The sequence below is a fragment of the Typopeltis vanoorti genome, chromosome 6 (genome assembly GCF_054136105.1).
Source record: "Typopeltis vanoorti isolate ZY-2024b chromosome 6, IOZ_Tvanoo_1.0, whole genome shotgun sequence".
NCBI classification, from domain to species: Eukaryota; Metazoa; Arthropoda; class Arachnida; order Uropygi; family Thelyphonidae; genus Typopeltis; species Typopeltis vanoorti.
Window position 1 is genome coordinate 148,015,978 of NC_143554.1, and position 72,089 is coordinate 148,088,066.

Below are 72,089 nucleotides of genomic sequence, written 5' to 3' on the forward strand. Positions count from 1 at the left end.
TAATTTTTTTTTTTGATACCTTCATGCTGATTCCTTGTTATCTGCACGCTACGATACCTTTTTATTTTCTACAACAAACGTTTTTTGAGTTTAAGTAACGTGATTGGCTAAAATATCACCTGTTTGTCTCTGTAAAATAATCAAATTCTAACAGTCGTGTTGTTAGAATTTGGTACGACTGTTTTTTCTAGTCTGGTGAAGGTATCTACTTCAGATGTAGTAACAAATTGTCACTTATCACTTCATTTTTACTTTATTCACAAAACTACAAATCCGTTATTTGGTATGGTCTCTGTTTTTAATTCCCCCATTACTAGAATGTACGGGTGGTAAAGTTTTGAAATAAGTTTCGACTCGCAAGAAAAATAAAATGTTTACATTCAAATAACTATTTATGATCACAGCAAGCAAGAAATTCATCAGCTTTTCAAAGTTTGGAAATTCATACCCATTTTGTTTTCATCATTTGGTATCATTTAAATGAAGAACGGGTATGGGTATTAAGTTTGTTAATGTTTTTGATTTTTCTCTTCCAAAGGCGATTATTATTTGATATATACATGTTGATTCATTTGTTATCTGCATGCTACGTTATCATTTTTATTTTCTACAATAAACTTTTTTAGAGTTTAAGTAACGTGATAGACTAAAATATCAGTTGTCTCTCTGTAAATAACCAAATTCTAGCAGTCGTATTGTTTGAATTTGGTACGATTGTTTTTCTAGTCTGGTGAAGGTATCTACAGATGTAGTAACAAAATTGTCACTTTTCAGTTCATTTGTACTTTATTTACCAAACTACAAATATGTGTTGTCAAGTTTTGAAAAAAAAAAAACAAAAAGAAAGAAAAAAAAAGTTTCGACTGGCAGTGATATGTTTTTAAACTTTTATCATGTACAAATATCTTAAAAGAAAAGAAAAATGTACCTTCTTTTCTTTTTTACATCAAGCTTTTTTAAGAGTTTGATAACGTGATGAGTTAAAATATCTGCACTCTGTAAAATAACCAAATTTTTATCTTACTTTGTGTTGGGAAAGGTAAAATTTGTATTTGTGTTATCTGGAGAGTATAAACCTTTTTTCTATACAAAACTTTAAGAGTTTAAGTTATGTTTTGGGTAAAATTATCTGCTTTCTCTCTGTAAAATCACCAAATTCTAACAGGTAGGATTTTCGAGTATGCGAACGAAATATTTACAGATAACTCAAAAAAAAAAAAATGTCAATAGGTAGCATTAGACAAATTTCTAAATACTTAATTACAGGATATCAGGTTTCCCATGGTCCTTGCATTAATTTCACATTAGTGATTTTTTACAATAATTAAACAGAATTGCATTAAGGTATAAACTTATGGATTTAATTATCAAATTCTAAACTGAATAACTGAGTAAAAATTTCACTGTGGAAAAACACAACAGCAACACACATCTTTGTTCATTTAAGTTTTACAAATGCTTATTTTATTTTGCTGAAATATTACTTACAACGAAAAAAAAAATGGAAACTTGTAATTACCTAAAAATATTTCACAATATTTAGTTTACACTATTTTCCTGAAGAAAGAAAATTTCAAAGACTTTTTTGGTTCACTCATTATTTTACTTTACTGGACCTAAACACCACAACACAACACAATACGATAGCTGCACTGGACGAACGAATTGCAGTAACTGAAAAGACACTCGACTCGATTGTTTTACTTTATAGTACTGTTTACCTGACCCTTTACCCTGACCGTTCCTTCCAAATGAAACTTTCGCGCAGGTGACTCACAGACATGTTTTCGCATGCTGGTGGATTGATGTTGATGTGCGTTTATCTTACTTTGTGACATTATGGTACAAACTTTATCTCTGTGGCTCGAATTCATCCAAAGGAAGATGAGCGAGCTACCCATTTGTAGATATATTTTAGTGATGTCACCACAAACTGATAACCAATGAGATGAACGATCTCGCCATTGCGGATGTCCGAAATTGTTTGGATGGAAAAAAAAAAAAAAAAATAGCATTATGTGTTGGGTGTGAAAGGGTAGTCAAGAGGTTGACAGTGGTCTTCCCTGCAAGGCTCCCCCAACCTCCCTATCCTCCAGAAGATGTCTGCTCATTTAAGGGAGATGAGCTATTTTGCCGTTGTCGGATTTCTTTTAGTCATGTCACTTCTAACTGATGCTAAATGCTCCCCCATCCCATACTCTAACCCATAATCCCTCTCTCCTCCAGCAGATGTCTGCTCAGGCTAGCGGAGATTAGCGAGCTTATCATTCGCGGATATCTTTTAGTGATGTTACCTCCAACTGATACTGATAACTTTGGAGGGAAAAAAAAATAGCATCAGTTTGTGAATGTGAAAAGGTAGTCAAGAAAAGGTAGTGACTGAGGTCTTCCCTGCAATACTCCCCTAACCCCCTCTCCTCCAGAAAATGTCTGCTCAGCCTCGTGGAGATGTGCGAGCTCATCATTTGCGGATATCTTTTAGTGATTTCACCTCCAATTGATACTGATAACTTTTTTGGGGAAAAAAAATTTCAAAAACTGGTTTTTTATGATAACTTTTTAGAAAAACACGTTTTTTATGAAAACTTTTTTGGAAAAGTTTTCATAAAAGTTTCATAAAAAACACATATACCCTCAGGGAAAAGCCACGCCCACCGGAAGCATTTGGTCACTACCGTCACCCCTACTCATGTCTACTACATTCTACCGTATACACATGGATTACAGTAGCAGCCAATTACATATTTAATCCTGTTGGCCTCTGCCTCACACCATCCTCACACCTCACACCTCACTCTCACTATGATAGCTCAAATGAACTGCCCTCTGAATCTGAATCTTCCCCTGATGTACCTCTTATCTTTTTGGCTTTAATCTCTCTGCTATCATTAGCTAAACCCCCTCCCCGGTTTCTTCCCTCCTATCTGGCATTTAATTCCTATGACCATATCATCCTCGATCAACCACATGATACTAATGCCTATAACGTTTGACCATGTTGTGGCAACCAACGTCAAAAACTCCTCAACCTTATTTGGGAAACTTCTGGCATTAGTATAATTAAACTGCAGTGATCCCTTGCTCTCACCACCTCCCTTACACCTTGTGTAACTTTGCGAGTAAAGTTAACCCATGATGCTACACATTGCAATATGTGGTCACTCTCCCACAAAGTTACTTCTATGTGGATTGGACCCATGCTCAACTACATTCCTTTTAAACATTCCAGTTTCCCTGACTTTGAATTTCCGAATTTTCATTGAACAACACTTTCTCAAGATTCCTGACATCAAATCCATTTAAGTACAAGCCTTATTGTGCACCTTATATAAATCCTTCCTTCCATCAAACTTCCTCCACATACTCCATCCCATTCTTCCTGCACAATCTGCGTGCTAACTCATTCCTGATCACAGTTCTCCTTCTCAGCTCGCCTCTGTTATACCGCAGCAACAGACTCACAACTTTTAAGTTCCCCTGCTACTTTTTCGCATGGACTAGCAACTATTTCATGTCTTCTCGCATACATACTTATCACTTGCTAAATCTTTTGTACCAGCCAAAATAAACATCTCTTTTTACTTAAATTTCTGCATCCCTATAGCATCACTGACATCCTTAATTTTAGCTCCAGGAAAACACAGTTTCGTCACACTAAGACTTAAGGTCTCCATGTGTCAATAAAACATCCTACAAAACCCGATATCTATTTTCAAGCTTGCGATCTTTCATGCTCTGCTTTCTCTACACCTCCCACCACTCTCTTCTGAATCTGTCACATACCATTCACTCTGCGTTTCTCCAAGCACACAATCTCACTCTTTGCTCTGTGAAGAACCCAACGTAAGTGTATCCGCACTTACTTGGGGTTCTTCAAACTTACCGCTTGCAAGACTGACTACGCCAATCACATTATCAGACATTACGTCTTTATGTCACCACACTCACTGTTCACACTCGGTGTTGCTTACCCAAACACTTTCGACAGACACTTTGCCGTTTCATTCTGTTTCCAAAAATCTCTCGTACTGAAAAGACCATATATTTTGTACATGCAACAGTGAAAGTAATCACGCAGGTAATTAATAATGTAAGTAATTAAAACGCCAGCAATTAAAATCGCCTACATAGTTTTGCAAATCGGTTTCTGACGCACAATACAATGTCTAATAAAACAAATTCTCGATTCTCTAAGATCAGTCACCCAGGTGTATGTATCAAGGTGCACATTGCTATCACTACATCTCAGACTGAAAACTTCTGAGAGCTCATAAGTGCTGAATGTACACAGATCTAGTTGTTTAATCGCTCTATTATCAGCAGGCAGCAGTATTACAGAGATGATTTCTGTACTCGAAGCATTTATTTAAACTGATATCGAACACTACCGGTGTTCGGAACTGATTTTCAGTCACTCACTCATGCCAGCTATCCTGTAGCTAGCTTTCAAAAAGTTAGAAGAGCTAAGGGTTCACTGAGAAACAAATACAACTCTTTGAGTGCATGTGTTATGTACAATTCGTGAAAAAAAAAAGACCTCACTTAGGTACAGATTTATTAATCTGAAGCTAAAACTGATTAATTTTTAGCACTACTACGACCTTCCATTATTCTTAAGATTATTAAATGCCGAGTGATTCCTAGCGTTAGAAATAGACAATAAAGACAAATATTCAAATGATGTATTCATTAGAGTATTCATTTCTATAACATGTATGACTCAGGTGTATGTGTGAAGGTGCATATTGCTACCACTGCTCTGGATAAAGAAACAGAGGTGCATAAGGATGAGCTACTAGAGATGACGCTCATAACCTGAATATTAATTCAGTAATAGGGCCCGATATCAGACCTCTATCATACTTGCTGAAAAGATATCAGAAAGTATGATAGAAGAAAGTTCAGACAAAATGGTTTGTCCCTTGACATTTTTCCTCAATAAAATCCAATCATAGACAAAAATAATTAGCAATAATGTAAGCCTACGTTTAAAGTATTGTAATGTCCTGTACATCTCTTGAGAGTGTACAGAATATCATTTACTTCACGTAACTATCGAATCTTCATTATGGTAAATGCAGACTTATCTAATTACTTGCATTATCCATAGACGAAAGAAAGTGGATTTAATTTTGTTTTTGTAACATTCAGGTGATTTAATAAAAGAAGAAATCTTTTAATAAATGTACAAATATTATTAATTATTGTTCAAATTTCAGTTTATAATTTAGCAGTTGTTTCTATACAATTGAATAGGTTTATTTTCTTCTAAAGAGCTGGAGAGATAATCTCGCCTTTTTACATTTTAGGATTTCAACATGGCGTACCATGATTTTCGTGTCACCATTGACTCTATTCATAATGAAGGTTTATTTTCTTCTAAAGAGCAGGAGAGATACGCTGTTTTGAAATCCTAAAATGTAAAAAGGCGTGGTTATCTCACAAGTTATTTTTATTATGCCATCGCTCTTAACTGTGTTTCAAGTTAAGCAGCACATGGATATTTCAAGTGTTCTATTTTGTAATAATTGAGTAACTATTCTCTAATTAAATGCATTGAAGAATTAATGTTTTTATTTTACAATAACTAATACTTACTGCAATTTCTTTATTTGGACGGATCATATAACAATATTGGCATTCCGTCAGCGATTCAGGACATAATTCTGTAAAATGTTCATTTACATCCTTTCTAAATAACTCTACCTTGCAGAAAGGACACTCCATAATTTCTTTCAAGCAAAAAGCAACATGTTTCTATGATTAATGAAATAAAAGAGTATATTGTATTTTCGAAAATAATATTTTAAAATGACTTTCACAGCATTTTAATGAGTGACTCGAATATATTGGGTAAAATGTATGTGGAAACGTTATTTTAATCAAGCACATATGTACACAAAAATGTTTTATTCTTAAGTAGTGGGATTAATTATTAAAATTAATTCATCTGTTTAGGCACGAACAAGATAGATTAATACCATTAACCAAGACATTGAAGTCAAGACATATTAGCTCTTCCACGTAAACTGATCTTCAACTAAGTGTTGAAAGGCTGAAGAGTTAAAAAATATGGCTGAATTAAAGAAAGCGTCATTTAAAAAATATTAAATTAATGAAAATTTCTATATAAAATGAAAATAAAGAATTCAGTAATGCGTTTGGAATGGAGATAAGGTGAAACTGGCAGGCATGGTCTTCACCTTCCATTTTAATGGATTAATACTCTCTGGAGCTAGAGGTAAAGAGAAACAGAAACGAGTTGGTGACCATAATTTTTGCAATGGAAGTAAGTTTGAAATAAACAAAAAGAAACTTTATTCTAATTCAATATCAAGAGACCTTAGATCAACAGTTTCTAATTGGTTATCTATAAACTTTAAGCGTTGGGACATCATTTTTTGATTCAGAGGAAGATTTATTCTGTATCCTGTAAAGGTAGAGAATAAATAATTCCAGCTTTGAAATCCTAGTTATGAGATAATTATTAAGAGTACGTCAGTAATTTCAGCTTAAAGAGTGGTTATGATTTAAGCAAGTCTTGAAAGTAATTATGAAAATAAGAAAAACAATTATATTTCGACTTACTTTTACACTTCTGTGAAACTCTTACCATTCTGTTAGTTCCAGGTTGCTCGCCTTCATTTATGATATGAAATGTTGTAGGTTGGTTATCATATGAATTGAAATATGACTCAGCCGTAAAAATATCCGGCGCTTTTTATGTGAAAAAAATAGGCAGAATTTATTTCCTTTTCTATGTTCAAGTGATTATAATTTCCTTGAAGTCAGTAGTCGACAAAATTGCCAAATTTCAACGCAGACAATATTTATCCTTTTGAATGCTTTAACGCAACCTTGTAAAATTCCGCAATTTTGGAAAATGCTTAGTTTTTGAATAAATTGATATTTTGTTAGGAACTCTTTACAAGAAAGTCTATGGGTGACCGTATCGGACGCACCGATGCGTGAACAGGCTCCTCGTCTTGCTTTGCAACCGGAAGTGACGTCATGAAAGGGGGATGATACTGAAGTGATATTCGATAGACGTCATTGCGACCCACGATCTTTAGAGAAGGAGAAAACCGTCTCGCTGGTCGAATAATGGAGCGAATTCTGAACGATATCCCATTATTAGCTGGCAGTTGCACAAATAAGAATTTTTGCTTGCTACCACACATAAACGCTGTACATTATCCCTCCATAACTTTTCTACTTTATGGTAGACTGATTGGCGGGAATATGTAGCCAAACATCGCATCCGCCATACGCAGACAACGTTAACATAAAGAACATATGTGGCACACAGTATCTAAGAGAGAAAAACGTTTATTTATTGCAAAATGAACGCGCGCACATCACGAACAGCAACTAAATCCCTGAGGTTGGCCAACCACGTGGACGAAGGTGGCCAGTAAGTACGACAACTGTGGTAAGATGGCGCTTTTAGTCAACGTTTTGATTAGCTGTCTATTACAGTACATGCAGAGCGATTTGAAGAGCAGCATTTACAAAGCGACGAACGTGAGGAAGTGTTAACATCACATTTTAGTCTGCACTAAGACAAACGGAAATGTTCTAAGTGAGACATAGTTATCAGATATGAGTCACTGAATTTTTGGCTGTATGGTGGGTGAGGAAGATTTGGAGAAGGAGCATCTGTGGATGTTAAGTTAAGTGGCACGAATTTTGAACGATATCCCATTATAAGCTGGCACAAATAAGATGAATAGTTAATTCTGAAGAACTACAGTTCTTAATAAGCGCCGTTGATGCTAAGAGTGGATGAATGGAATGCCAGAGCAATCCCACTGACATCCCCATTCATCTCCCGACAGGGACATTTATCATTCATCTGTATGCTTTAACGCAACCTTGGAAAATTCCTCTTGAACTGGAAAGAGTATTCCAGGTAAACTATTTTCCCAAAATATAATAAAATAAAATTTATGAATAATAACGTGAACAATTTCACCTTACCTACACTCAACATTGATGGGATATGAGTTCCAAATTTCTTGTTTGGAGATATATTACAAAGTTTTGTAATAAACATTTCTGCTACAATGAAGTTCGACAGAATCAACAATATTATTGTCTTATTTCTGTTTCTCGTGTGGGAAAAAAAGGTAAAAATGTCACTCTTATAATTATATCAGATGTTATAATCGTAAAAATGGTAAAAAAAAATTCATTTGCAATTTCTGTTCATAACACAAAGAAAAAACATTATAAATTCCGCTAATGAAAAAGAAAATACCACGTATTTTTCTTCTGTTATCTGATTTTTTTCTTGTAGTACAAAGAAGAAATCACTGCATATTATATGGGGTATGCAAGAGGGTAAAAATCTGGAAATTAATTACATTATAACGAATAGAGAAATCATGTCAAAAAAAATATTCACATAAGAGTTAATCTAGAAGATTCCTAGTTTATCCACCTCATTCAGTCGGTTGGGGGGGGGTAAAGGGGAATTATTCCATGGAACTCGTATGCGGCAGACCATACCAAATATATACTCATTTCCACACCACCTATGAGGTAGAGTATGCGGCTCGTTTTTTTTTTTTTTAATGTGGTATCCCCTGTAGGAGAGTAATGGATAATTTTTTTACAGGGAATTATTCCAGGATAAAGATATGCGCAATATATCTATATTACAGAGATTTAGCCTCTTCTTTACCAAGATCACAGTGCGTCGCAAAGAGTCACATCCTTTCTGAGGTGCCCCCGTTTTCACATGAGGTGAGATTTTTTTTAACGTGGTATAACCTGTAAGCCTATTCTACGACCCTTTATTATTTTTTAAATATAAATAAATATTAGATGAAATCCTTTTCCATTTACTCTTTTTTTTATAATCCAAGAATCTTTCTAATCAATGAAGAGAAATGTAAAGAAGAATAACTTCTACTTCAACAACTGAAATTATCTGAATTTTTTGGACATTCTAGTTAATTAAGAAAAACTATAATGAACAAGAATAACTTCTACTTTATCAACTTGTACGGAACAGATATTGAGAGAATCTTTTACACAAAGTGCTATTCCCTAATCGACAAACATCCTAGAGTCTACAGTATTCCATGCTCTAGTGGCGTCGTATAGAGGGCAGACATCAAGAAGCTTTGAAATAAGACACAAATACATTGGAGTCGTCAACAACAACAAAATACAACAGATAAGCTGCTGTGTAAAAGATAAAATATAAAAGTTGCCGTAGGCAGATAAATGGGCATTAAAGATAAATGTCCTTAAGGGCTTTCGGTAGTAGGTATTGCATGTGTGTTCTGATATTCAGCTAGGTACCGAACAAAATGATATGCCTTCCATCCAGTTCGGGGCAAAAAATTTTTCAAATTCCGCCACTGGGCCTCTATGGTGTTTGTGTGAATGGTGCGGTTGTCCGGATCCACAAAGTGCTTGGAATGTTTTATTTTTTCATGGATGAAACCTTCGTCACTTAAGCAGTTATAAGCTCTCCAACAGTCTGAAATGATTGTTCTTCCTGGCAAACTCCAGTCTTTTATTATTTCCAACAGCGTGGCTTTATCTCTCACTTTTCCACTGGAACAAAGAATGTTTTTTTTTGAACCGCTTTCGATTCCTCCAAAAACCCACTGGACTATAACGCATTAACCACGATTATATTTTTGTTTTCTAAATTTACACTAATCGATTTCTACGACTTTTCATTCCCGTGCTAATTTATTTGAATTGTCCAGCGCCCACGATATGCATACCTCTCTGCAATATGATGCCCACTCGACGATGGTGCGCTCAGAGAAACCAAGTTCTTCTTAAATTGTATGTTATTAAAAACCCACTGGACTATAACGCATTAACCACGATTATATTTTTGTTTTCTAAATTTACACTAATCGATTTCTACGACTTTTCATTCCCGTGCCAATTTATTTGAATTGTCCAGCGCCCACGATATGCATACCTCTCTGCAATATGATGCCCACTCGACGATGGTGCGCTCAGAGAAACCAAGTTCTTCTTAAATTGTATGTTATCGAGGTGAGTTCAAGCAACCATATCACTGTTAAAGAACCCATATATTCTATGCTCAGGTGCGAATTGCTGAACCATGTACCACGAACCAAGTTCAGTCGTGTGCAAGCATTAACTACCACAGATTACGATAAGCGCATGAACTTCGCGCTAAAGTTCTTGCCCGAATGGAGGTCGATAATGACTGGCCTTGGAGAATATTGTGGGGTGATGAGGCTCATTTTTATCTGAATGGGTCTGTTCAACATTGACAACTGCAGAATTTGGGCATCTGAACATCCCCATGCGATCCAGCAAGACCACTGCATTCTCCAAAAGTAATTGTGTGGTGTGGATTCACGGTAGGATGGTTTCATGATTTCATAATAGGACCATGCTTTTTGAGCGTATTACCCCTACAGGTCCTGTAACCTGCTCCATTACTGGTGAGATTTTTCGACGAATGCTGGAAAATTTTGTCATTCCTGCATTACAGCAAAGACAATGTTTGGACTCCATAATTTTTATGCATGATGGAGCAAGGCCACACATTGAACGTTCAGGTACAGCGCCTTTAACCAGAATTTCAGTAATGAGAGGGATATTAGTCAGTTCTTTCCGACGGCATGTCCGCCTGGATCCCCGGATATCACTCCATGTGACTTTTGACTGTAGGGGTATTTGAAATCCGTTGTGTATGTTGGTGGCGTTCCAAACTTTCATGTCTTGAGAGAGAACAAAAAACGGGCTATTATGACGTAAAAACGGGCATCCAATCCGATTCCTTACGCTGAGCTGTAGAGCATGTCGCACACCGGATACAATTTGTTGTATAGTAATCCCTCGATTAATGCGCCCCCAATCATTGCATTTTCGATTAGTGCGTCATTTTTTTTCGATACCCAAATTCGATTAGTGCGCCTCTAAAATTCGATTAGTGCGCCTGTATACATCTTAGTAATAAATGTTACAGATTTTAAAACTTTTCTATCTATACATTTTTATGGCTAACTATTTTAAAAAATCACTCACCAGAATGAAATAATTTAGTTACCTATTTAAAACATTTTACAAAGTTATTTTTAATGGCATACTACACTACTTCCATGTACACTTTGTATATTAAGTTCCAAATTTTTACCGCCAAAATTTATGTCGTCTGCTACAGTACGCCCACAGATTCGAGACGCTTCGACACTTCTGCGCATGTCACAAAATGGAGAATCTATTTCGATAATAGGGTAATCAATCCGTCTTCTGGAATGAGTTGTTTATTATTACACGTCGTAAAATTAACTTCTCTTTTATGATCATTGTAGGTTTTACAGTGGTAACTATTTTGCTTGTATAACAGTTGGAAAATTTTATCTATAAAGCACGTGATTTCACGTGTTGGAGACCAATTCGTTTGTCCTTCATTTCATTCTCCCCTTCAATGATAACGTCCAAGAGTTAATGAAATCTCATTCTGAAGAATTGAGTGATTCCTACCTGCTCAATTTAGATGCACAGCGGGAAGATCCAGAAGAATATGAAGAAAATTTAACCGCTGATAGTTAGCGAAAAGAGATTTCACAGAAATAATTTGAAAATATTTTGCTTACAATCGAAGTTTTAAAGCAGCAATGTTTGGAGGCTGATCCTGATGAAGAGAGAAGCAGTAAAATTTGCAGAAGAGTAGAAGAGGCAATAGAGCCATACTGTCGGTTGTATAAAAAAAAATTCCCGCCAAACTACGTTAACTCAATTCTTTGTTAAGAAGTAGAATAATAAAATTTATATTCTGAATATGTTTTATTGTCTTTCAGCTTCATAGTTTTCTTTTAACTAGGCCCAGAGACATACTTTAATTTTTTATAAAAAAATTAAGGTTCAAAGAAAAATTCGCCTAATGCGAATTATACTTTTTCCCACAGGTTATTATATCAGTGCGTTTTCGATTAACGCTCCTCTTTTAAAGAATGCATTAGGCGCACTAATCGAGGAATTGTTGTACACAAGAAAGGTCAGCGCATTGAAAATCGTGTATATGGTCTAGGGAACCCTGATTCTGATGAATAAAACATTATTTCCTGTGAATTCAATCACTACATTAATTTTTGTGTCTCTCGCAAATTGTTTGTAGTTTAATTATTACTATTCTTATTATCATTGTAACGCGACACATATCCAGCTGGAATGAGTGACACAGATGTCGCTTACAACGTCAAAATGTATTGTTCAATGTATCTGCCTTTAATGTAATTATCCACTTGTTTTCGGCTCCGCCAGCGCAAAAATTTTCCCTATCGGTAAGTTTTGGTACTAGATTTAGTTTTGGTTAAGAGTGGAGGCGATATAGCAGAAACGAGACCTACACAGAGCTTTTTTGGGGAATGTGGACAACTGACAAGGCCTTCTAACCTGATGTCCAATAGTCATCTTCTTTTGGTGCATACTGGATACTGATCGGACGAGAATGGACTGGCAATTTGGGATTTAGCCAACCAAATTTTATTCATTTTGACTTAAACCATTACTCAAAATGATGGTATACAAAATGATAGAGTTTCATGTGGGCTCGGGCTTTGCCCGGTTAAAACCATTCGACTTTATTTTCGTCAGGAAACAAAGATAACAGGGAAAAGTCAGCTACTTGAACAAAAAGGCAAAGAAAATAGACAAAAGTATTAACTGAATCTTGAAAGTGAATCCTATAGAACAAGTAAACCATTTCAGCTATTTAGGCAAAAGAGATTAGTCAAAACCTGTACGTAGCGCAGCAAAAAGGGGGCAAAAATTATTGCAATTAAAAAATTTGCCACTCTTTCTATTTGTTTCCTATTTAAAGAAAGTGCTAAATTAAGAATTGGTTTCTTACTTATGACCATGAATTTAGTTTTGGTGATATTTTTTTTTAATCCCATTTTTTCACTCTCTGCATTTATTAGTTCCAAAAGATTTTGAAGATCCTGAATATTGTCAGCCAGAAGAGCTGCATCATCGGCATATCGGATGTAACTGATGATTTCACCATTTACACTAATCCCTTCCTTTCTTCCTTCCAAGATTTTTTGAAATATGGCTTCTGAGTAGATGTTAAAAAGAAGAGGTGACAGCACACATCCTTGCCTTACTCCTCGTTTGATGTTAATGGAGTCTGTAATAATGTCATCAACTTGAACAGATGCCTTTTAGTTCCAATATAAGTTTTCAATGATCCTGATGTCTTTACCATCTAATCCAATTCTCTCAAAGAAGAAGAAGGCAAAAGAGATTAGTCAAAACCTGAACGTAGCGCAGCAAAAAGAGGGCAAAAATGGTAATTATTGCAATTAAAAAATTGTAAATGCACAATGAATATCACAAAGGTTACTACAACTGCTAAAAGAGGTTCTAGTTATTCAGTGTTTTTAATCATTAGACGACTACATATGCAAACAAATGTAAAGCTAACTCTACGTCTGTGAAACGTGGAGTTCGATTATGGAGTGGAAAAATATTTTCAGTGATGTATGTTTATTTAAGAATATGAAAGTTTTCTTCCTGGAACTCAGATTTCTTTCACTAAACTGAACAAAATCGACTTCAGATCTCATGCTATTTCACAGAAAAAAAAAGAGATAGTGTTAGGGTAAGTGGTTGAATTAAGCTGAATCGTCAACTGATGTTACTTAAAATTAATTAACTCTAGAGAGATTACAGTCTCACTGTCCAAAAATTAGATAGAGAAAAAAAAAGGCAATTTTTGTTCCCCATAAGGAGTAAAAGGGGAATGCAGCTTTATTATTTAAAAATCACTAATACGTTTTACTTCTTTTTCGACCTATTCCTGAGTTAGTCGATCTCTGGCATGGGCAAGCGATTTTTTCCTCACGGAAACTAGGGTTTTTTATCCCTTAAACTCAAGAAAATCGACCGTAGTACACACATTATTTCAGACAGTAACATATTTTGTTAGGGGTAGGTACCAAGAGATGACAGCGCTTGTTTGCAACCCTCCTCATGGGTAGCTGTTATAATTAGTGATAGACATGGGCCAGCTATCTCTAATTGGCTACCGGTGGAGATTGGACAGTCCACTCAGTCGCCAAAAAGCTAGATAGGATATAAAGGGCTCGCTTACTCCCTATAATGAAATAAAAGGTGTTAGCTTATTTTTTTATCATAAAATAATGCATACTAAAAGTTTTTTATAGGGCCTACCGCTCGGTACTGACATTATACACACACACACACCTAAGCAAGCACGCATACAATACAGAGAATATACATTTTGTAAACTTTAGAACCACTACATTAACTTTTCAAGGTTCTGTTGCAATTTAGGTACCGTATACCACAGATCGTGTTTTTAAAGTAAAGCAAACTTATTATAATGAATTAAATACGATGGACGTCACTAACCACTTATTTTCTGGATGTACATTGACCTTAAAATATGTTCCTTTTCGGTGATTGAACCATCTGTACATTTCCTAAACTTACTAAATATCGCACTTATTTGAAGTTTTTCTACTTCCTTAACGTACAGTGTTTTGGGATTTCTTTTATTACTCGCATTTTCACAAGTAAATGCTTTGAGCACAGAGGACGACATTGATTTTATGCAGCACGTGTTATTACCATATGCTTTACCATCATTTTCAACCTGAATATTGAAGTATGGCTCCACCAGCAATATTCATTTCTCTAGAATTTCTACCACAAAACGGATCTTGTTATCACAGATTGTTAACGAAGGGTCATTCATATCAGCGGCAATTTCAAAGTTTGATGTATTTGTGTTTAAATCAGATATTTTAATACTGCACTTTAAACACAGATGGTATCCTCTACGAAGTGCGATGCTGCTACCAATAGAATGCCAAAATTTATCTGTGATTTTCCCTTTTATTTTTTGTCCTAAGAGAAGGCCAATCTCATCAAATGTAGATAATCCTGTTTCCATCACATTGGCGAGTTCTTCTAGCGACATAAGAGAAAACCTTATCCATCTCAAAAGAGGAGATAGCAGGCATCTCAAAATTTGTTCTGTTTTAGCTTCTTGTGTTTTTGAGAAATAATATATACCCCATTTATAAATTGCGTCAAATACACAATATTCTGAGTGAATTGTAATTGTATTTTCTGTTCTATATCCATCACAACACTTATCTCACATTCCATGAAAGCAGGTGACTCAAGAATGGTTTCAGTATGTCTGTCAATTATGTCCAGACATCTATGGATTAGTCGAAAGTCACTTACGTACGGTGAATTCGTAAACTTTACAAACACATCCTGTCTCTGCAGTCGCAGAGACAGGATGTCTCTGCGACTCTGCTACAATAGAAATTCTTCACTCTTTTCTTTGAGAAATGGTATTTCTTACCATTTTGGTGAATTACAAATCTGAACAAAAGAAATAAATGTGGTGTGAAATGGAGTTGCAACTCAATATGGGTTGCAACTCATTTCAACCCATATTTAGTTGAACAAAATCCGGTCAATCGAATAGCTGAAGGAGAACATTCGTGCATAAATTAGTGCACTGAAGCAATAAACTTTAACAGCTATCATGGAACATGTGTATAAAAGGCTCGTCTTTGTGAAGCCGAAAATATAAGCCTTTTTGTGCTGTGATTTTTCATAAACGAATAAGAAAATTCTCCAGGATATATACTTCATTATTATGAAAAAGTAATTAAGAGATAAATAAGTTATTAAATGATTAAACCTTTCAGGATTTATAAGCTACAGTATATATACGTACAAAGAGGAAAGAGTAGACAGATAAAGATTAAACTTTGTAAACAGTTGCAGGAAATGACTCACGTGAGCATAATTTGAAATGCTTCTGGAGAAACGTCAGGAATCTTGATCTCTCTCTGTGTTTCCTTCTTTAGTGGACCGTAAAACATGGCAGCAAACACTGGACTGGCAATCGCAAGCAACAATTTATGAACCTCAGCTACTGCAGTCCTTTCACCCCCACCAACTATAAAGGTGACGTCAAAATAGAGAGAATCTCTCAACAATGATCGAAGTCTTCCTTTCACTGTTTCCGTATGTAACTGAAGAAACATCTATTTATCTATCTATCTATCTATCTATGTTCTCTATCTCTCTATCTATATCCTGGACACACCAGATACAAAGGAGGAGCATACTGGATATTTAACAACAGCCTACTAAAGGATACAGAATATCTCAGAACCTCTAAAATCTATATCGAAACTCTCATCAGAGATATACCTACTTCACAATCAATTTCCGAGTGGTGGTCACTTTTTAAATCCAAAATTAAGGTATTCACCCAAAAATATAGTCACCGAAGGAATTTGAACAAGCATTCAGCCCTTAAAAATTTGCAACAACAACAGCAATTGAATCATCCAGAATCTGAGGAATACCAGTCCCTAGAAGCCACCATACGCTCACACCTAGAGCACTCTGCAAGAGGAGCACTAATAAGAGCACGACGCAAACATATTAACTTCGCAGATGCCCCTACAAAGTATTTCTTTTCACTAGAAAAACGCCAACAAGAGTGCACCACTATATCTGCTATTAAAACAGATGATGGAAACATCATAGAAAATCATGACGAAATCCTCTTATATACCTTGCAGTACTACAAAAATTTGTACCAAGCCAACCCAACATCTATGGAGGCCACGAATATAATTCTCTCCGATGTGAAAAGACTCTCACCAACAACAAGGAGTAACACAGAACTCCCTATCACGTTACACGATCTGAAAACTGCCTGCACCTCCTTACCTAAAGATAAATCTCCTGGCATAGACGGGCTCACCACTGAATTTTATCAGTCCTTCTGGGAACAGCTTGGACCTATCCTCTACAGAGTATTTGTCGAAGCGAATACCAATGGCTTTCCACTCAATATGACAACATCAGTTATCAAACTCATTCCAAAGAAAGGAGACGCGACGAAACTAGCAAACTGGAGACCCATCTCTATCACAAACACCGACTGCAAAATTATATCTAAAGCCATTGCCAACAAACTTAAACCCGCTCTGAGCGAAATAATAAATAGGCATCAGAGCTATTCCATCCCTGGAAGATCTATCCACGAAAACTTACACCTCATAAGGGATCTCATAAGCATAGCGAACAACAACAACAGTGAAACAATGGGTCTTGTAACACTAGACCAAGAAAAAGCTTTCGACCGCGTTGAACACCTTTACCTCTTCAACTGCTTGAAAGCATTTGGCTTTGGCTCAGGCATCATTCACTCTATTAAAATGTTGTATGCCAAGGCACAGTTTTGCATGAAAATAAACAACAGGCTTACCATAACTGCACCATACAGCAGAGGTATTAAACAAGGCTGTCCACTGTCCGGTCCTCTTTACACAATTGCCATCGAACCCTTTCTGTGTAGACTCAGCATGCTGCTCAAAGCATGCCGCCCTAAACTTCCCTACCAAACCATAACCCTGACAGCATATGCTGATGATGTTACAATCATAGCCCGCAAAGAAGAGGACTTTCATAACATACAAATGGCATACCAACAATATCAGGCAGCCTCAGGAGCCAAACTAAACACACATAAAACCATAGGACTGTGGTGTGGCAAATGGAAAAACCGAACCGATTCCCCAATGTCTGGTACCTGGTCCACAGAGGGAAACAAATACCTGGGGATTTACCTAGGAAACACACCCTCTTATGTGGATAAGAACTGGGAAACACTAAACAAGCGTTTCAAGCAAGTTCTAGGGAAGTGGGCAGCAATACGAGCCTCTGCTCCACAAGAGGGAGAACAATAATCGTTAACCAAATAGCCACCAGTGTCCTTTGGCATACACTAAAGATTCTTACGCCACCAGTGCAATTCATCAAACAAATAAAGTCAACCATATATCGATTCATATGGAATAAAACAAACTGACTTTCCTACTCCCAGCTATGTACTTCTCTCAAAGATGGAGGACAAAAGTTGGTCTCCATTGACAACAGGATAACAACGTTCCACGCTCGATTTCTCATAAATGCCCTACAACAGGAAATATCACACAAATGCACCACTGAGTATATTTTCACTTCTGCCACTAGAGGTCTCTCTCTCTCCACCACCTTAAGAATGACAACAGCTCAAGTGCCTGTTAAATTCACAAACTTCTACAAAGATGCCCTTCGACGATGGAAGAAGCTAAACCTCCAGCATACAGTGAAGACAGCATCCTTACCTGAAATCCTCATGGAACCCATCTTTCACAACACGATGGTAAGAAGCCCGATCACTCAGAAAGAATTTTTCTTTCCTCCATGGAGCTGGCGAAACGTGAGAATCTTGGGTGACATTCTTTCTCCAAGCCTCACCTGGCGCTTTCCAAATTCGCTCGAAAACCTAGAATATGGGAATGAGTCTGAGCAGATAGATACCGTAAAGGCCGCGTTTCAAGCCGCTATGCCTGATAGCATAACAGAAGTGGGGCTTAGCCCTCCAAACTCCGAAGTTTTGGCGCCTATCTTTCTGATAAAAACCAATAACTCATGGGAGAAACTTACACCCAGCAACACCAACAAGATCTACAGCACACTAACACAACAGTCGAACCAAAGCACTTTGTTGGAAAATCCTGCATCATCTAATCAAACACTATTTCAATGGGATCTACCATATCGCACAAGAGCCATCAAACCTGACGCAGATATTCAGTGGAGAATGTGGCATAATATATTACCCACTCCTACTACATTACGAAAATTTAACTCAAACGTCTCAGATAACTGCCTCTTCTGCTACCAATTAGGAACGGTCCGGCATATCTACTTGGAATGCCCAGTCAACACTAAATTAATCAGTTCGACTCGGGAAACGGCAGCTCTTACCTGTGGTAGTCTTCATACAGAAGAGGAATATTTCAATCTCATCCATGTGGAGTCAAATAACCATTCATTCTGCAATTACCTTTTCATCACCGCAAAAGCGGTAATATACAACTTCTACCTCAGACATACAAGACCAGACAGCACAGCAACTTCACAGAGAGAGGCAACTGACCAACTCACTGCAGCCTTCCAACAAAAGGTGAGAAGTCGGATCCTACACGAGCATCACCACCATAGGCAAAACAACACCTTAGATCTTTTCGACCAAGAATGGAATCCACGGAATCAACTCCTGGCTGAGCAGGGCGACTGCATTATAATCCACTTTCCAGCATAGAAGTGACACCTTTACCCCCCCCCCCCAAAAAAAAAAAGAAAGGGGGAAGAAAGAAGGACTGTTGTGCTTAACAGTGCGAAAGTTAATCAGCTGGCACTCTCATGATAATAGATAATATTGTGCAACAGTAACTTCTGTGTTCTTCCACATTTATGTTCTTATGTTAAAATAAGATCTTATGTTATCATGTTAAAATAACTCTTAATGGCTTTAATTTATTTTTAAAAAAAATGTAATTAGCCTTATAAGTGACATCGATGTAACATACCTCAACAAGAGTATGAGCATGTAACCTCTCTGTCTGACTGCAGAGAACCAAACACCGGTTAATCCTGTATATAAGATTGTTATGTTTACAATAAAAAAATAAAAAAAATATCTATCTATCTATGGAGATTTCATTAGTTCTGAGAGTGAAGAGGAGGATGAACAAGAAGATGACTTAATAATCAGTGAAACGAAGCATAAAGAAAAGGTTGTTTTCAGTGGTATGTCAACTCTCAAATCTCAGTGGGAAACAGGCTCGGTAAATGCTGTGAAGGAAGAGAGAATGGAAGAGAAGAAAGAAGAATTAGCCAAACTCAGGCAGCGCATGTGTCTTGGTAGGTCAGAATCTATGAGGGCTGTTTATGAAAAGGCTTGTCAGGATGCAACAAAGACAACACCTACACGTAGTGAATCGGTTGTACTTGGTCGTGATGCATATGCTTTCCGCTTGAAAGAGAAATTTGAAAAGGGAGAATTACCAAATGAGGTGGAAGAAGAAAAGTTGGAAAAAGCTCGTAAAGAGAAGGAAGAAGATTTAAGTGTATTTACAGAACCAGGAACTGCACTTGAAGCCAAGAAACTCTTTAAGCAGATGGATGCCAGTGTTAAAACACAATCTTTGACTTCTCCAGTTTCTCCTGTCAAATCTCCTTCAACAGAAAGAAAAGTTCATGGTTTTTCCCATAACAACCAACCTTTAGTTGATGATGTCATTAAGTGTAGTGAACCAACTGCCAAAGATGAAATTGAAGTTGATACAACAGACTTAACAGAGCGGTTTAAGTTCTTTGAAAATTATCAAGACCAACCAAAAGAGCGTAAAAGGTTCCAGATTACTCCTCCTAGGGAACCACAACAAAAAGAAGAATTACAAGAAGTGGAAATTGCTAGAGATCCTAATGTTATCCGCTCCGGTGAGATTCAGGATGATATTCCTGTTACTGATACCGCTCGTCGAATGCTGGATAAATTTAAGGCTCTTGAAAATGCAACTGAAACACAAGTTGTTCCAAGTGGTCCTAAACCTTTAAAGCGTATTACACCTCCACGTGAATATACCAAAGATGATCATGAGCCATCGCCAGAACCAGAAAGAGATCCTGAGATAATTCGTGGAAGTTATAAAACAGAAGATGATATCATTGTTGAAGCAGATAAAGCTAAAACTTAAGAGCAAAGTTTGAAAACTGGGATATTGATATAATAAGCGAGAATAAAAAAAACGAAGATGACGACGATTATTTGCCTCAAGCTGATACTGGCAAAATTTGCGGGCCAAATTTGAAGCAATTAAAGAAGAAACATTGAAGCCCATAGAAAAGCCAAAGCACAAGATTAATCGATTCATTCAAGAGCAATCAGGAACGAACATGGAATTGTGTAATATTTGTGGGAAGAAAGTATATCCAATGGAAAAGATGGAAACGAGTGGAATGAGATTGCACAAGAATTGTTTTCGGTGTGCTCATTGCAGTTGTATGCTGAGGCTGGAGAACTATACAACTAGTGGAGGTAGATTTTACTGTACACCACACTTCAAGCAGTTGTTTATTTCAAGAGGAAATTATGATGAAGGTTTTGGTCGGGAGCAACATAAAGAAAAATGGAACCGCAATCCTAATCCCTGTGATGTCAGTGAAAATGGAAGTCTTGTAGAATACACCAATGGAGATGTTCAGTGTGTTGAACAAACAGCATAGAAAACATTTGTGACAGCTGCAATACATTGGATCAATAAAGATGTCTGTATGTGAATTCAGTGTAGATTTAATCACACTGCCTGCTGTGTGACCTCCTGTTGATTTTAATTTTAGAACAAGATTTGCTTCGAGTACAATAATTGTCATTCTTCACAGTCAGGTAACTTTTTACTCGGACTAACTGCTTGATAACAGTGTTTGTTAAGCATGTATTTACTACTTAGCCTTCAAGTTTTTATATTAAAAGCATCTTTAGCTTTATGTATTAGTAATAATGAACACATACTTTGCTCTGTAATATAGACTTTTTTAAAAGCTTTATAATTTATTACAACAGTTGCTTTGAATGTTAATCACCATGAAAGCTTCCTTCTGTAGCTTAAAGACTTAGAAAAAGTGTATCATTCTATGAAAAATTAAAAATATTGTGATTTTATGTACACTGCATGTAATTTCCCCATGCATACTTAATTCAGTAACATTTTGCTGCTCTATTTTCACTGTTCACTAATAAGGAGGAGTGGGAAGCTTTGTAGTTTTAAGATATTTCAGCAAGCTTCCCAAGAATGACTGAGTTAAATCATGCATTGTAATTTTTGAAATATCTGTAAGGAAGTTTCTACTTATCCATTTGCAATTTGGAACGATTTTTATAGGAGCTGGTATCAAATTAACTAAAATTTTACATCAATTAAAAAATGTGCTTGGTTTAAGTAAGAGTTGAGCACTGCCATAGCTGTACCAATTGCTCTATGTCAATGTGGCCAATGCAGTAAAAGTTGTCCTTATTTTTATTTAAATATTTAAGACATGGTGTTTGTTAACTATAGGAAAAGAAAATTGAAAACTAATTATGGAATGGTATTAGATTACTGCTACTGTAAAGTTTGTATAGTGTTTTTCATTTTCTTTTTTTAACTTGATCATGGATGAATAATATGTATTAAAAAAAATTTCAAAAGTTCGTTGTACTCCTTCTCATTTATGAATTTAGTATTTATGAAATAACTTTTTTTGTGTGAAAAATATAAATGCATTTTTTACTATTTTAATTCTTGCCTGAACTTATAAAATTTTAGACATAATTATTGAATATTGTGCATAGTTGTACAAGTTATCACATAAGATGATTTAATTTATCATCTTTGTCAAGCTTTCAGGTGGGTATTATAATATTGAACTAAACATGATTTACATCTTAACATTATTCAAGTGTGATAATCCTTATTTGAAAATTTGAATGACTGATATTAGTAAATGCCAGCCAAACAATTATACTTTATCTGCCTAGTTTTGTTAGAATATATTCAAGTAATACCTAGCAATTTAACATGCTGTCAATTCTGGTCAAATAGATGGAATAGATGGATTTTTATTTTATTCTCCAAGTGTATTTTAAATATTCTATTCATCTATTTGTTTAAATTATTTTTCAGAAACAGAGAGTAGAATTTCTGTATTATATAAAGAGCAAGTAAATGTATATTAGCTTAGCTAAAAAAAAAAGCTTTTGCATGTTAAAACATAGGAAATTAAAAACTGTATAAAAATATATTTTAGGATATCAGCTTATATTTATTTGTCAAATATAGGAACAAATGAGGTTCTTTGACAAGGTCTAGGTGCTAAACATATTTCTTGTCATTGAATACTGTGTGAAATATTTCCTTTCTTTGCTGTGCCAAGGAACAAATTTCAGAACTAAATTATTTTTAAGTTATGAAAATGCTCATTTATTCTGTAAGCACTGTTGAAATGAGATTAAGTGGAATACTATGTGCTATATGAATTCAAATTATGGGTTTATCTATAGTTCTAAATCAAATTTTGCAGAGTGAGCTGGCATTTTCAGGACTTGAGAAAAGTAATTTTCAGTCATGTGTTAATACTAAACTTGTTAAATAGTTTTTTTTTTAATAATAATAAAAAAATACAAAATGTGGTGCTGTTTTTCAGGTATTCTTTGTCTTCCTTATATGTTGTCTAACTGTTTAAAAGGTGCCCTGTCACCATTTGATATCTATTGGTATTGAGACCCATTCATTGTATACCTATACTCATCAGCTTATTATACAGGGAAAAAAAAGTTTATAATTTTGTAAATTGTGCTGTGCGCATTTTTTGTATTATTCATAGTGGAAAGCTGGTTATTTGTATTGTAAACTATAGGTGAAAATAAACTAGCTTAAATGAGAAAAAATAAATAAAAATAAAATATCTCTCTCTCTCTCTCTATATATATATATATATACAAATTCGCTCGAAAACCTGGAATATGGGAATGAGTCTGAGCAGATAGACGCCGTAAAGGCCGCGTTTCAAGCCGCTATGCCTGATAGCATAACAGAAGTGGGGCTTAGCCCTCCAAACTCAGAAGTTTTGGTGCCTATCTTTCTAATAAAAACCAATAACTCATGGGAGAAACTTACACCCAGCAACACCAACAAAATCTACAGCACTCCAACACAACAGTCGTTTGTTGGAAAATCCTGCATCTTCTGATCAAACACTATTTCAATGGAATCTACCATATCGCACAAGAGCCATCAAACCTGACGCAGATATTCAGTGGAGAATGTGGCATAATATATTACCCACTCCTACTACATTACGAAAATTTAACTCAAACGTCTCAGATAACTGCCTCTTCTGCTACCAATTAGGAACGGTCCGGCATATCTACTTGGAATGCCCAGTCAACACTAAATTAATCAGTTCGACTCGGGAAACGGCAGCTCTTACCTGTGGTAGTCTTCATACAGAAGAGGAATATTTCAATCTCATCCATGTGGAGTCAAATAACCATTCATTCTGCAATTACCTTTTCATCACCGCGAAAGCGGTTATATACAACTTCTACCTCAGACATACAAGACCAGACAGCAGAGCAACTTCACAGAGAGAGGCAACTGACCAACTTACTGAAGCCTTCCAACAAAAGGTGAGAAGTCGGATCCTACACCATCACCACCATAGGCAAAACAACACCTTAGATCTTTTCCACCAAGAATGGAATCCACGGAATCAACTCCTGGCTGAGCAGGGCGACTGCATTATAATCCACTTTCCAGCATAGAAGTGACACCTTTACCCCCCCTCCCAAAGAAAGGGGGAAGAAAGAAGGATTGTTGTGCTTAACAGTGCGAAAATTAATCAGCTGGCACTCTCATGTAAATAGATAATATTGTGCAATAGTAACTTCTATGTTCTTCCACATTTATGTTCTTATACAGTATCGTGTTAAAATAACTCTTAATGGCTTTAATTTAATTTTTAAAAAAATGTAATTAGCCTTATAAATGACTTCGATGTAACATACCTCAACAAGAGTATGAGCATGTAACCTCTCTGTCTGACTGCAGAGAACCAAAAACCAGTTAATCCTGTATATAAGATTGTTATGTTTACAATAAAAAAAAAAATATATATATATATATATATACAGGGTGTTCGGGATAAATTTGACATATTTATAATTAATTATATTTTTCCGTAAGTTACATGTATTAACACACACTTCTCTTCATTTAAAAGTTTGGACCCTTCTTCATTCACATACAAGATGTCAGAAAGGATGGATAGCTGGAACCCACCTGAATCATGGAAGAGAATAACTTGTGTCATGATGATTCGTGCCCGCCATCAAAATAAGGATATTACGACTGCTGCCCAATGCTCCCTGAATACTTTAAAAACAATCAGGCATGAACTAGAGACTTGCAATGGTGACTACGAGGATGTAGCAAGAAGAAAGATCCCTAGCAGACGATCTGATTGCGTTCGTACAGCAGAATTCCTCGCAAATCTGCAGGAACAGGTGTTGAAGAATCCTGGCATTGGAATTCGGGCTTTGTTCGTGGTGTTGCTAACTGTAGTCAAGCCCTGGATAACAAGGGTAGCCAATGGTAGGCCGTATGTATGGCAGCAGGATTCGGCCCCTTGCCACACCTCTGGGAAAAGTCAAAAATGGTTGTCTGAAAATTTCTACGACTTCACCAGTCCAAATGTTTGGCCTCCAAACTCCCCAGACCTTAACCCCATGGATTATTTTGTATGGGGCGCAGTTGAAAAAGACACCAATCGCACTTCCAGTAATACAAAAGCCCAGTTAATGGATAAAATTAAAACAGTTTTTGCGGCCCTTCCCAGGGAGACTGTAGCATCAGCTTGTTCGAGGTTCCGAAGCAGAATTGAAGCTGTGATCGATGCTAATGGTGGTTATTTTGAGTAAATCTTGTTGATAGTATTGTAATTAACTCTGCCTGTAATGTTTTTTTGTCAATTCATTAAATTTAATAGATACAAAGAAGATTTTCTTTTTCCTTACGAAACTGTCAAATTTATCCCGAACACCCTGTATATATTCCCATCCCGCTTCATGCCTCACCACTAGTCGTATATTTCTGGAGCGGGCCGCATTCGCCAGTGTTGCACATGCGGTTAACAAGCACTGGCATGTTTCGCGCGATCTCCATTCATACACGATTTTTATAGTCTACAAACCTTGCAATTGTTTAATGTTATGTTCTTGATAAAACTTTTATCACATAAAATATAATGATGACGTCCAAAAGAAACAAGTCCGATTCTTCTACAGCTAGCAAGAAAAGAAAAACATTGACTTTGGAAACAAAACTCAACATTGTTAAGGATTTTGAAGGCGGAATGAAAATTTGTGAGCTAGCAAAGAAGTTCGATCTACAGGAATCCACAGTAAGAACAATCATAAAAGAAAGTTTTACAGATTTTGGAGGACATAGATTCTAACGAGGAACGAATTGTAGCCACAAGGCAAGGAACAAAAATTCATTGGCTTGCTATGAAGAAATTTTGCATGACAAGAAAAAACATTATGCCGTCAGACGAATCTATTAGATTTTATGAAACCAGCGACATCGAAATAACTTTCTTTTTTATGTACGAAAAACTACAATTATGATTATATTTCTTAAAAAATATAGGTGTTTTTGAAACCTTTGGTCCTAATTAACTAATATTTTGTACATTTGTATATATAAATTATATGCAAAATTATACCCCGAGTTACGCGAATTCGACTTACGCGCTTTTTATAGGTCCGACCTACCGCGTAACTTCGGCGTATGACTATATCATTAGACACATCCGACTGCAATGAAGAGTTCGTTTGTTTAACTTATATTCTTAATTTAGATTTTTCTAAATTAAGAATATAGAATAAAATAAATAAATAGAATAAATTAAGAATCTTATCTATATGTTAATTCAATAGATGCAAAGACAATCATCCATTTTCCTTAATATAAATCGAATTAAAAACTGTGCATTAAGACAAGCAATTAAAAAAATATATATATATTTTACAAAATATTCAGCCAGAGCTAAAGATGGTGAAATTAGTTCCCCATAACTGAGGGGGTGAGATAAAACATTTGTGTTTCACAAAATTCCTCTGATTTTATAGAAAAAAAAATTAACTTCCGCCATGTTATTTATCCATTCAGCGTAGTTCGAATTTAATTGTTTGAAATTATGAGGTCATTATGAGGTAAAAAAAAGAAAAGAAACAGGTTCCTTATTTTTCCCATTTATAAACAGTTTTTTGTAGAATTCTCAATTCCAGATTCTTTCTTGGTTAGTCAGTGGACGTCTTGACAGTTTCACATAAAAATCGTATTGCGATTTATTATTTAAAAACAAGGTTCTGAGTTTCTTTAAGAAGACATTTTAATGTTCGTAATAACTTACTTCGTCTTAAAAATAATTTCAAAATATCAAGAGAAAAAAAAAAAAAAATACACAGTCTTTCACTGTCCCTAAAGGATTGGCTGGTGTTTTGGAGAAACACAGCAATTGTATGGAACAAAGATTTGTAATGAATTCAAAAAAAAAAAAAAAAAAACTTCTATTCTTCTTATAAAGATTCTGTCGAGGCTTTCTTTTCCTCAAAATAAGACAAACAAATCAATCGCCCGGTAATGGTATATGTAATTCAAATTATTATTGATTGACTTTAAATCGTGAATTTCTTAATTACATTAGTGTCTACTTTGCTATATAATTGTTTTCTCCGAAGAGATCTTTCGGTTTCAGAATATAAATCAAATAAAAAATCAACTATCACCTTTTATCCCATTACAGAGAGATTGGTGAGACTTTTTAACCCTATCTACCTTTTGAAGACTAATATGTTTTACTCTCTCTCTCTCTCTCTCTCTTCAAGATTTCGTACTAAAGATCGATAGGTTGCATATCTATGGTAGCATCATGAATGAGCTAAACGATAGCTCTGAGAGCTGAGAATCTACGTTGGGGACCAAATAATGAAAATTTCAGACCTCCAAGAAGTGAGTCAACCCACAGCTTATGTACTAGTGTATAATAAGATATTGAGCGTGACTGATATAAAAATAAATAAATAAACGAATTGCTTCAGAATTGACAGAAAGTGTACTGAATTCAGGATATTTTACTATTAACATGTGCAACACAATGCTGCTGGTGGTTTATGATAACCAAATCACTTTACATAAAATATGAATGGAGGTGAATATGAATACAAAATTTAATAAGTTATTATTATTTGGTTATTTTGCTATCATTTCATGTTGACTTCTCAATTAACTAAGCGCTACACCACCTATTTATTCTCAAGATGTCAAAATATTTTGTGGTAACAGCAGATGAAGAAAAAGTCAACACTTCAATAGAGCAGATTCATTCGAAGGAAAATCAGACACACACACACACACGCGCACAAATGCGTTTTTGACAGGATTGCTATATTATTTTATAAAATAGGAAAATGACACATCAAAATTGACTGGTTTAGTGATTTTCTTGTTGGTTAAGTGACATTTTGTGTGTAGCGGGAGAGCTAATATATCTATCTAGGAAGCGAACGGGATTGTTTTTTAATGTTTTGAAAGTTTTTTTATATTCTATGGATGCATATTATGCATCCACAGAATCATCCACATCCACATCCACATGGATTTTCAATCATGACAGGTGGTAACATTACAACCTGTCGTTACACTCACGAAGGCTGTAATGTTACAATACATTACTAAGACAACCGTAACCCTGTAAAGTGCCTTCAGATCTCCAGTTACTGGCAGGCGGTCTCATCTCATACCAGAAGAGAAAATTAATCTTCAACTTAAAATATTTCCAAAAACACCTTGAATCTCTTAATGATATTCTATATTTGCCAATGGTGATAATACCAAATGAGTTATTGACGTCATTTATAAGTTTTCATAAAACCAAAGATTAGAAGGGGTGCTTGAAGTGATGTAGAAAGTGTGATGTTTAGAACATAACTTCAAAATAAAATTAAGATGTTTGGTTGTATAAATTACTTTCATAGCTACGAGTAATATAATGCCACATATTTATCACTACTTCTACATATCAATCCATGAGAAATTTCAACTATGGAAACAAAAACTTTATCTTACCGGAAAACAACTGGAAAGAAAACTTCTCTGTTGTGAAGGTCGACTGCGAATGAATTCTTTTAAAAGGGAGGAACTTGCTTGTTGACTGCAAGTGAAAAGTGAAAAACAAAAACGCAAAATGAGAGCAGTGAATCACGAATGTATTTCAAACTTCAAAAAAACAGTTTCAGTTATATTTTAATAACGACAGAAACAATTTCTGTTTTGTTTTTTGCTTTGAAATTAACAACGAAAATCATACAAAATAAAACTATATCTTCTGATGATAAAAATAAATACTTGAAACAATATAGGCACTGAAATTTCCATAAGAAATTCCCAAATTGTATCCATGTATTTGCTTCCTCTTGGAATATAATTTTTTTAAATATATTTGGCTATAATTGACACAAAAATATTTGGATTATAAGACCATGGGTTTAATACGTATATGTACAAAATCGTCGACTAGTTTCCTTGCATGATTCTCTAGTTTTGTCAAGATTAAAGGTGAAATACTAATAAATGCAAAAGAAAAAAAAAAACGAAAGAATACAGTAACGGTTTTTTCAACGGTTAGACAACAAAATTGGAAGGCTCGTGTCACTTAGTATGCATGAAGCGAGATGTGTCAGTATATTTCAATACATTGGGGTAAGAGTGGGCTGGGTTGAACAACAAATCGATGCTTCCTGTCAACTCCTCCGGTTCCTCCCCTTTAGAGTGTAAACTGTTTTCACAAAAGGGAATCTGAAGAACTAAGCGAGCGTTTTGTAAAGGAAAACAGTATCTTCTCTGTTTGAAGGATTGCAAATCTATACCAATTAAGTGACACGCGACAATCCTCATGTGAAGTAACATCATGTCGTGATATGCTTTGAGCATAGAAGAAACGAGTTCATTATTATGTGAAAATTTGTGGTTGCCCAAAAAGCTTTCTGGAACTAAGTTAAAATGTGTCCATCTATTTGCTTCCTTTTGGAATAGAACTTATTCAAATTTGCGATCGTTCATTAACAAACTAAATTTCTGGCCCAATGAAAATGCCTTCCTTTACTTTTAATTTCATTTACTTAAAATTAAATCGAAACTTAAACATTATAATTTAGAACAAATTATTAAGTAATTAAGACAAATAATGTATGTGTCAAATTTACGAATTTCTAACAATATGAATTTTTTCCAGCTAATATACCGATGACTGGAAGTCATTGACGGATGCACAGAGAATGTAATTCAATCAGACATTTTGGTATCCCAAGAGAAACCTTGACATCTGTAATGGTTACGGAGACTGAAAATTCAGTCAGAATATTCTCTCTTTGTTGCTGCCACTAATGGGATTTAAACCATATATAACTAAGGGAAAGAAGAAGCAAGAACAACAAGCTTTAAGAGCAATGCTAGATCCCGTTTTTATATGGATAAGATTTTCCGTTATGTCTCCAAAAGTGTTCGTTAAAGTGAAAGAAATGAAATTTATTCACACTTGATGAGATCGATAGTCTGTTCTGTAAAAGCATTGAATGGACCCAACTATTGTAGTCCCACCTTTTATTGGCAATATCATTAATCCAAGACAATATGCTAAGACGTTATTTCCCTGTTCTAATAAGATGAATTTTACAGTAGAAATTCTTCATGAATCAATTCTACTTGTGGAACCATTTGTAAATGTTGAACATAAAGTTAAAATTACAAGGATACCAACTGTGGGTAAAACTACTTTCATCTCCTGGAACCAAGGACATTAAATGTCATAATGTGTTTAATTGGCCTAATCCAATTAAACAAATGTATGTCAATGAAGGCGATAAACTGCAAATGCCTTTGTTATTTACTCGAAAATTTAAAATTTTAAATGATAGAATTAAAAAAAAGTTCCACAAGTAGAATTGATCCATGAAGAATTTCTACCTTAAACTTCATCTTATTATAAGAGGGCAAACGACATGGGCTATCAGAAATCACTTTAGGATTGGTAAATTAAATGTAGAAATCGACAACAGAATCAAAAAATCTGGTATGGTATGGTATGGTATGGTATGGTATGGTATGGTATGGTATGGTATGGTATGGTATGGTATGAAGTCAATTGAATAAATTCATATTGTATAAGAGAGAAATTAGTCGGAACACTGAATTAGCTATATACAAAAAAATGTTCAAACCAGTTTTAACTTATGGATCTGAGAGCTGAATCAGAAGTAAAACACTTGACCAAAGACTAGACACCGCATATATGAGAGTCCTGAGAAAGATTAGAGGCGTGAACAGATGGCATCAATGACAATAACATGTCAAAAACGAGGATATTAGGAAAGAACTTGACATTGTCAGCATCGAGGAATGCGTTAGCAGAGCTAATCTCAAGTGGTATGGTCACTTAAACAGAATGGGCGAGGAAAGATTAGCAAAACAAGTGTTCTCTGCAAGATTGGCAGGAAAACGATACAGAAGAAGACCAGGATATAGGTGGATTGATACGGTACAAAGTGCCTTAGACGATAGAAATATAAGATCTGATAATCTTGGAGTCTTGACAAGTAACAGACTAATTTGAAAGGAAATTGTAGATTTCCTTCCAAAGTTCACTTCATAACGTAAACAATCACTGCTTATCTTCAGTCAGTTTATATAAAACTATATGACATCTACTTTGTTACAGCCTATCAGTTTATTCCAGAAAATCCAAAGGGGCACACAGTCGTGTAGAGTCATCTTGGCCGTGCAATTGCATTTTAGTAATCAGAATGTAATGTTATACGTAGAATAATGTAATTCGGGCTGTGACTTTTAGGGGATTTTCTATCCATGTGCTTAGTTACAAACGTGACGCGCTTCAATTTGCCATAGTAACAAAGAACTAATATCCTGCTACCTTCGGAGGTATCTTTACTTCCTGAAAAAGAGTATAGGTTTTTTGGGTTGCTAACGGGAAGGATATCGGTAATAAAATGAAAACATACATTAACGATGCGATAACAGAGTGTCAGTAGTGCTAGAAAATCTCATTATAATGATGATATTGGACATGAAGATATCTATTGATACGTGCAGGTTTTCTATAAATGATTGTCCACTGCAAAATTGATGTCATTTTTACATTAGATAAACGTGCTCGCTCCCTTATCAGTGAGGAAGAAGAGATCACCAAGCAACTACAACTTTGTTGTAGTAGCTTGGTGATCTTACAACTTTTCAAAAAAGCGTGTAGCCTAAACACACTGTTCACTTTTCACCAGGGTGTTTTTTTGATATTTTTCGAGATATGCTTAATGAGATCATTCAGCGTTTATCGGGTTTTCTGGAACTTTTTCTCACGTTCGGTTGGGTGTTAGTGCATCCAGTTTAGAAAGCAACATTAACTTACCGTTTATGTTGCTTTCTAAACTAACTATCCAAAGTATAGTTGATGCTTTTTATGCTGTCGCCCAATCGACACGTGAGTTTCTTTTGGCAAATGATTTGATTATCGACGTCATTCTTATCAATATAAGTAATAATGGGAGAATGGGAGTGGTGGTGGTAGAAAAATCAATGTTAAAAGAAGAACGCTGCTTAGCCTGGATGAATTTGTGAAAATAAAAAAAGCTGTTGTGGAAATTAACAACAAAGACAATCTTTGCATGGCCCGAGCACTTGTTCTGGGTGTTTCTGCACACACTGATGATGCCCAAACATACAGACAAGTGCGTTTAGATTGTAAACAGATAGAAACAAAGAGGGCTTTAACTCTTCACAAAATTGCAGGGGTTCCTCTCATTTCTTGTGGTATTCCAGAAGCAGATCTCTTTCAAAAGCATTTGACTCCGAAATACCAAATCGTAATTTTTTCGGCAGATGCTGATTTTTCTGTGGTGTTTCGGGGGTCAAATGCAAATAAACAGATCTTTCTTTTATACCGTAATGCTCATTACGATTTTGTGCATAGTGTGCCAGCCCTGTTTGGGAATAGCTATTATTGCCCCAGTTGCTTTTGGACATACAGTACTTCTATCAAATTGCAAATGCATAGATGTCAAAATGTGTGCACCTGCTGCCGCACAAACGCCAATCATAGTGTGCAGAACCTTCATTTGTGTAAGTTATGCAATAGGTTTTTCTACGGCAACGAATGTCTGAATTTGCACATACAAAATAATATTTGTTCAAAATTCCATCGTTGCGGACAGCGTTTGACTACTTTCTTTACAGATAAAAGTCACGTCTGTCCACCTGAAAATTTCTGCACTCACTGCAAATCAGTTTACCCAAAACAGAAATGCTTTGTGCAAAAATCTGAGGTCTCAAATAAACAAGTTTCTGTGGTTTTTTTTGGCACAGAAACTATAGCTAAAAATCATCGTCATGTACCAGTATTATGTATAGCTGATTTTGGTAGTCACGAATGCGAGTTCTGGGGTGAAAACTGTGTGGGTCAATTCCTAGACGAGCTGTTTTCTGTCAAGAATATCATGAAACGGGGACAAGATGACAGGATCCTTCGGACTGCCAAACCAAAATACGAAAATGTCCGTGTAATTGCACACAATTTTCGTGGTTTTGACGGGTATTTTATTTTGGAATATCTTTTTTCAAAAAATTTCCAACCCCGTGTAGTGATTGACGGATCGAAGATACTTGCTATCTATTATGACCCATTAAACATCATATTTCTTGACAGTTTTTCCTACATTAGTGTCACTCTTAGGAAACTGCCTGCTATGTTTGATCTCCCAGAAGTTCGTAAGGGTTTCTTTCCTCATAAGTTTCACACATTCGATTCTCTGGATTATCGTGGAGTCATCCCCGAAAAATCATATTTCCAGCCGGAATTTATGAATAAAGAAACTCGTACAGAGTTCGAGACTTGGTACGAAAATCGGCTAGACACTGAATACTGTCTGAAAGTGGAACTTTTAGCTTATACGAAAGATGACGTGCGTGTTTTGCGAGACAGTTGCAACACTTTTTGCACTCTCTTCATACAGCTCACCCAGATTGATCCCTTTCTCCATGATATTACAATTGCAGGAGTATGTTTGAGAGTATTTCTCCAAAACTTTTTGAAACCTAACACATTGGCCATACTTCCTGCTCGGAGTTACATAGGGGCAAACGTTCAAAGTCGAAAAGGCTTTGGCTTGGCTCAAATGGCAAGAACAACAGAACAACAAAACCATACAACATGCAGGTTCTGTGGGGGGTGAAGTCCGCATCGGACCTTATTTTGTCGATGGGAAATCTGGAAGCATTTTATATGATTTTTATGGTTGCTTCTTCCACGGTTGTCAATTTTGTTACAAGCCAAATACATTCCAACCATACAGAAATACAAACATGATAACCCTTTTTGAGCAAACGAAGGATCGCGAAAACTACTTTCGTAGCCAAGGATTCGACGTTATCTCAATTTGGGAATGTCAGTTTAATGCTGAAATTTCTGAAAACACAGCCTTGAAAAGCTTTATTGCTGCTCTTAATATTCCAGATCCCATATTACCTTGTAGTGCTCTGCATGGTGGCAGAACCGACTGCTACAAAATGTATCACAAAATTCAGTCAGAAGGGGAAGTTATTCGCTATTTGGACTTCAATAGCCTTTATCCATGGGTAATGAAATACCAGGTATTTCCTATGGGGCATCCCGAAGTTATTATCGATAATTTCGACTATTCTCCTGGGGTATACTTTGGTATTTGCCATGCAAAAGAGGAAGCACCAACCGATCTCTTTTTACCGGTTTTGCCCATCACAGTTAATGAAAAATTAATCTTCCCCCTGTGTGGAAAGTGTGCTTCTGATATGGCCCCATTATGCTCTCATACAGACCGATGATTTACAGGTTATTGGTGCAGTCCAGAATTCGATTTAGCACGTTCTCGCGGTAATAAAGTTATTGAATTTTACGAGGTGTGTCATTTTTCTCAAAAATTTGAAGGGGAAGAAAACTTCTTTGCTCACTATATTGATACCCTTCTGAAGCAGAAACAGGAAGCATCTGGATGGCCTGAAGGTCAAAACCGACAGGCTTATCTGGACGAGTTTTTGCTAAGGGAAGATGCTATGTTAAATAGTGAACACATTAGTAAAAACCCTGGTAAACGTTCACTTGCTAAGCTTTGTTTGAATTCTCTATGGGGAAGGCTTGGCATTAGAATGTTAAGAACTCAGACCCAGGTGATTTCCTCTTATGAAGACCTCGTAGAACTTTTTTTAAATAACAGTAAAGTTATCCAAGATGCCAGGTTAGTTTCAGAAGAGCAGATGATGGTTGCCTACTCTCCTATTGAAGGCACCGAGCCTGAAAATAGGAAAGGGAATGCTGTCATCTCCTCATTTGTAGCTGCCTACGGTAGGATAAAGTTATACGAGGTCATGGAACCTTTGCAAAGACGGCTTTTATACACAGATACTGATTCTGTCATTTTCATTGAAAAACCGGGCGATTACTCACCGTCCATTAGTGAGTAATCGCCCGGTTTAATCCACTACCTTGGGGAGCTAGGTGAAGAACTCGACGGTGACTTTATTGTTGAGTTTGTTACCACAGGCCCCAAATCTTATTCCTACAGAACGTGGGGGGTAAGATTGTGACCAAATGCAAAGGCATTACTTTAAATTCTCACGCGGCAACTGAGATTAATCTGGAATCTATGATTGCAGCAGTAAGGGATGTGCCACAAAACATCCAAATTCCTGTACCATTTTCTGTCCACAGAGACAAATGGAGCTGTCAACTCAAAACGACCTCAGTAACAAAAAGATTTTGATACACTTTTGCGAAGCGCATAGTGTCAACAGACACATGCACTTTTCCCTATGGGTATTTTAAAAGATAATTCCTTACATTCACATACCCCCATAAGCAAAAGATGCCATCTATGGGACAGAAAACTAAATAACATTCTCCCTGGTAGGTAAAAATCCATGGTTGTTTCCCAACACGATAATTTGCAGTGTCGCCCTTCTCTTGTACATTTTTACATCAATGTTATTGTTACTATTATTCCACAATAGCTTTTTTGTTTTCTTAGAATTAAAAAAGAAAATTTGTCTTGGCATGATTACATGCTGATTGTGATAAAAAAAATATATTGACAAGGAGATTTTTTTTGATATTAAAACAAGTATCTATTTGTTTTTACAGGATCTCTGATTATATAAAAATAATCACAGTCTTATTATGTTATCATTTTCAATATGTTCATACATCGATTTACATGTACAATTTCGGGAGCTACTTAGGCAGGAAAAACCATATTCGTGTTGTCTCTCATAGAACATTGTAATCAACTAATCAAACCACCACCAGAGCGAATTAGCTATATAACTGTTACAGTGAAAATCAAGATAAATTTAAAAAATTTACCAATATAAAATTCGTGAATGGTTTGAAGTTACCTGAATTTGATTCTAATGTGAGAAATTTACTGATAATCGATGATTTGGTTCACCAGGCTAAGGACAGCACGGAAATAGCTGATGTATTCATAAAAGGTTCACATCACCGTAACCTTAGTGTCATTCTACTGACACAAAATTTATTCTGTAAAGGTACACATTTTCGTACAATTTCTCTCAATAGCCATTATGTTATTGCTTTTAAAAATCCCCGAGACTTTTTGCAGTTTTCTCATTTAGCTTCCCAAGTATTTCCAGGACAAACGAACGTTTTACGTCAGATTTATTAAGATGCAACACGGGAACCCCACTCATATTTAGTTTCAGACTTTAGACAGGAAACACCTGATATTTTACGCTTGTGGTCACGGATTTTGCCAGGAGAAGAACCCAATACAGTATTTATCCCTGAATGGCTGATAGACTCAAACGCTATGAATATCTCATCAAGTACTTATCTAATTCCTCTCCCAAACAAGCAAATGATGCTTTAAAACATTGCACCTCCAGCCAAATCACCACACTCTGTGAAATCTGCAAAAATGTTTTATGTGGAAATATTCCACTAAAAACAAGCAGAAGTCACGGCTACGAAGGAAAAAAAAATTATAACCATAAATCCTTAGAATAACATTTGTTAATAATATTTTGCATAGAAAGACCACGACATCTCAATATTAAAAAATACACACAATGCAAACCACACGCGACAGATTCCTTAGCTTGTACAGCTACAGAATTATAATGCCATTTATTAGTGTTAATATTCAGAAAGTTAACAATATCGTTTTCGGGTGGACGACCGTAGCTATCGAAAAAATCACCGTGTTTGTCTTTAATATAGATAGCTTGCTAATGTTATCCTGGTAACCAGGTCGGATCTGTGTTTACTACGAACATCGACTGTTGTTTTCTGATCGGATACTGTGGCAATTCATCACGAGCACAAACTCCTAAACCCACTTTACTCGTGGTGGGTTCTAACTCTAGTATGCTTACTAATTGTTCAGTGTTCATAGTCTAGTAAAACAGAACGATCCTTTGTTACGGATAACGTACACTCAAATTCTGCATAAAGAACCACTGTGATGTTTTCAGGAAGAGGTTGAGCAAATTTAACTTCGAGTCGCACACTTCCTCTTTTTAACATGCTGACATGGGGGGCAACGGCATTTTGATCTGGCGATAAGTCAGATCCATAGAGAACGTTTCCCTTTACGTATTCTTCATAAGAAATGTCATTACCACAGTCTCTGTTCCATTTACCTAATGATGTGAACAGTGACATGTAACATCTGCTGTAATGCCTTTCTTTGAAGTTCGGAGTCAAAGGTTGTGAGGGATACTGAATACCGTCAGCTGTCACTACAAGAAAATTCAGATTGAAATTATGAACATTAAATGGATTTCGGTTGAAAGTGCCATTAAATCCATCACTAGCGACCAGTCCAATAATTAATCTAGATGGTATTTCACCTAGATACAGATTGTCTCGTGTGGCATCTGACATACCCTCGGGAATTGAAAAATAAGACACTTGCACACGATTGATGGGGTATATCATATTTGACTTGTCTAACACAGACAGGTGAGCCAGTTGAATCTTTGAATTTATTTTGACTTTGCTGACAAAAAGTGTAGCCTCATTAATTTGCACTTTAGCCTTAGAATCAGCATTTGCACTCAGTAAACAAAATTCGAGAGAACTGCGAACCATACGAATACGAACAGTAAGGTTATTGATCAAGTACCGGTCTTGATGCATGATGTCAGCGTGTATTCGCCCAAGCATCTCGACACTTTTCGATTGGTTAATTCGAGCTTGTCGTCTACGCATCCCACATTCACTTTCGGTAAACATATCACTAACATTAGCCACATCATCTTTAACAAATAGTTCATTTGTGAGTTGACTGTTTTTAGCATATCTGTCATAATTTAGTAGGTTTTCAATATAAGCCCTATAAGGATACGTGTCTGATGCCAAATTCACTAGTTTATCTTGGAGAAAAACGTCAATTTGACTGAACAGGGAATGGAAAAAATTATTCACAACACCAACTGAAGAATCTTCGATAGGTTTATTATCATTGTCAGTGATGCGCACACGAACACGTAGGTATGAGTTTCCCAAATCCAGGTATTCTTCAGATGTACCTGGTATGCAAAATTCCACAGGATCTCCACTGTCAGTACTAGATATTGGTTGGTAGGTGACATAAGTTCTTTCCACACACATGTTGACACGAGGGTGGGAAAAAAGATCTAACTCTGACATCATATCCTCAGCAAAAGATGTCATCTCGCTTGCGTTTTTAGTATTCGTTTTTTTCTTCTTGCTTCCTTGACCTCTCTGAAGTAATCGACTCTGAGCCTTTTCAGCAATGGTTTTCCCAGCTTCTGATGCTCTGTTTATAAAAGCTCGACGTACCGGTACCCCTTCCAATACATCTCCTATCATATGCTGACCGGCTTTTAAGGTTTGACGAACGACAAACTGAGCTGCAGGTTTTAAAAGTGGACTTAGAAAGGAGAAGGCACTTCTGAAAATGCTACCTAATCCGTACCCACGCTGTATTGGGGGCCCCGTAAACATTTGAGCCCCACCTGCCTGCAATGTGTAATATCTGAGATAATCAGTCATCCTTCACTTGTAGGAACTGTAATTTAACTATTGTCTTGCCACCACGAAAGTGGAACAACTCGCCGCTGTCAGAACGAATTTCAATGCTAATAGACTGAAATGTTTGTTTTCGTAACGGATAATAATCAGGTTGAGCAAAAACGAAGGAACACTTAGTGCTGCACTGAACAACTCATAACAATGGTGCACATGTACCACCAACTATCTTTTCTTGGATTAAATCAGAATAAACAAAATATGCGGCTACACTCCTCTTTATATCAATTGGATATTTCCCTGTGATTGTACTTTTCAGTTTAACACCAATCTGATTAAAACCCAGTAGAAACCCCAAACCCGAGGCCTCCTTGGGAAACAACCGGTTGTAATCTTTTGGGACTGTCAGAGAAATGGTGTTGTTTGGGTTCTTTTTTCCAGTAATCACAGAACTCACATCAAACACTGCTTGAAGAACTTCAGAGGGTGAATTGTAACTGCCATGGGGAATCTTGTACACTTTGTAAAATCCTTCTTTAGACTTTTCGAAAACTTTATTTCCTGTGATGTTGTTGTTGTTCTCGATATTGTTGACTCCTCCACCAATTGCACGTATCATATGAAACTCATCGTAACCGGAATCGATGTTATTAAATTCTCCCGGAAAATGTATTTCGGCAAGAGCAACTTCCCATTTACCTTTAAGTCTGATCTCGTGTGGTAATTCCACTTGAAATTTCGTTTGCGTGTTTGTAGGAAACATTTTCATACTGGCATTAATGGGAAGGGTTAAGTAAAACATCTTCGCTATGAACCCAAGAATTATACGATGAGGGATAACCGAGCCACTTAACAAAATACTGAAGTTTTCCTTTCTGTCTGCGCTGCTTAAGTACTTTTTCGATTAGATACACGTCTTCCGGAAGTTAATTTGGTATATTAGCGTTTTGCAGCTGAGGTTCATAGAAAGTTCCCTCCACTATCTCTCCGTCCCGACTGCGAACTCTATATACTACAGGGTTTCTATTAATAACCTGAGCAATAGTGAACAATTCTCGTGTCCAGTTACCCCAATACCCTTTTCTAAATTTGTGGGTATCATCGCTTAAAACCACGCTATCACCTACTTGAAATTTTGGTTTGGTAGTCTCCTCTTGGGTTCCATACAAATATTTCCAAACACGATCCTCGTTGTGAAGGTTAACTTGCGAAGGAGCCATACCGATAGTGCGGTGTGGTGTGAGGTTATAAGTATGTACAAGGGTCGGCAAAACTTTCATATAACTTTTACTTTGATTATACGTCATCCACTTATAGATCTTTGTTTTCAATGTTCTGATAAATCTTTCTGCAATAGGTGCTTTCATTTCGCTCCTGGTCGTGTAGAAATGAATATTATGGTTCTTAAACAATGCAGTTTAAGTTTCTTGTTGCAAAACTCTTTTCCTTGATCAGTGTTTATGTAACATGGCACTTCCACATTAAAAATAGACTCGAAAGTATTAACAACATCGTCTGCTGATTTCTTCTTCTTCAGTGTTCGAACCCACGCAAATCGGGAAAAACAATCAATGCATACAAGAAGGAAACACACATCCCCATTCTCTTTTGCAAGGGATGACATATCTGCCAAATCACATTGAAAAGTGTGTAAAAGTGTCGGGACTTTGATTTGATTGCGTTTAAGCTTTCTTCTAATGGGTTTATGTCTCACATAAGTAGGTTGTGTTGCTAACCAACTTTTCACGGTTTCATGTGGGAAATTTGTATGTTTCTGTAAAGCTTTGACACTTCCAAAACTAACTAATGTATTAGGATTATAGTAATCTCCTAACTTTTCCATTACTATCAATGATTTTTTTTTTCTTTGCAGGTGAAAATCAAGAAACATCGCAAAAGTGGCAGTTACTTGCTTTTATAGCAGTACTGCTAACATTAGTGACCGGAGAAATAGCCATAATCATTTGTGAAGTGGTATCAAAAGCAGCCAACCAAACTTGTCTCATCAAAGAAATGTTACGCCAAGAAAAACACCCATTTGCAATGGTGATATATGTAAATTCAATTCCTATTTCTGCATATTGCATTGTAAATAATATCTGTGAAATAAATATGTAAACTTAAAAGAACAAACAGTATCTTTGATGTGTTATGTATGTTTAAGTAAGAACACTTTTGAAATAACCGTGAATACACACACGATTTGTTTATTTATTTATTTATTGAACTTTAAGATCTTACTTTTAGACAAATCAAAATATCCGGATGAATTATGAATAAAATATGAACTTGATTAGAATATGAATATAGAAGAAAATACAGATGAGGTATGTAAAAAAAAAAACAAAAAAACTGTATGTTTGAGTGACATAGCATATAATTAAATTATTCAGAAAACCTCGAAACTGTGAATTTCCAAACACATAACGTCACGATTCTTATCTCTAAATATCACCCACAAGGCAATAAACGAACCAAAAACATCACGTGATATTTCTGACAGACAAGGGCCCCAGCGAAATACCATATTCAATAACAACAACAAACATTCACGTCACGATTCCTTATCTTATCTTGATCTTCATCTGGTCAGAAGTGTCCAATCACGACACGTTTCCTTATACACTAATATATCTTCCTTTTCCATTCGAAACAACAACGTCACTTATTTACAACTAACAAATGACGTCACTGATATTCATCTGACAACAACAAACATTCACGTCACGATTCCTTATCTTATCTTGATCTTGATCTTGTTTAAAGTGTCCCACCAATCACGACACGATTTCTTATCCACTAATATCATCCTTTCCATTCAAAACAACAACGTCACTTATTTACAAATAACAAATGACGAAATTTATTTACAAATAATAAATGACGTCACTTATCTACATCTGAAAACAACACACACCCACGACACGAATCCTTATCTCTACCATCACCCATAATCCCATACGCGCACCAAAACACAAGAACTGAAGCCATTGACCACATATGCCCACAAGGAAATTCCAAACATTCCACACCCATGAAGCCACGCACACCGGAAGCATTTGGTTTAAAGTGTCCCACCAATCACGACACGAATTCTTATCTCTACCATCACCCATAATTCCATACGCGAACCAAAACACAACAACTGAAGCCATTGACACGTATGCCCACAGGGAATTTCATGACTCATGAAGCCACCCACACCAGAAGCATTTGGACAGAGCCGTCAACCCTGCTAGGAGCTGAAGCCATTGACACATATACCCTCAGGGGAAAGCCACACCCACCGGAAGCATTTTGTTCAAACCGCCACCCATACTACTTATGTTCAAACTCCATTCTTTACTCGTTACACCTAAACCGAAACATGACAGCATGAAATATCCTGGAATTTACTATCTTTGTTGTAACTGTCAATTGCCGTATTTTTGGTCAGAGAAAGAAATCCATCTATTAGATGTACCGTTATCTGAGGTAATGAATCTCTGTTGGAACTGTATAATAAAGCAGTAGATCTGAGTATGATAAATGCCTCCACACTATTTGTAGAACGTTCAGAATTAGACGAGTCCTAATGTTGTCGTTTCTTGGCTAGATGAGTATACTTCCTGTAGTGAAACGAAGTTCGTACAGGTGATCATTATCATAATTTCTGTTGTATCTTCTGGATGTAATTTCTTATATGAGGCAGGATGTTTGCATGTTCAATCAGAGAGTGCTGTTATACGATTAATGGAAGTCTCGAAAGATATTCTCCTATATCCCCAATTATGTGTACGTCTCATAAGGCGTAGGACAGTTATCTTTTTTTATTATTATTATTTTTCTTTGACTTTAGGGTCACTTTCTAATGAAGTGCAGTATACATCATCATGGTAAAAGTGGCCTAATCCCAAGATTATTTTTTTGCTAATTTACCCAGAAGACTCAAACCATCTGCAGATTTTGTTAGTGATCCAGTGAGGAATGGACAAGATGGTGGGATCCAAACACTGAGGAACCTGAACTACTGTACAAAAGTGGTTTTCGATGGCTGAGCTACCAATCTTCTGTTTTGGAACTTCTCCACAAGACACGGATTAACCTAAACAGTTTTCGAACGGACCAAGGAATTTTCCATATTAGTTATTTAAGCTGGAAAATCACCTTTCTCCTCTATTTGAGTGTAGTGATCCTATAGAAAGAATTCTTCCTCACATCATAATAGATTGTAGCCTGCATGCTTATCAAGGTCCTAGCTGCACCGCGGCACTAAACTGGATCACAAACTTAGAATTACAGTTTTTATACTCATGTGTATATGGTTTAATTTCTTTTACTTGTACTGCATGTGCTGAACACTAAATAAATATCTTCCACTAATCCAATGGCAATATTCCTGATAGAGAGAACAGAATAGTAATGGGCCTACACAGTTCTCTGAATCCAAACTTGCAACAATTTATTTTCTTCTATTTTTTACTCTTTCATCTCATGCTTCTTTAGTATTAATCTGACAATGATTTGCCATTTGAGACCATTAGTCCAGCATATATCCCTATGATGCAAATTAAATATCATCATGTGGAAGCTTGAAAAATAATTATTGCATTTTATTTGCAAAATCAAGAGCAAACATCAATAAATTCAATTGTCCTTATCCGTCCAAGTCTGCATAGGAACTACTATTACTAACTTTCCATTATTCTACCAAGTGTATAGTTTGATATTTCTGTTCTACAGATACATTCATTCAGTGACGTTAGCCTGTCCTTCTTTTATTACTTTTAAGGCTTTTATTTTCGCAAGATTTTCATTCAAAAGCCAGGTCAATGATTTTCGGAAATTAGACAAGAAATGTTGCCTTGGACTGTATGAACATCCCCTACATACTGTATTTTGGTAATAAATGCAGCAATTTACCTAACATACTGGAATGTTACATAGGGAGACTATTGTACTGATGTAAATATTTCTGGATAAATAAATTATTATTATTATTATTATTATTATTATTATTATTATTATTATTATTATTATTATTATTATTATTATTATTATTATATTTATCTGTAGTGTACAAAAGTATTCCTTAATTCTGAACTCTTTACTCTAAATAGTTACTTTAATTATTAACAATTATGATACATGAAGTATACTATTTTATCAACGAAAAATTCTGCAAATTATAATCATAGGAGATATAATCTAAAATAAGCCGTTGTATCCTGAATTTATTATATGCGTTTATTTAGTCGTGAAATAATAATAATAATAATAATAATAATAATAATAATAATAATAATAATAATAATAATAATAATTATTATTATTATTATTATTATTATTAGAGGGCGCTGTGTAGGCATACGAACGGTCGCACGGTGATATCGCTGCTCCAGTTTTTTATAGTTTTAAAGTGGTTCCAACTCCTGTTTTAAGTTGAAAGTACTCCCAAGAAACCCTACTCATCACGCCGAAGACAGTGACATAAAATTCAACGAGATCGTCTAAGAAGAAACCAAATTTTGAAGTGTTGAAAAGTGAACAGAGAGGACCGTGGTCAACAACCAGCGAAGAACAAAGGACGTCGCCATCTTTATAATCACGCCTTCCCGCCTAAGGGAAGAAAGGTGAGTCATGAAGTGTATCAAATGCCTGGAGGAGTTATCGTCCAACGGAAATAATATAACTTGTACGAAATGCAGTAGGATTCTACACTTAAAATGTGCCGGCTTTTCAGAAACAACCGGGCAACATAAATATGAACCCGATGTAACACGTGAGGAATGGAAGTGTGTAATCTGCAAGAGGAACAAAGAAACGCACGTAAGGCAACCACCTACGATGCAGCCGATTATACCGGAGGCGAAATCAGATGACGAACTGAACAGACAAAAAAACGAAGGTGAGTCCTATAATTTCAACTCTTTAAGTATACTAATAGAAAACGGTCTAGTGACTATAAAAGCCAGCTTAGTAGATCTTGTGCAAGAACTCTTTAAGAAACAGAACGAGCAAATAACAAAAAAATCTAGCGAATATGAAGATTTAGTAAAACATAATAATTTAGCAGTTATAGAAGTGTTGCAAACGATAAAAGACATTAAAATGAGCATTAACGCACAAAAAGACAGGCAACACAATTTGATGAAAGAGACATCCGAACTCCGTCAAGAACTTCATTCTCTAAAACTACAATACGAACGTTTAAATCAGCAACAACATAAAAAAGATCTTGTCATAAACGGTCTTCCTGAAACTGCACCTACAGAAAACCTCAGAGACGTGATTTTAAAATTAGGCCATGTAATTGATATCCCCCTACAGCTTAACGACATTCAGACCGTAAATCGGATTCCTAGGAAGAGCAAAAACCAAGGCTTCTCAAGACCTGCCCCAGTCATAATTCGTCTTAAGAGCAAGTCCACAAGAGACAATCTCATAAAAGCCAGTAGGCAGAAAAAACCAGTTGCCAAGGACTTGAACGCACAGCAAGACAATACACCAATCTTCCTATCCGAATATTTAACACCATTCAACCAGAATCTGTTGTACCAAACACGAAAAGCAAAAATGGAAAAAAATTACCAATTTTTGTGGACCAGAGAATCCAAGATATTCATAAGGAAGTCACAAACTTCAAAGCCGATACAAATTAAAAGCACAGAAGACATAGAAAGGCTGCCATTGTGAAGAAAAAAGCCTCCTAAATAGTTCAAAAAGAAGCCCGCAATAAAAAAAGGAACGTGAACCATCAAGACAGATGCAATAACACAAGATATATAGGCAATTTCACTTTGATCCGACCTTTCAGATCATTCATTTGACCTCCCAAAGATCTGCCTACTTCCAACACAGCAACCAAATCAATAACAAATATATGTATAATATAACCAGTATCACCCTCAGATAAGCTAATTACAAAGCTTCGAGGGTGCAGTTGAGTTACATCCCAGTAGAAGTATTTATCTAACATTATTCACTTAACATTCTGTAATGAATTCTAGTGGTAAACAGAAAATGTGATAGTAATACTTCAGTTATATATTTAAGTTTAAAATTATATATTTAATTTACAATTTAAATTTAAAAAAATTATTATTATGTGAACTGCAACATAAGTAATATTGTTTAACTTGTGAGTCATTAATAATAAACACGATAACCATGATTATTATTAATGGTAATAATACACACTTTTTACTCTTGTGTCAATGAGAAATTCTGCAAATGATAATGATATTAAGAGTAATTATAATTCTTACTGAACCATTTTGCAAGAAAAAGATGTATTGTTGCCTAAATATTAGTATATTCATGTAATTATTTGAGAGATAATAAACTATAAAAAAAAAAAAAAAAATATTATTATTATTATTATTATTATTATTATTTAAAATATTATTAACTTGCAAATATCTGTTATTCACAATTGTAATGTATTATAATTATTACTGTATCTATGTATGTAATTTATCTAAGACATAATAAAATGTTTAAAGTGAAAAAAAAAAAAAAAAAAAAAAATTATTATTATTATTATTATTATTATTATTATTATTATTTATTTTTATTTATTTTTTTTAATTCAATGATTTTTTTTTATTAAAGTTATGATTGCATTGTTGCATTTATAAAACATGTATTTCTAGTTGTGTTTTCTTTTACAGTGAGTTTCATACAAATTTTTCCGTTTTTGGTAAAATGTGTTAATAATAGTTACAGATGGTAATTTATAGTTTGCAATTGGATAACATTAAATTTTTTAACAGAATTTATAGGATAACAATAAGTTATATATATTTTAACATTTTTGCTTTTAATATATTTAAGCGCTGCAACTACAGCACTTCGATCTAATAAATAATTTTTATTTTTATTTTTTTCTGTAGTTGAGATGTAATGTTTCTGCTTGCATCTTCGAAGCTTTTTAATAAGCTTATTAGAGGATGACCCCGGTTATATATATATGAACAAGCTTTAATGACTGATACCGAGAGATAAAAAGATGACATGATATATTTGAAAAGATACTACTAGTACACTAGTTTCTTTGAATAGATCAACATCCTCAGGTATCACAATCAAAGAAATATATAAAGAATTACAGAGACTTAAATTGTAATAACAGAACAAGTACAAAAAGACAGTAGCGTGTTTGAAAACAAAATGCGAGCTTGAGTTTCAAACAAACGTATACTACGCGCCGTCGCGAGTGCGCCAATACTGAACAGAGGAAACGTGTGCGTCAGAGAGATAGAAACTTAGGCTGTTGTTGATATGAGAGGAATCTAGAGAAATTTCTCTAGATTCGACAATCTTTCTCTCGAGCTCATCATAGCATACATGGATGTTAGAAGTTTGAGTCCAGTTCACAATGTGTTGGCGGTCGTCGTCTGAGTTAACTGAAAAGAGAACGTGGCTAGAGAGAGCGCTAGCTCTAGTCCTGTTATAGGAGATATCTCTACGGTGTTCTTCCAAGAGGACATGACGTCATTTGCTTCCTGTCTTTGCGAAATAGTTTTAAATAATAAGAAGCAAGATAACAGTATCGAATTGGGAGCTAGAGTAACATTATTTGCAGATACAGAACGGCTTGTGACGGGGAGAATAACCATCAATTCTGGTTCAGTAAAAAGTGACAACACAAATTGATTTTTCTTTTCCTCTTTGCAAAATAAAGTACAACTACTCCTTCTTTGGATAGCCACATGCACTGAACGGATATGATAAAAGTTATGGTGCGTAATTGGAATGGATTGCAATTGACTGTTGCGTATGTGCAAGTAGTTTGAATGAATTCGAGAACGAAAGTGACAGAAAGTTCGGTTAGTATAACTTCACTCGATGAGTCCCTGACTCCTTGGAGGTCTCTTAATATTAAAAATACTTTCTTGTTTTGGGTAATTCGTAGCAACACCAACATTTAACATTTATTTTTGTATTACATTCTTTTTTGAATGCTGCTGTTTTACCGGACATCGCATGTTGTCAGCAATAATTTATTTCTATGTTGATTACAATTACAAAAAAAAAAAAACGTTCATTACTATCAGTAAACCCTAATAAGCTTTAGCTACCTGAGGTTTTCTTTTTTTCAAATCAATATATAATATTACACGAGATTTCACCATCTACTTACTGCTTGGCCAATAAACGTATAGTTCAACCTCATGTTTTCCGCATAGAAAAGCATCTTCAACCAGTGAGAAAAAGCGAAGCCATTTTGAATTTCTGAATTATGAACTGAATAGTATAACATAATACGTAAACTATTAAAGGAAGAGGCAACAGTATCACCGTTTAAACTCCGTCACCCAGAATCTGAAGCTGTGCGTGCGTCATGTAAATTGTACCAATGTTAGATTCAATCGTCGAATTGCGCATCAATATTTGTGAATCACCACAAATATGTCTTGGTATATTAGAACTTGGTATATTAGTATACATCTTGGTATATTAGAACTATTATTGGGCAAAAGGTTAAATAATACGAAGTCCAACGTGATATATCTCAAATAGAATTTTTCAAGTCCATTTAGGCTTCTAATAAACAAGAGGTTCATTCTATAGGAGAATTCCGTTTCCTTAATACCACAGACGAGTGTTCGGCATTGGTATTCCCGAACTTCTTGGACTTCAGTTTCCAAAGAACACATGAGTTAGAAAATCACACAGAAAGTAAACTCGGATATTTAATATCCTGTTTTGAGATTTGGATTTGCCAATCGTCTACTGTCCTATTTTCAGATAATGAATATGTTTCAATTTTTTTAAAAAATACAACTAAAAAGGAAGTTACAAAATAATCCGGTTCATCCCCAGATCTATCCAACAAACAGGAAACAACCAACTCATAAATAAGCAATTATTCCTAGGTTCGCATTCAACACTTTTTGTGACAAGTCGAATCGGAACGTGTGTGTGCGCGTGCGTGTATGCGTCTGTGTGTGTGTGTGTGTGTGTGTGTGTGTGTGTGTGTGTGTGTGTGTGTGTGTGTGTGTGTGTGTGTGTGTGTGTGTGTGTGCTCGCTCACGTGTTTATTAGTTTCACTATCTCTGAGTCCGCGCGGTTAGCCTAGTGGTTTTGCGCTTCGCAACCATATGACTGGGGAAGGAGTGTCCCAGGTTCGATTTCCGTCGAAGACGTGAGGAATTTGAGGATCTTCCTCAGCCATAGCCAAGTTTACTGGTCTTGGGCAGGGCGGTAGGGGTTTTTCCGCCAGTTTATCTGGCGTTTTTCATCCGCAAGCAGGCAAACGGGCGCCATGAACATACACGGATCTAGACCATAAATACGTAACTCCTCATGAAGGGCTCAACTCGCCCCAATAGGGACGGGGGAAAAAAGGGTGTAAACTGCATACGAATAAATAAAACTATCTCTGAACAAAACATTTTAAACTGACTACTTGATGTATTTTTCCGAACTAGAATAAAATCGTAATGAACTGCACCTTTTTTATGACTGTCCATTTCACAATACTTATTCTATAATATGACAGATGAAAGTAATTTCAACGAGGAAATCATTTATTTCAAACTTACCATAAATGAACGACGTGGATAGAAATATTAAGTTCCTACATCAGTAAATTTTGAAACTAAAGCAAATTTATTTTGTAATTCTCAAAAAATGTACAAATTAAAATTAAAGGAAGAAATCGGCTCTTTAAGTAATTATAAATAATTACTTTTGCCACTGATTTATAAGATGACTAAACAGCAGAGATCAACTCGTCCAACTTACCGTAATAAAATATTTGAAAACACTGCACACGTGTTTTGAAAATGACATGAAAAGTGAACCCGTTCCTTACATAGCCAAGGCCATCGCTTTTTTTGCATATTGAGAATAAGAAGTGCTCAAGGGAGAGTAACTGATAAAGACGGAAAACAAAACTAGAAAACGGGGGAAGGGGGAGGGATGAACAATTGCTATTATTCGAACATTGTTTTGTGTTTAAATCATGCATAAACTAGATAAGATATCTTCTAGCTAGGCAGATTAGGTTGCTGTGATAAAATATTTTAAAAGCAACAAATCCTTTAAGATTAATCATGTTTGAACGATCACATAATTTATTATCCTCTTCAAATATACAGAATATTTACAAATGTTATATAAATATCCATAAATATTATAAATAATCTTGCGTTTTATTCACATATGTATTTACAATGATTCGTTTTCTTAATAATTGGTGGATTTTTATATATATAGAGATATTCATATATATTATATCTTAATATTTAATCCTACCATAAAGATGATCTCTGTTTCTAACAATTATTTTTTTAATTCCGAGTGTACGTATATATGCACATGGGTTCACTCCAATTGGTGCAATAATCTTAACTCTTTCAGAATCCAAATAATCACTGACTCAAGACCAAAATGCCAAATAAACACATTTTATAAAACAAAAACAATATATATACACTTCAAACAACTTTACATAACTAACTACAAATTTAATTGGATCCAAGGCCTTTTTTTAAATTCCTTCAGAACGCTATTCTGTTTACTCTCTCGTTGCTTCGATACCGAACTTGTCAGCTGTCAATCACACATCAAACTTCTCGGCAAGCATGCGCACTCCGTGGCAAACGAGAAACAAAGTTAGTGTATAATGTCTGACACGATGTCTCCGTTAGCGACAAGAGAATGTCTCCATAAAACACAAAACTTTTGATAATTAAATTACAATAAAATTCTTGTAAGTAATAAAAATATCAAATCTGGTAAGTATATCAATTTTTAACTGCTTTACATATCACTTTTGATAAAACAATTTCAATAACGGCACATCGCAAGTGCCGACAATGCGTGTTACGAAAACAAAACTAATAAACATTTTCACATAAACAATTCGTAAAAATATTCAGAATTTTAATTATTATTATTTTTACAGTTTGATGTGCTAAGAGAGATCTTTTTTCATTTTAACATTATGTTGGTTCTGGAATAATTTTATATAAATCTAAACAATATTTTTCATTTGTATCACTTATATTTCAATCTTTAGTTCCTTTTAATTCAAAAATTATATCTTACAGTTTCTTTCTTTTTCTTTTTCTTTTTTTTTTTATTTTATTTATTTATTTTATTTTTTTTTAATCAGCATGGCATGCCGAATGGGATCGTTTCCCTTTTCAACATTGCTATTTTTTTAAAAATAATAATAACAAGATTCCTATAATAACAATAATCATAATACTAATAACACCCAGAAAAAAATCAGTAAACGCATTTTTTATGGATCTTTGTTTTCTATTCTTTTTTTTTTCCATCTCTTCGTCTAACTTCAACGTATAAGTGTTTTGTTCTTTTTTCCAAAAAAAGAAAAAGAAAAAAAGACAAAGCACTTTTAGTTTTCTCACGTGTATATTTTAATCTACACTTGGTGACTGCAAAATATACCGCTTTCCGAATTTTTAGAAATTTAGCAGATATTTTTTTTTTTTTTTCAAAGAATATCATCGTTATCCTTCTCGGCATTCTATCTCCAATCACGTTGACCTCAATCTAAAAGCCACATTATCAGCTAAAGTAATAAATCAAATTGAGTTTTATCGTGATTTTTGAACATATCTTGGCCAATTTTCCTACATTACTCCCTGTACAGAACAGGGAGAAAGCTGGAAGATGTATGCAGGCATGAGAATGGGGTATCTGTTCATTGCGCGATATAACAGAAAGAAATAATATTAAAAAATCCTCACTGGTACACACCAGTAGCAAAGTACTTTAAGAGTACTGCATAAAACATTTCTCCCGAAGAATAGAACCGCTTAAGCAAACCGTGTTTATTGTAGCGAGAAACTGAAATACAACATACAAAGACAGTGCACTGCGTTTAATGGGAATTATAGTAAGTACCCTTTTTAGTGCAGTTAGAGAGAACTGAGAATTATGAACCGTATAATGGAAAGTTTCCCTCTATCACACTGGCTTACTGCAGAAACTCAAGCCCAAGAACATTAATTAAAAGAACAAGGTACAAACAACCTATATCAAATGTTTGTTTGATGTTTATGACTCGAAATAGCGTTACATTTGGGTTTTCTATACTACTAAGATGGTTACCAAATAATAGTTTTTTTAGAAAAAAAAGTCTACCGAATTGACACTAGCTAGTCACAATGTATTTAACAATTTATATATATTCCAGCCACATACCGAAATGACATGTTATACTTCTATGAAATCAATCTGGAGTGAATACTGCTCACTGAAACTTAACACTAACATTATTTTACTTTGCCCATGAAGTTGATTCTGGCATTGTGCACATAGTCACATTATACAAAAACTAGTTCACGAAACGCATGCTGAAAATGTTGATAATTGCAATCCGTTTTTAACATTCTGCTATGGCAGTTAAGAAGACAAAAATAAAACAGATTTCAAGTCATATATTAACGATAACAATGTGTACGAAATAGTAAAAGAATTTTAAGTATGTTTTATTTCCATGTGAATTTTAGTTTGTCCACTTCACCAATACATATTTTTCATCATTTGACATACAAGTCAAATTGAAGAGACGTCACTTTCCACTCTCGTTCTAGTTGCACGCTAAATTTAAAATATGGGGCATTAAAGTGTTTGCTTACAGTGACAGAACCATCCGTTCGACACATAAACGTATGACTAAATATCGCAGTCATTTGAAGTTTTTCTCCTTGCTTAACATATAATGCAGAAGCATTACTTTTATTACTAGCATTTTCATAAATAATTTCCTTTCTCTCAGAAGTCGTGAATGATTTTATGCTGCATTCATCATTGAAGTATGTTTTACCACAATCTTCAATCTTAACATTTACATATGGCTTTATGAGCAGCATTGAACCCTCTAGAATTTCTACTGTGAAACAAATATTTTTATCGGTTGACAAACAGTGATTAACTTCAACAGGGATTTCAGACGTTGATATACTTGTTTTTAAATCAAACATGTTCACAGAGCACCTTAATCGTGAACAATATACTCTTTCAAAGTTGATACTACTTCCAATAGAACAAGTCCCAAATCTGTTTGTTACTTTAACCGCTTGGCAAAAGAGAGGTCCAATCTCATCAAATGTGAATAATTCTGTTTCCATTAAATCCACAAGATCTTCCAATGGCATAATAGAAAACCTTATCCCCTTTAACAGAGAAGACAGCACGCTTCTCAAGTTTTCTTTTGTTTGCTCTTTTTGTGTTTCAGCGAGGTGATTTATGCCCCATTTGTATATCGCTTCAAACAGACAATATTCCGACTCTAGTAACAATGTGTCTCTGTGTACTATGTCTTCTAAGGTGTCCTTTGGAAACGCAAGAAAATCACATGATTGCAGAATGTATTGCGTGTCTCTATCAATCATGTCCAGACATTTATAGATCACTTGAGAGAGACTCATGATTTTGGCAAATTCGTAAACTTTACAAATAAATTCTGCTTCTTCTGTGATGTGTTGCAAAAGAAATTCTTCACTTTTCTCCTTCAGAAATGGGATTTGATATTTTTCAGCCACGTAACACACTTCCATCGCGGTGTCTATCGAAGGTATTGAAATTTCATCTGTGTACAGGTACCTGAAACGAAACAATTTTGGAGTATTAGAAATCTGAATATTAGAATCGGAATGATCTCGTACAAATAATCTCTAGTTGTTATATTACCGGGTTGTACCTAAAATATATTCATAAATTTCATACTAAGATGCTCAACTAAAGTATTGTAGTATGAAATTAGGATCCCATTAGGAAGGATTACCTAAATATCATACGAAGAGTTTGAAGTGAACGAAGGTTGGCCATTCAACTAATCTTCACTCTTACAGTGGAGGTGGACTGGTGTGTTACGAATACAAAACAAGACCAGCTAACAGGTAGATATTTAGAGATATAAATATCATCCTTCATCCGCAGAAACTGAGTCCAGCTGGAAAACACCTGCAATTAACGGACAAAAGATATTATCTATTAGTCTTAATTTCTCCTCTAAATCAGCTCAATCCAGTTCTAAATAAATACTGGCTTGCATTTGGTAGAAAGTTCTGGATTATACGAGAAGTAGCCATGCTATACTTTGATAGGTTGATTCCAGCATTCTCATCACGGTTGAAAAATATTAGGAAATATCTGAGTTTTCAAATGAATGTAAAAAAAAAATCTAACCTTACAGACGTACATCATCAACACCTAGCGAAAAAGATGCAGTGATACTATCTGGCAATCCATCTTCTAGCAATTCGACCACAGCTCTTGTACTTAATAACCCACTATAAAATTTATAATCATTGGTTATTTAAATTTTTTGTTTTCAGTTAATCTTATTACTTCTTGTTCGGGCTTCGCCTTTGAAAAATCTGCTAATTTTGTTATTTAGTTATAAGTTATGTTTGCCCCTGTCTAATCTTAATCCTTCGTATTACTTCAAACTTATGGCCGCTACTAATATATTGCTCGAGTGTGCGAAACTCTGATAACAAAAACAGTGCCTCGGGCTAGAGCCAAATTCTTTGTTGGATTACTAGTGCTCAATCTGATTAAAAATTTTTGAAATTTATTTGTTTAAGCTGCCACCAAAATTTACAGGATAAGAGAACTCTCTTTATCCAAGCTTAAAACACCCAGTATGACACGCAAGCCTTAATTATCTATCTTATCCTCTAACCACTCGGCCATCCATCCGATCTGGTTCGCCGAGTAGTTAGAGTATCCGCTCTTCAGCCAAAAGGCTGCGGGTTGCAATACCGCCATGGGCATGGATGTTTATGATTGTCTGTGAAAGTATTAGTGGTGATAGTCGGCGATAGATGGCGTTGGTGTTAGGTGATGAAGGTTGATGGAGTACTAACACAAAGAGTTGTAGAGTAGATACCCTCCCTCGATCAGTCTTTGGACTCACTGGAGGTCTAATATAATAATAAAAATTATTATTATTATTATTATTATTATATTATAATCATATATGTTTCTCACTTATCAGTCGTGACTATATCAAAATATACGCATAGGTTCAGTTTATGAGCAGTGCATTGAATTTAGTGATCAGGCAAGTTATTTGTTTAACAAGAAAAGAATGTATCCATTACTAAGGAAAGAGATATACAATTGTCATTCAATAAATTCAACTGAGTCTAGCATATAGGGTCTATTAAGCAACCATCATCATCATCATCAAATTCCTGCTATGTACCCTCAAGGGATGTACAGGATATGATAGTACTACATGAAAAAAATTACATCATTACTAATTTCCTATCTACAATTTTCCTCCAAATCAGTCTGTTACTTGTCAAGACTCCAATATTATCAGATCTTATATTTCTATCGTCTAAGGCACTTTGTACCGTATCAATCCACCTATATCTTGATCTTCCTCTGGGTCGTTTTCCTGCCAACCTGGCAGAGAACACTTGTTTTGCTAATCTTTCCTCGCCCATTCTGTTTAAGTGACCATACCACCTGAGATTAGCTCTGCTAACGCATTCCTCGATGCTGACAATTTCAAGTTCTTTCCTAATATCCTGGTTTTTAATATGATATTGCCATTGATGCCATCTGTTCACGCCTATAATCTTTCTCAAGACTCTCATATCTGTGGTCTCTAGTCTTTGGTCAAGTGTTTTACTTCTGACTCAGCTCTCAGATCCATAAGTTAAAACTGGTTTGAACACTGTCTTGTATACAGCTAATTTAGTGTTCCGACTAATTTCTCTCTTATTCCATATGAATTTATTCCATTGACTTCCCACCATACCAGCTTTGCTGATTCTGTTGTCTATTTCTATATTTAATTTCATCTTCAGTAAAAATCGTGCCTAAATAGCTGAAATGTTTTACTTGTTTCCACAGGTTCTCCATTCACAACACAGTTGACATTTTCAATGATTCTGCCTATTTTCATTGTCTTTGTCTTTTTATTGCTGACCTTCATTCCACATCTATTACAACAGCTATTCAATTTAGTCAGAGAATCTTGCAGACTTGTAGCGGATTTATTTAGAAGTATAACATCATCTGCATAAAGCAAAGAGCTGACATTAACATCTCCAATTTTGATAAGATACCACTTTCCTTCATAATGTGATCCATATAGATAATGAATAACAGAGGGGTAACCTTGTCTCACACCAGATTTAACATTAAACCATCTTCCTGTACTTCCTTCAATTCTAACTGCCGACTTACAACTCAAATAAAGACTAAGTATTGCTTGATATAATGCCCCATTGACACCATATAACTTGCAGCGTATTGAATAGCTTCTCTCTTGGCACCTTGTCATATGCCTTTTCCAAATCGACAAAACTTAAATACAGATCTTTGTTATATTCCCATGCTTTCTCGACTATTTGTCGTAAAGTGAAGATCTGATCCTGACAGCCTCTATTTGGCCTGAATCCAGCTTGTTCTTCACCAAGCTTTTCTTTCACAATTCTTCTCAACCGTTTCTCAAGTATACTTGCATAGATCTTGCCAGGAACACTCAGTAGGGAAATACCTCTGTAATTCTCACATGCACTTTTATTTCCCTTTTTATATATGGGTACTATGAGAGCTCTACTCCAATCATCGGGAATTCGTCCCTCTGTCCAGGCCTTCTGAACTATGCAGTGTAGCCACTGTACGACTCTCACACCACCATACTACAGCATTTCTGGTCGTATATCATCTACTCCCGCTGCCTTTCCACATTTCAAGCCTTTGATGGCTTTTTCTACTTCAAGTATGGATATGTATTCCTGACTGCATGCCTGGTCAGTGTTTTTTACCACTATGCTGTCATCACTGCTTGTTTCATTTAGTCGTTTTTCAAAGTAATTACTCCATACTTCAAGGATATCTTTTTCTCCCGTTTTCATGTCACCTTTATCATCTCTAATCCTTTTATAGCATTATTTTCTATATTCTTGCCAAAGTCCTCCCATGACTTTTGTTTAGCTAGTTTTACACAGTGTTTAGCATTCTTGCATTTGTCTCTATATTCTCTAAGAGCACAAGCTGACTTATTTGACAGGAACTTTTGATATGATTTTTTCTTTTCCTTCACTGCCTCTTTAACTTCCTGTTTCCACTGGGGAGTTCCGATTTTTTTATCCTTGCAGACAACCTCACCACGTGCCTCTCTGGCAGCATCAATCAATGTTTTCTTCAGAGTTTGCCACTGTATCTCCAAGGTTTGATTCCTGTTCTCAAACTCTTTCATTTTTTCTTCAATAATCTTTGTGTATTTTAGTCTACAGTTCACATCTGAGAGCTGCTCAACTTTTATTCGCTTTAAAACTTTCTTACATGTTATTCTTTTCAATATGAAATTCAATTTTATCTTGCTCAAGACTAGATAGTGATCACTTCCAATTTCAAATCCTCTGTATGCTCTGGTGTCCTGTACCAGGGAGAAAACATCACTATCAACAATAACATAGTCAATGAGACTTTTCTTATTCCTAGCCTCTTCTCTCCATGTGAATTTGTGCACATTTTTATGTTGGAACATGGTGTTAGTAATAACCAGTCCATGTCCTGAGCAGAAATCCAACAGATATTTGCCATTATTATTAACTTTGCTCTTTTCTCCAAATTTTCCCAAAATATTTTTGTATGTCTCACAATCATTTCCTACTCTGCTATTTAGATACCCATCAAGGACCAACTTTTCATTTTTCATTGTGTCAGTGGCTTTTTCTAAAGCTTCAAAAAATTCTTCCACTTCTACCTTAGTAGAACTTTCTGTGGGACCATAGGCACAAATAAGTCTCATTGTCCAGTTCCCCATTCTCATATTTGCCCACATTGCTCTACTTGAGAGTGACTTCCATTCACGACGATTAGCCTCGTATTTTATGTTGAATACTATGGCTACTCATTAAGCAACTCGATATAATATATACACTCCTATTGACATGAGATTCTAGAATTACACTCTATAACTTAGCTGTGTTTTCTAGCACAGAGTGATTGATCTCATCTAATGGTATAGTTCCTAAAGTCCTGCATTACTACATAAAGTAAAATTCCAGTTAATTTTCATCCACCGTCACAAAATTTACTAATTTTCTTCCTACTGGACAAAATGGAACGTTCTTACTTAGTAGAGAATTCGGGATCTCTTTGGCTTTTACTTGCGAATCATATTTTGAATTCCTGTGGCTAGTAATTTCACATCAGTTTCTTCTTAGACGAGTTTCGTTTGCTGCTACGTTCCTCTGGCCTTTGCTTCTTGTATGTAGGTCTGGGAATACGGTCACGATTCATTGCCTATAATCCTTGTGAAACTCAGCTGCCGTTGTCCGACCTCGTAATTCCGCATAATCTCCTCGGGTTATGTTGACTTCATTGCAGTCGGGAGACCTACATCTCACATCGGATTTCTATTTGACCACATAACGGCACTCAGACACTGCACTCCCGACCGTACTGGAACTTCGACTCCGGGTAAAAAGCCCCTTTTCGTCGTCATAAACTTCTATATATTCCGCTCCGATGACCTTCTCGCTCTTACGTCATCATCCACTCGGTACCTCGATACTCTGCACCCGAAACCGTTGCTTGTCGTTCATTATGAAGGGAAACCCCTACGCAACGTTGACCTTTGCGTTCGTGTTAGCCTCTGGTCACGAATTAATCCTATTATTTTGCCTGGAACCTTAGCTTGACCTTGGTATATTTATGCACAATTCACCACATACACAATTTCTATTTTTCTCATACAAAACACCTTATAATACAGTATTCAAAATTTAAAGGAAAAGACGTTAACGTTATTTCATTTACACTCAATTTCTCATTAACAGACAAGTATTTTAGCAGGATTGTTGATACTTGTTAAATCTGAACAATTGGAATTATATTTCTAAAATTCCCGACATGTTTTTTAAACGACATTTTCCCCATGATTAGTAAAACGTTTAAACAAATAAAAGTGATAAAGATTAAACTTTTAAATTAACAACAGGAAATGACTCACTTGAGCATAATTTGGAAGGCTTCCGGGATGGCGTCTGGAATTTTGATCTCTCCGTCCTCCTTCATCGGACCATAAAACATTGCAGCAAACACTGGACTGGCAATGGCGAGCAACAACTTATGCGCTACTACTATTGCTGTGCATTCGCCTTTGCCAACTACGAAGGTCACATCAGAATAAAGGGGATATTTCAACAAGGATTGAAGTCTTCCTTTAACTGTTTCCATATTTCACTGAGAAGTATATTACAGGATAAATCATTAACCAAATGTGATCTGTACGTTGATTAATTTACAGATATCCTTTCGTTTTCTGTAATTTATATCAATTTAAAAGTAATAAATTAAGAACATTAATTGTAAAACAAATCCCATCGATGAATATTGCACTATGACAAAATATTATAATATAAAATTCGCGACAGTAATTAAACCTGTTATATCTGAAAACCCATATTTTTTTTGTACTTTTAACCTACAGGCTTTTTACATTATGCAGTAATATTTTTTAACTCAGTCGCATGAATTTTTAATTTCCTTTCAACCCATTTTCTTAAAAAAATAAATAAATCCAATGTACACTTCGGATTGCTTTTGTGGCTTTTTAATTCGAATTTAATATTTGAAATTACGTAATAAGGTTTTTCAGTAGAAGAGACGTATTACATAAATTGGTTATTTGTATTTTAAACTGCTCTTTACACACACATATCAGTTCTAAACTTAGTTTTGGCTTGCGTTTCATTTAAGGAAACATAATGTTGAAATATGTTGATGCTTGTATAAAAGCATATTTCATGAATGGGAATGAAAATCACTCCGAATAATCACAGGAAGTTCAAGTCGTTGAATTTCCACGTCTTGTGTTTTTTATAGTAATCTTATTAAAACTGACTCTTTTTCTTCAAAATCAAGACAAACATGGCCGTGAAACAAAATCATTTTAAGCAAAATTTTGCGATAAGTATTTTCAAAGTCTGCATTGCTTAATAAATTGTTAATATTAGAGCCCTGAGTGCTATGAAAAATCGTTATCGGATTGCAAGTTGTGCAAACTGTTAGACTTAAGCTGTGCAATCCATTTGCCCTATTAAGAGGTACAGGAGATGAAAATACGAGCCGAAGTACTCTGCAATACATATTGAAGAACAGCATAATGACGAAGCAGGTCAAAATGAAAAAGTTTAGTTGTTGTTTTGTACGAAACACATCAACATCGTCGTCCTCAAATTCCTGATATGTACCCTCAAGAGATGTACAGGATATTATAGTACTGTATGAGAAACCTACACCTTTACAAACTTCCTATCTACAATTTTCCTCCAAATCAATCTGTTACCTGTCAAGACTGCAACATTATCACATTATATATTTCTATCTTCTAAGGCACTTTTTACATTATCAATCCACCTATATCTTGGTCTTCCTCTGGATCTTTTTCCTGCTAACCTGACAGAGAACGCTTCTTTTGCTAATATTATCTCTCCTATTCTGTTTAAGTGACCATACCACCTGAGATTAGCTCTGCTAACCAATTTTCTGGATGATAACAATATTAAGTTATTTTCTAATATCCTCGTTTTTAATATGACATTGCCACTGATGCCATCTGTTCATGCCCCTAATCTTTCTCAGAACTCTCATATCTGTGGTCTCTAGTCTTTGGTCAAGTCTTTTTATTTCTAAACTAGCTCTTAGATCCATAAGTTGAAAATGGCTTGAACACTGTCTTGTATACAACTGATTTAGTGTTTTGGCTAATTTCTCTCTTATTGCATATAAAATTATTCAGTTGACTTCGTACGATACCAGCTTTGTTGATTTTGCTGTCTGTTTGGATATTAATTTAACATATTCACTAAAAATCGTGCCAAAGTAGCTGAGATGTTTTACTTGTTCTATTGGTTCTCCATTCAAAATGCAGTTTATATTTTCAGTGCATCTGCATATTTTTATTATCTTTGTCTTGTTATTGCTGATCTTCATACCAAATATATTACAAGAGTTATTCAATTTATCCAGGGAATCTTGCAGACTTATGGCAGATTTATTTAGAAGTATAGTATCATCCGAGTAAAGCGAAGATCAGACTAACATCTCCAATTTTGATATCAGATTTAATACTATTTTCCTTCATAATGTGATCCATATAGATAATGAATAACAGAGAGGATAATGTGCATCCTTCAGATTTAACATAAAACCATCTTGCTGTACTTCTTTCATTTCTAACTGCTGACTTACAACTGAAATAAAGTTGCATTATATCAAGCAATACGTATTGCTTGATATAATGCTTCATTGATACCATTCAACTGTAGCACTTAGAACAGCTTCTTTCTTGGCATCCTTTCATACGCCTTTTCCAGATCTACAAAACGTAAATGCAGATCTTTGTTATATTCCCACGATTTCTCAACAATCTGTCGTAACCTGAAATTTTGACCCCCGACAGCCTCTATTTGGCTTGAATCAAGCTTGTTCTTCACCAAGATTCCCTTCCGCAATCCCTCTCGACCGTTTCTCACGTATACTTGAATAAATCTTACCTGGAACACTCAGTAAGGAAATCCCTCTGTAATTCTCAAATTCAGTTTTATTTACCTTTTTATATATAGGTACTATGAGAGCTCTACTCCAATCATCGGGAATTCGTCCCTCTGTCCAGACCTTCTGAACTATGCAGTGCAGCACGGTAAGATTTGTATACGCCCATACTTGAGCATTTCTGGTGGAATATCGTCTCCTTCTGCTGCCTTTCCCCATTTCAGGCTTTTGATGGCTCTTCCTACTTCAAGTATGAATATATATTCCTGTACGAAACGCAGAAATTAAAATTGAATTAAAAAAGTGGTAAATATGATTTTAAAAGGTGACGAGAGTAACAAACTTTTTTGAGTGTAAAATTTATGCCGAACATATTGATAAGAGGAATTTAATATTGTCAGTAGTTATTTCATTATCTCAACAACATGAGAAATATTTTAGATTATTTTGAGAAACTGTATAAAACACAAAATGCTTCAAACTATAAAACTCGAAAAGGCTTCCAGCATTTTCGAGCAAGCAGGCTTGTAAGCGAAAAGTGATCCCAGCATTCTACTTCTATATTCACATGGATAAGAGAAATGGAAATGTAGAAATCTAGATAGAAAATATAGAGTTAATTCCCTTTGGAATCATTAAATATTATGTTTTTAAAAAGCACAAATTACAGTATCTGCTTACTAATACTAATATCGTCTCATCAAATAACTCAGGGATAGATCTCAGAGATATGTGGGATCTAATGTATATCTTGGATATTTTGGACCTGGAATTCCACAGTAAATAAACAGTATAGTTGGAATCTGATTTTCTGCTGCTTCTAGTTTTGGATTTTTGCATTTCAGTACGAGGAAAGGTTGGCTTCGAAGTATGTGATAACGGTGAAATAGAGATTAAAACTGAAACTAAGAAGTGAAATTATTCGGTTTCTCTACGTGTGCTGTTTCAACATCCCACATGAAGCAAATATTCACAACAGAACCCAAAGCTACCACTCTAGCCAAATCCGACAAACCATTCAATCGAATTCCTTAATACTAGTTTTCAATTATATAGCATATGCACACATAAGCTGCGCACCGTGAAAAACGAGATCTAAAACCAGATCTTTTTCAACCAATTTCCCGATATTTTTTTTCGATGGCTACATTAAATCCTTAGCAGTTTGTGTAATATTAAAGAATATTAAGCACTTAGCAAGTGCTTAATATTCTTTAATATCACATAATATATTTTTGTAGGTAAGTTTCATTTTGATATCGCACATTTCCGTCAAACATACGCTATTCATCTGCATGCACTTATTAAAATAAATTCCTATTCAGATAACGTTTTAAAATTGAAAATGCATTAATTTACTCTTATATGTAAAAAACAAATCATAAATAAAGATTAGAATTAAATGTATACATTCGGTTTGTAGTAATATTAATATTAATGGTAAAATTATATAAAATTAATGATGAAACGGTCGGCTTACCTTACAAAACTGCAAAAGCTCCTTCCAATATGAAGATCACATGAAAAATGCAATATTCCGTTCAGATAACATAAGATAAAGTTATCTACCTTCTATTGTGTGATACCAGCGAGAGTAACTGATTACAAACACGAAATTCCAGAAAATGCAGGGAAAGACAGATGCTAATACTGGCTTAGCAGCCTTGATGTGTTTTAAAACAAACAAAAACATTGCTTAATTGGTAAGCTTTCTGTGGCCGTCATATGAAGCTTGTATTGCCACTGAAAAGTCACTTGTAAGCACTGATGAAAATTAGAAGGAAATAAAAATAAAAAATAAAAGTCGTAAGTACTGTAAGATATTACATTATAATTAATTAATTAATTACATTGTAATTAATTAATCAAGAAATCAGATGACTTAGTACTTTCTTTCCACGTGCGTAATGGTTGCACGCGTCTGCTACGTGTAGCAATCCACACGTTTCACAAATTCCAATACTTTATAAGTGATTCTCTGTTAGAAAAGCCTTTCTAAAGGTAAAAATTTGAAAATTTGTAGATAGGGATTTCAAATCTGATTTCTCACCGATAGTTGAGTTCATAGCTTTGCCATTATATATTTCAACTCCTGAAAAGAGGTGAAATATTTTGTATTGTTTGTTCCTGTGTTATAGTAGACAATTTAAATCCCATTAATACTATAGAATAAGCAATATTAAATAGGCAAGATCGGAATGTCAATGTTTCCTTATGCACTATGCCTCCACAGTGTCCTTCGCACTTTTCAAAATGCCTATAATCACATTAATTCATTTGATTTTTATAAAAGGAATTTATTTTATCCTGACTATCCCACATGTGCAAATCAGAGAATTCATTATCTATGACATTATCGTCTAAGAATGACTAACAATGTTCATAATCACCTACTCTAATTCCATGACAATTAGAGCACGTATTTATACTTTCATAAATGAACTTGATCATTCAATAGGGTCCCTTTGTGATGGTAGGGCTCCAGGGAGAAAAACATTAAAGCGATTTAGTTTGACAGTTATTTATGAGGACGGATCTAAATTATTATTATTATTATTATTATTATTATTATTATTATTATTATTATTATTATTATTATTCAAAAGATATATTTCGGTGATAACACCACATTTTTTATTATTCAGTTATACATACTGAAATAATAGTTCCCGCCAAGTTTCGTAAATCCTAGGATTTACATCTTCAGGGGTAAATAGCATAACTTAAAGTTTAAACAAGAGAAATTAACAAATACAAATCATAACCGTCTGGCTATCCATAAAATCAAATAACAGAATGTAGTTATAAAACGTTATTGACGTTGAACAATACTGGACGATGTCACGTGTTCTTGTTCTCGTTCATACAGTCCGAGCTCAGATTGAGTTAGATTTTTTATTATTTTTTTATTATTATTCCGAGCTCAATCCGAGCTCGAACTGTATGAAATCCTCGGACTGGATTTCTTCTACATAGGTAGCAGAAATCCAGTAGATAAATACAGATGTATTATTTTTATTAGCATTGTCTTTTGTCTAAAATTTCTTTCTATCTAGAATTCATTTCTTCTCTCTTCGACTGCCTATAGACACAAATAATCCGAGTTCTAGAATTGACCATTCCGATCTTTACCCCAAATCATTCCATTTGAACCTGCCCATCAATCATCTTTCTATTTAATATTTAATAATATGAATATTTACTCTCTGGTTTCTGATTTTCTGGTTTCGTTGTCCTGCAAAGGTTGTCAGTGTATGGTTGATTTTATTTTGAAAAGAGAGATTGGAAATGACTTCTATTTGTCAGTTTAAAATATGTGGCTAGAAATAGATGTTATGAGACTAAAATACGGTACCATGGCACAAACAAAAATCGAAATATCTGTTTGACCAAGAAAGTCAAGAAACACTGAATTGTTAGAATGTTAGGACTGTCTCTTAAGTATCAGAAATTTCTTAAACTTAATGTCTTAGATTTCTTAATTTCTTAAGAATCAGAAATTTCTTAAATAAGCGCACTAGAAACAAAAGCTATACAAGGTACAAGATATTTATTATTTTATAAAATTCAAGTTTTATCATTCAATGTACAAGATTATGCAATACAGTCCAAGTATTAGTAAAATTTTCTGTTGGTATTTACTTATTTTACACTATTTATTTGGAGTTTTTATTTTGTTATAGTTAATAAAATTTTTCTTATGTATACAAATAGAGTAAAATATATTTCAGATAGTTTTCGTAGTTTATAATAAGTTACTGGATTTAGGGATAAAGTAAGTTAGTTTATGTATTTATGTGTAACCAAGGGCGTTAGCCATACTTGTTACTAGAGAATTAAATTAGTTAGAAACAGTCACTGCGAGTCCAGTGACCGTATCTTTGAGGGCTCAACTTATACGGTTTTTGATTTGATGTACATGTTAATATATTAGGCTCCTGAGTGAATGAATTATTCAGTATATTGGTACATTGATGTATATGATATGTGAGTTATAATGATATCTTATACTATACGTTTAAAGTAATTGTCAATATCGTTTAGTCCCATGAGGTAGTCTCTCATTATTTTTCTGAATTCATATTCTGAGGTTAAATATTTGATTCCATTTGGGAGTTTATTGTAGCTTCTTGTCGCTAAGTATTCGAATGATTTATGAAAAATTTCTTTGTTTGCCTTTGGTACTACCAGCATATTCCGGCTGCAGCGTAATCCATAGTCCAAATTATATACCGAGAAACCTTCAGCGTTCCTTTTTACATATAATAGACAACCATAGAGATATAGTTTCTATAGTCGTAGAATATTATGAATGACAAACAGATCGTTGATTGAATGTGCGAGGTTAGTAGTGGTTATGGCTCTAATTATTCTGTTTCTTATTCGTATCAATAGAAGCAGATTGTTGTAATAATCTCCACCCCAACAGGTGATGCCATATTGCGATGAGGAATTTACCCAGGAATAGTATAAGCATTTTAACTGCATTTACAAATTTTTAACATAACATATTCTGTTAATTATGAACCTAAAGGTATTTGTTAAGAAAGTGGTGTGGGAGTTCCACTTCATATTGGTATCGATATGGAGGCCCAAATACTTGACTGATTTTGTTTTATTGACTAAGCTACAGTTACAATTGAGGATGTAACTACATTTCCTTTCATGCTATTTTATGTTTATATTGTGGTCTAGCTTATCTGTTAAAGTGAAGTACATATATATCTCGTTTTATCGGTATTAATTTTAAGTCCATTTTTGCTAATCCATTTATATAGTTTTAACATATCACGATTAATCCGATTTTTTAGATCTTCAAGGGCCGTTTCCTTGTACATTAATGTCGTGTTGTTGGCGAAGAATATCATGTTTCCAAAAAGTTTGTATTTACACAAATCATTAACATATATTAAAAACAGGATGGGTTCTAGTTCTGACCCTTGGGGGCTCCGTATTTTATTAATTTTGCCATAGCTGGTATATTGTTTTCTGTTATTTAGATAGGATCTGAACCAGTCATTAATAATTCCTCTAATTCCGTATTTGAACATTTTTAGTAGCAATAGGCCATGATGAACACAGTCGAACGCTTTAAATATATCAAGGAAAAGGGCTGTGGTGCGCATTTCTTCATTTATTCCACTAAACCGTTTTATGAAATTCAAAGGCCGGTTTTTTTTTGCGGGTCCGCTCTCAAGCCAAGAGGCTGCGAGTTCGAATCCCGACGTGGGCATGGATGTTTGTGATTGTCCTACAATCTGCGGCCGTCTCACTTATTCTAGCAGAAGACATCATTGCCAAAACCTTGTGAAGTACAGCAGTGACCATAGCATCTACGGATGTCAAATATGAAATCTAAAAGAGCGCTTTTTCGGTATTCTATCCGGATCTAAACTCATATTGATTAGCGTAAAAGGAATCGACATTTAAAGCAATTTAAGTTTTTTATTAGGATTTCAATAACCTTCGAGATTGTGAATAGTATATATATTATACATGGATTGGTCTGTAATTTTTTATTTCATTTCTGTTACCTCCTTTATATAGCGGTAAGAAAACAAAATTATTGGTAAGGGAAAAAATGGAGATGAGCGTCACAAGGATTCACTTGTAGTTATGTATTAGAGATTTATTAGATGACTTCTATTCATTAGATGCAGAGAACGTTTACGCTGCTATTATGATAGTGTTGGGTCTGTTTTGTCTGGCTAAATATTCACAGTGACACATACATATTCCTTAAAGAATTATAAATTTTATTCATCCTTAATTTCCAATTTAATTTGTTAGTTAGTAAAAAAAATGCAATATAATACTAAAGCAAATTTTATTTTGACAGCTACATAGAGTACAGTTTTAGCACTCCAAAATGTGTCGTAACTGAAATATTTAATTATTCGTGTTAATGTAAATTTTAGAGGTACATACTGTGAATGCGATATTTACTACCATCGGGTAGTGAATCATTTAAAAAGTAATCAGCGTTTGACTTTCAAGAACCTAACCACGCTGTTATGGAGTAAGGCTCTGGTAGCCAATTGGTTCTGAGAAATGAAAGATTATGATGAGTAATTATTATAAATTATATTCTTAATACATTATTTTAATAATTTATTAAGCCAGAATAAAGCCAGATTGCTCCCTTGAAGCCATGATCATCCCCTCGAAGCCATGATCATCAAGCAAAAATTGTCATAATTCGGACATATTATGCGAGTAAATGACAGTCTGGAGAAGATAATGATGCTTGCTGAAGTTGATGAAAGCAGGAGAAGAGGAATACCAAGAATTAGATGGGTGGATGGAGTTAAAGAAGCAAATGGAGTGCACTTGGAAATTCTAAAAGACATGGTCAAGGACAGATCTGAATGGAGAGTGTATGTTTGTGGGATCACTAGGAGTCGAAAACGACTCGACGGAACCTAACAACAAGTCTTTTAATAAAAATCATTGTCGTTTTATTTAATAAAAGAATAGAGTAAAACTTTCAATGCTTAAAAAATATTACTTGGCCTATAGGTTTAGTATAGGTGTCATAGACGCCTGATACAAAAAAGGACTTAATTTTTCAAAAATTGTAAATCTTAAATCCGTTTAGTGTTTAATGTTGTGCTTTAGAAATTAAATAGTTTGTTGCACTGCAGATTACAGATATTTGCAAAGACAAAAAGCACCCAAATTAATAATAGAACATTACATTTATTTCTGCAATATAAATAGCAATTTATTTATTTACTTTACTAAAATTATATTTGTCATAAAAGCGTGGCTTGTTGCGCTCACTTCCACAATGCATAATTGTCACTTCAATTGTAAACTTTTGTCACCTACCACCGACTATTTTGTTAAAAATAACAGAGCAACATGGTATCCCGGAATCCGTGGCTTGGAGAGCCATTGGTCGATTAGAAGCTGGACAAAGGCAGCATGTTGTCGCTCAAGCGCGTCGTGTATATCAAAGCGTAATTTCGCGACTTTGGAGTCGCTTTCTGGAGAAGGGAAATGTTTCCCGAAGACAAGTTCAAGGTAGCCCTTCATCATCAGTTCCAAGAGACAATCAGTATTTGTCATTACTTGCCAGAAGAAATCGAACAGTTAACGCAACACAACTTCGAAGCGAACTTTCCGCAGCAACAGGTAGGATGGTATCGACACAGACAATACGAAATTGTCTTCATGCCATAGGTGTATATACCTCGAAGAACAATGGTTTTGCATTCCACTTACTGCAAATCACAAAAGAGCCCGAAGAATTTCGGCACATGAACACCGCAATTGTTCAAATGAGGATTAGGCGAGTGTACTTTTTTAGTGACGAGTCCAGATTCAGTCTACAACCAGATAACCGGCTTACTTGATATGGTGAAAGTGGAACAAGAAATAATTCACAATTTGTTCGTGAAAGACCCCAACATCAAGGTGGGAGTTTGATGGTATGGACTGGAATAAATATAGGTGGCGATACTGATCTCTATTTTATCAGAAAGGATTTCTTAACAGCCCAAAAGTACCGCGATGAGATTTTGGAACCTATGATATAGTTCGTCCATATGCTGCTGCAATTGGCCAAGAATGGATGTCATTGCTCGTTTACACCGTGCAAATTTGGTACAAGAGTGATTTGAGAAAGAAGGTTTTGAACGGGTAGATTGGCCTGTCTTTTCAATGGATTATAATCAAATCGAAAATGCCTGGGATGCTTTAGATAGGCCCGTTTCTGCTCGACTGGTTCCACCAGGATTGTTTAAGGAACTCGAAATTGTTCTTACAGCAGAATGGGGAGATATCCCACAAGAACTGTTTGATCATCTTATCCGGTCCATACAATCAAGATGTACCGCTGTTTTGACTGTTAAAGGAGACCATACGCCCTAGTAAAAAATTAACCAAAGAGGTTTTGCCTATTCTTGTTAAAATTTATAATTTGTAAACGCTAAAATGTATAATTTGTTAAGTTTGTAATAAATATCGATTATTTAAACAATATCTCATCAATTATACCCTATCCATAAGTAGGAAATATTTATTAACGTACAAAATACCCAATAGTTATAATTATTTGCAGAAATTTATAATTATCCGGCAGAAACAAAAACATCACTTAATTGTTTTGAGCAGTGTATAACAGTCTTCAGTACTACTGTCAAAAATGACAGTTTCCTTACAACAGTGGGATACCTTAAAAATATTGGCAGATTTCAATATGGAACTTCTTTACGTTCATATTATGTGAACTTATATATATATTGATTCCACAAACGAGAAGATATAATGCCTACAACATAACTGGCTAATATTTTTGACGACAAAGAAAACAAATATACTGTTAAAATTTCTTTTTGAAAATTTGACAGATGTGTTTATAGATGAAACACAGAATAGAAAAAGCTGTTCTAATAATAGTAGTAGATGTAAGAAATGAAGAATAAACGTTGGTTATGTATGTTTATAAATGAACTGTGTATGGATGATTGGAAACAAAGTCGAGGAATGGTAAGTTCGATGGATAAATGTCATGGAATTATATATAAATTGGCACGATAGTTGAACTGATCATATATGGGAAAGTGACTGCAGAAATCTGGGAGAGATGTCACCTATTGAATACATTGTCCTCCTTCTGTACACAACGAATAATTCTTCAAAAGATTTCAAGTGTACAACTTGATATGTGAAAGCAATACTCTAAGATTGGTCGGAATTTAGATTTATAAGTATCAGAATTTGAACTGAAGAGAAGTAGTGCATTAAGCAAAAGATTACGAGTATTTTGGAGCCTGATGAGGCATGAAACTAACATGTTTAACCCAGGATAAGCTGGATATTAAAGACAGAGAAAAAAACTAATGTTCAAGGGACATCGAACATCAAAGTCATTTCTTGGAAAATATCGAATTTCTCATGTGATTGTCTCTTTTATTGAATATAGATCGAATTATTTTAGTCCTAAACGAAATAAAAAAATGAATATAATAAAAGGGAAGATATAAGAACACACACACACACACACACACACACACACACACACACACACACACACACACACACACACACACACACACACACACACACACACACACACACACACACACACACACACACACACACACACACACACACACACACACACACACACAAAGTGAGAGTGCAAATGCATGATGCACGCAAAGATTACCGTTTTAAAAACTTCAGAAATTAACTCACGTGATCATAATTCGGAATACTTCCGGAGTAACGTCAGGAATCTTGATATTTCCTTCAATAAGCCATAAAACATGGAATCATACACAGGACTGGCAATCACAAGCTATAACTTATGACCCTCAGCTATCGCTGTGCGTTCATCTTTGACAACAACAAAGCCTTGGATAACCAATAATTCTTTAGAAATATTTCATTTCGAATTATTCTTCGAAATGCATCATAATAGAGAGGATCTCTCAACAAAGATCAAAGTTTATTGTTATCATAGTCTTCCTTTCATTATCTCCATAGCTAACTGAAGAAAATAAAATATTACACTATATAGGGTGGGTCAAATTTCCACGTACAAACTTTGAGGGGAGATAGAGAACATCAAAATCAACCATATTCACCTTGGAAAGCAAGACCCGATACGCCATCGGAAGGTACTAACAGGGACACAAAGATATAGAAATAACACAAGGCAGTAAGTAGTGTAAAAATCTTTATTAGGAGTCACTGTTACTATTGAGTTCAATAGTAGTTGGATACATAATATGGTTTCACATCAGGTGCTCAAAGTGACGACCATTAACAGTGATGCATGCCTGATACCGACGACGCATTGTTTAGCGTATACTTTCGAAAATACCTGGAATTTCCAGGATATTAGCAACGGCAGGTTGGATTCTTTCCACGAGGTACATGTCAGAAGCAACAGGCGTTTCGTACACCATGGCTTTAAGGGTCCCCCCCAGAAAAAATCAATGCTCGATAAATCAGGTGAGGGTGGGGACCATGGGACGGATCCACCACTCCCAATCCATCAAGCCCCAAAGGACTTGTTCAAATACTGGAACACAGAAATGCCAAAATATGCTGGAGCCCCGTCGTGTTGGAACCACATCTTCCGACGCACAGTCATTGGAACAATGTTCAGTATATCCGGCAGAACTTCTTCCAGAAAGGTCCGATACTACTGGGAGGCCAGACGGGGTGGTTACAGGTATGGGCCGAGTGAACATTCAGCGACGATACCTGCCCATACATTAATGGCGAAGCGTTGTTGTGCAGCATGTGATCACACAGTGTGTGGGTTCTCACGGGACCACACATGAGTATTGTGGTGATTGAAGACCCCTTCGCGGGTAAATGAAGCTTCATCCTTGAACAAAACACAAGTTGAAAAATCCGGGTCTATGGGATTTTTCTGCAAAACCGCTATGCCAATTCCGCACGTCGAGGATAATCTTCGGCCATCAGTAACTGGACCGGTTGCAGATGAAATGGATGTAAGGACTCAGAGTGCAAAACGACAATACACTGGATCGAGGTACTCCTATAGCAGAGGCAACGCCACGTGTTCTTGTCTCTGGATTATTGTCCATCGCATGCAACACCTCCTCTTCCATGGCAGGATTTCGTGTCGATCGTGGCCAACAACTATCATGTCTGCGATCACTGAATGATCCATAGTCACACAAATTCTGATGCAAATGCGCAAACATTTGGTGATGCGGTACGCGTCTGATTGGGTACCATTCGCGATACATTCGAACAGCGGCTCGTCCATTACCGTCAGCTAACCCGTAAACGAGGTGCATGTCTGCTTCTCATCGTTCGTAAACGACGCATATTCTTCGTACGACGTCGAAAGCTTGAATGAGGAAGCCCCAGTTGTTCACCTGGAGTGCTGAGAATACCACCACCTATTACTTTCGGGTGGCATTTTCGGTCATGCTTTCTTATGTCAATATGGTTGATTTTATTGTTCTCTACTTCCCCTCAAAGTTTGTATGTGGAATTTTGAACCACCCTGTATATCATGTACACCCAGGTTGTGT

The 72,089-nt window shown here is 35.3% G+C and overlaps 2 protein-coding genes across 2 annotated transcripts; one reads left to right on the forward strand and one right to left on the reverse strand.

Moving 5' to 3' along the window:
• The first annotated feature begins 19,661 nt into the window (after positions 1-19,661).
• LOC150106066 (uncharacterized) lies at positions 19,662-20,609 on the forward strand. The gene has a single exon (XM_090394621.1). The coding sequence runs from the start codon at positions 19,662-19,664 to the stop codon at positions 20,607-20,609; it is 948 nt and encodes a 315-aa protein (XP_090250747.1).
• A 29,338-nt stretch (positions 20,610-49,947) lies between these two features.
• On the reverse strand, positions 49,948-62,566 carry LOC150106067 (BTB/POZ domain-containing protein 2-like). The gene is made up of 3 exons (XM_090393814.1): positions 62,543-62,566; positions 58,517-58,749; positions 49,948-53,133 (listed from the first exon to the last, which is right to left on the reverse strand). Exons 2-3 carry the CDS (start codon positions 58,741-58,743, stop codon positions 52,068-52,070), a joined length of 1,293 nt encoding a protein of 430 aa, XP_090249940.1. The 5' UTR covers positions 58,744-58,749; positions 62,543-62,566; the 3' UTR covers positions 49,948-52,067.
• Positions 62,567-72,089: the final 9,523 nt, after the last annotated feature.

What these genes read in the sequence shown, in the direction of transcription:
- LOC150106067 (XM_090393814.1), bottom strand. Translation starts at nt 58,743, where the DNA reads ATGGAAACAGTTAAAGGAAGACTTCAATCCTTGTTGAAATATCCCCTT. An exon ending in GCCTTCCAAATTATGCTCAA is followed by an intron (nt 53,134 to 58,516) that starts GTGAGTCATTTC and finishes GTTTCGTTTCAG; the next exon opens with GTACCTGTACACAGATGAAA.
- LOC150106066 (XM_090394621.1), top strand. Translation starts at nt 19,662, where the DNA reads ATGTCAACTCTCAAATCTCAGTGGGAAACAGGCTCGGTAAATGCTGTG.